The following is a 72089-nucleotide window of genomic DNA, read 5'->3' on the forward strand; positions in this document are numbered from 1 at the left end:
TATCAACTTTTGGTTTTTCTTTACTTTTCTAGCATTTATTTAATTTCTATTAAGCTTTATGTTATTTCCAACAAAAAAGATTGTCATATTTAATTTAGAACTTTTATGTTGCCAATTTCATGAAATTAACTTACCAAAATTAATCGACTTTGACTTGATAATTAAAAGGATTTTTGGTAAGTTAATTAATTGATATTGGTAAATATTTAATGGGATTTGTAATATTGGGAGATTCTCAAGGGATTCAACATCAGGAGTAGGTTTGACCGAGACTTGACGAAGGTTTGAAGACATCAAGCCCAGCTGTAGGCTAACTCACAGAGCTGATGACTTTTGAAGACCCAAGGCCACATTTGGCTCCTAGCTCGCCGAGGTGGGATCTCTAGCTCATCAAGCTGGGGGCTAGGAAATTCTCTAGCCGCTACAAATGGCCAGCTAGCCAAAAGTCACAAATTAGACTCATTCTCCTATTTTTTAACTTGACAATGTGTAATTTATATTATAGCTATTGTAGAATATTTTAAGAGGTTAGATAGGTTTTGAATTTTCAATTTAAAGACCTTCAAATTTCCATTCCATAATTATCTCTAAACATTCCTTCCCTTTGACAGCGGTTCGAACTTTTGCCATTCTCCATCTTCATCAGCAGAAAGCTTCCACCAACCATTTATACACAGGAGAATCAAGGTTCCACCTCACATTCAGACAACAATTGCTTGAGTCAAGTTTCAAATGTGATCTTATTTTCCTTTACTCTGGTTCAACGTGTAAGATCTTTCCTAATTTTGAATTGGTTGTAATCTCTGATAGTTTACCATATTTAGTCGGAGTTTCATTTCTATGTTCATTCCTCTGTTTGTGTTCTAGTTATTGATTGCGTTTGATTATTTGATTAAATATTTAGCTAAGTTACATCCTGCTCCTATGTATCTTAATTAACGGGATGATTGCTAGGAAGCATAAACACATTGGTTTAGGCTACCTAATAACCAAATTTGTTAAAGAATATTTCACAGAATTTTGTTTTAATGAAAGAAACCCTCAGCCACCTAGTGTTATAACAAATGACTATCTCCAAAATCCCACGTTTAAACTTGTTTTACAAGTAGCAGAGGAAATTTTAGCGCGGCCTATAGAAGTAGGTGAAGGTAGCCAACCCCAAAAAGAGCATGGGTACAACCACAAAAAGTGGTAGAGGAAACAGAGGAAGACAAGAGAACAAAGGAAGAATAAGAGGAAAAACCAACAATGCGGGAAAGAATGAAGGCGTAGAAGGAGATGACGTGTGAGATGCAGAATATCAACTTCAACACATATGAGTTGGTCCGAATCATGGATAAACATATTTTCAGTTTCGGGTACATGGCTGAGGAGTATTGTCACCGCCACAACCTCTAGTTGCCTAGGCCCTCGTCGAATGATCAGTGAGTTTATCTTCTCCATCTTTACTTTTTACACTTTATTCTTTAAATTGTTAAATTGCAATATTGGAACTTATTACAAATTTAAGTGTGAGGAGAAGGGGTAGACAACCCCAAGAAATTTTTATTTTCTTGTGTCGTGTCTTATTTTCTTATTTTTGCATTTTGACTTTGTTTTTAGTTTTAGTTTTTGGAATTAGTTTTCATTGTTAGTTTTGTTTCTTTTTAGTTTTTAGTTTTATCTTCAATATGAGATAATCCCAGAAATAGCATATCCCCTCTGAAATTAAGTTTCGTTATCTGTTTTCGAGAAATGAGAATTGGACTTGAATTTGTATGCTAACTAATTTAGGTGAAAGACACAAATCGTGTAGTTATAAAATCATGAGCTAAGATTGAATCTAAACTCTACTTTGTTTAAATTGGTTATTTTCATTCCACGATTGCATATTCAGAATTGACAAACCTTGTTAGGATGCTTTGGTTTTTTTGGATCGACCTCCAAGCTTTCAATTAAAAAAAAATGAAGAATTGACAACATGTGCAATTAAGCTTGAGTTTAGGAAAACCATTTAGCACAAAAATGAACCCAATGAACTATGAGTGATCTTTGAGCCTAAAAGCGAATATCAAAAAGTCTATTGACATCCTCAAGGAATATTCCCTTCCTAGATTGGATGGTTCATCTGCATCTTCCGAATTCGAGAAGTGATATTGATCCACGTGTAAAAGATGTTTCTATGGAATATTCTTTATGATATCATCCAATATTTATCAAAACACATTATTTTTCAAAACAAAACCTTAAAAGCATATAACTATTTTATTACAACCATTTTTCTCATTCGATCACTTCTACCCCTACCATGGATGGTTTCTGGCCTTACGGCTGTTGGAACTATTCCTATTATGGATAGTTTCGGCCCACTTATCTCTGGCAAATTAAAGTTAATAGTAGTTAATTAGCTTATTGAGTTTGTATTTAATTACAAAATCCAACTTGATTAGTATATGATAGGGGATAAATTTCTTTAAGGTTGTTCAAAACGTCCTAATCTTACTTTTGTAATCCAAATCTAGTTTAATTTTGAAAAGTTTTATATTAGCACGTAAAAATTGATTCCAAACCACTCAAATGATAATACGTATATATGGAAAAAATTTGAAAAAATTTAATTTAACACCGACAATCATGTATAAAATTCGGGGCTAATTACAAATCTAGCCCAACTAAAAGGGTCCATTTACATATCTAACCCACTTTGCTTCAATATCACCAAATTAGACACTTTCATCCACTTTGGATAAGAATACCCTTATTTCAATTCATCTTCCTTCTCAGATTCTGAACGTCTTTCTCGTCATCCCAAACGGGCGAAAAGACGGTGGTTTATAGAGAGAAGAGATTTTGTTTCGTTCAACCTTTGAAGAACTAGCGTCTACGGAAGAGGATTAGGAAGGAAATCTTAAAAAATAAGAAAGGAAAAAAAATCTAACAATTGAACTGCTGTGATGTCGCATTTGTGACAAATCCATCGCAAATGCGACAAGATTTGTCGCATCTGCGACAACGGTTATCGCATTTGCGACAATATGCGACAGCAAGTTGTCGCATTTGCGACGAAATGCGACAGCTGTTGTCGCATTTGCGACAAATTGCGACAGCAGTTGTCGCATTTGCAAAATGCGACAGCGATTGTTGCATTTGTGAAGTGGTGTCGCATTTGTGACGAAATGCGATAAATTCGTCATAAATGCGACAACAATGAAGGAAATTGACGGAAAATGGTGGAAAATAGAGAAAATTGAAACAATACCATTACAGCTGAAGAAAGATGCAAGACTAGCAAGAAAAACATGTATATAAGCTAAAAATATACAATTTCTACGGGAAATTGAACATAATACTTCAATAATCACTAACGATTGGTATTAGAAATTGAAGAAGAAGAACCAATCGAAGAAGAAAGAAGAAGAAGAAGAATCGAACGAAGAAGAAGATTCGATCGAAGAAGAAAGAAGAAGAAGAATCGATCGAAGAAGAAGAATGGATCGAATAGAAATATGGGTATTCTTGTCCAAAGTGGATGAAAGTGTCTAATTTGATGATATTGAAACAAAGTGGGTTTTATATGTAAATAGACCCTTTTAATTGGGCTAGATTTGTAATTAGCCCTAAAATTCGCCCCCAAAAGACTAATCCTATACTTACCACTGACAATCACTTCATTTGTAGTTTTGTTTACAGCGGAAGTAATCAAATGTCAAACATCAATTGCATTTGAGTATTACAATAGGAAATATTATTTTTAGCATTGACTTCCACGCTGTAACTTAAAATGTCGGATTTAATTTTAGAGTTGGACTCACAAAAATAAAATAAAAAATGCCTAAGTAATCATCATCTAAATATAAAAATATTGAGGAAATTCTAAAAGTGTTCTGTCTATAATTTCGATGCACTCAATACTATAAAACTAGTACTATAGGTTGAAACCACCATTCCTAACGGCTAGAGATATCAATATGCTTCCTAAATATGTATCTTTTTCTTCACAATGACGAACTCCAGATTATGACTGCGATTTTTCTACCCATTTTGTTACATTTTGTTCTGAGTCTTGAAAACATGCGAATTTTATGCATATATAGAAAGAGGAATTGAATTAAATCCGTGTTGATTAAACAATTTTAATATACAAAATAAAAATTAAAATTACAAGCTAAAATGTAGTTACGAACTTAGTATGTAGTTGATTTTAGAAATTAATAAGAATAACTACACATCCCGTAGACGCAGTATTCTCCATCCTTGCACCTATTTCCACAAGCTCCACAATGTCTTTTATCCATAGAAAGATAAACACACTGTCCTCTACAACAAGCTTGTGTGAATCGGCATTTGTTTTTGCAGGTGCCGCAATGCTTATCATCATTCTGCAAATCCATACATTTGTTGTTGCAGCATGTGTAGTTTTTTCCTTCTAAAATGTAGCACAATACGCTGTCTTTGTTGCAGTGATCAGCTGCTCTTGGGTTTGGCTCGTCTGCCAGGAAACGGGTCAGCCTTTTCGACGGCATTTCAAGCACCTGCTGCTGCTGCTCATCTTTTGTGGTTTCAGAGTCGTTGGTAGGAATTTGGGGGTTTTGATGTTCCACTTTGCCGATGCCTCTCATGGTTAGGGTGATTGATAAACCCAATGTTATAGCAATGATAAATACAACTTTGATTAGCTCCATTGTTATAATTATGGGTGCTTCAGTCAAGTTTTAGCCTTAGGAGGAGATAATTTGAGAGAGAGAGAGAGAGTTGGGGGAGATGAATAGTGGAGGAGTTGAGGTTTATACTGTTTATAGAGGAGAGTTGACGCGCCAAATGAGGTAAAAGTTCCCTTTTGGAAATTGCTACGATTACCAAGAGTAAGGTTTCATTCATGCGTTTACTTCTTAAGTTTCTTTTGGCCACCCACATTCTGGAAAAGACTTTGTTAAACTGCCCCTATATTTTGAGATTTTATGTGGCATCATTCTTGTAATTAACAATCAATCAAGTGAATTTCATCTTTTAAATTATTTTTAAAATGTGTCCGGGTTCACTCAAATGGAACTCCCTCATTAATTCTAATATATAATTTGTTGGTGGATTTGTTCAAAAGTTTGATTGGTCCCAGAATTAAAGTGTTCTGATAGTCCCTTCAACTTGCATAAAATATTCGGTTAGCTTCCTAAACTTGCATAAAATATAATCAATTGATCACTCGGTTGCAAAAAAGTAAATTAAATACGGAATATGTAATCTACGCGTCTTAAAAAAAAGTAAAACAATCAACATTGGTGTATGCGGTTCTAATATGAGAGAATACAAGTTTTATAGTTGAGCAAGTAATAACTTATTATTTAATCTATTTTTGAATTATGTAATAACATTCTAAGATATGTGGAATATATCTTCCACATTTAACTTACTTTTTTTTTTTTACAGTCGAGTGATCAATTGATTACATTTGGGTCAAATACATGAATATCATAATTAAATACAAAATTACAACTAAACCATATCACCAAACTTAATTCTTAATATGTCATTATTCTCTATATATTATAAAATTAGACCATAATTTAAAAAATCTAGACTCCAATTCATAAATCATAAACTCTAGAAACTATATTCTAGACTTCTAATTTATAAATTCTAATTCTTAAAATATATTAAAAGTATTGATTTTATTAGTTTGACATAATATAAAATTATGACTTGACATAGTTGTAAATAGTTTTTAGAATATGAATTTCTACGTAATTTTTCCATTACATTTTATGCAAGTTCAATGGGCTAACTGAACATTTTATGCAAGTTTAGGAGGCTACCGGGACACTTCGAAAGTTCAAGGGCCAAATCAAGCTTTTTGGACAAGTTCATGACGCAAATGATGTATTAAGCCTTAATTAATTGTTACTACCTTCATTCTCTTATATAAATTATTTTAGGGTATTTCCACATTTAACTTACTTTTTTTTTTTGCAATCGAGTGATTAATTGATTAAATTTTATGCAAGTTCAGGGGGGGCTAACTGAACATTTTATGCAAGTTTAGGAGGCTTTCGGAACACTTCGAAAGTTCAAGGGGCCAATCAAACTTTTTGGACAAGTTCATGATGCAAATAATGTATTAAGCCTTAATTAATTGTTACTCCTTTCATTCTCTTATATAAATTATTTTAGAGTATTTCACACAAATTAAGAAATACAATGTTAAATTAATGAATTTACCTTGATTAACTAAAAAAAATATCTCCCATGTTATAATTGAGGAAATAAGCTTTGGAATGTCTAAAAACACATGAACCAAGATAAAAAAAATTTAATGTTTGGACAAAAAATTAAACTAAAATTTTTTGGAAATTTAGAATAACTTATATTCCGAAAAAAATCCAGTAATTTACTAGAATGACTTATAATTTTAAATAAAAAGCTTAATTTTTTTTTAGTATTGTTTGATAATACAATTTATCATTTAAATTAAAATGTTAAGCACTTATTTAATTTAAGTTCGTTTGATAAGAGTTATTTCTCCACCACTTAAATTAGTCAAGTTAAGTTAAAAATCACTTATTTTGAGAAGTCAAAATATTTAACTAAACATTTTAGGGTAAACATTATAACTAATATTTTTGTATGTATCACTTATTTTTAGTATTTATCAAACAGTTCCATCATTAATACTTTCAACACTTATATTATTCATCACTTAAATTTCAGTGCTTATTTTGTCAGCAATTAATTTCCAGTTTTATCAAACAACACCTTAGTTGGATAATTTAAGTGCCTAATAAAAAAGCTATCAAACACGCTTAAACTAAATAAGTACTTAATTCATTAATTTAAGTGATTTTTTTTTATCAAACGACGCCTTACACTTGTAGTGTTTTGCCGTGTGACACCACGTACTTATAGTTAGACATCTAAACTTGTAAGTTTTTATTCGCTTAATAACCTCAACTTGCCAATTTTGGGTCTCTACTCCAATTTGCTAATTTGACAAACTTGAAATAGAATACATGTTGCATGCTTGATCAAATTTGAAGTGTGTCAATTAAAAATAAGAGCATCTTCAAAATACTCATTTGTTAGGCTTTTAAGTTAAAATTTGAAGAGTTTATGGCAAAATCCAACTTCAAGAACCTCTTAGTTCTCCTATTATTGAGGAGGCTTCTCCCCTCACAGTCTCCTCATTTTTTCATTTTTTTATTAATAATTTACTATTGAAGAATCTCAAATCTCACTATTGGTAAATATAATAATCTATAGTAAATTTTAATGATAAAAACATAAATCAAGAGTGATTATAAGGAATATTGTTAGAGATGAGATTTATTTTAATGTTTAAATGACTAAAAATTAATTGTTTATATTATTTTTAGAAAGTGAACTAAGAGCCTATTAGAGATGTTCTAAGATGTCATATATAGTTTCAAAATTGACATCTTTATGGTGTCAAACCATAAAAAGTTACAAATTCAAGCAAGTTTTAAGTCCAAACATAAATACAAAATATCAAATGGTAAAAAGTATAAGTTTAAAACTATAATTATATATTGAGCTATTTCTAAAAAGGGAATATATTACACTAGTTAGTCTTTCTGTTTTAAAAAACAACCATAAAGCCTCTATATTTTGATATAACTACTTGATTCTGCTATTCATATATTTTGAACACGGCTTGGTATCCATCCAGTCCTGAGGCTTTGAACGACGCCATCTGAAAGAGAGCACTCCAAACTCAGACACATCGAACTCCCTCCCAGGCCGAGGTAGGCTGCTGTTCTCGATCGGTGCAAAGATCGTCATCATGAAAATGGGGGCTCGAATGTGCTCCTCCTCTATGTATAGACCCTTGTAAAAGTCGAGCACCATTCATGAGACAATGGCCAACTCCCATTGCCAAATACCCTGACTATTACACAACCCATTAACCTTATTCTGACACCTCCGGATAAGAGTAGAAAGATGGAAAAAAGTAGTGTTTAGATCCCCAAAGTTTAGCCAGTTCACCCGAGATTTTTGAAACCAAAACATTTCTTCCTATGCGAGTACTACATCAAGATCAATGAGGAGCTTGCGGTCTAGACCGAGCAACCCCAAGGTGACCAAAAACATTTTTATTCTAATCCTGCAACTGCGGTGTGAGCGTTTGCAACCCCTCTTGGATATTACAATGAGGAATCCAAGTACCGGCAATAAAATCTGCAAAGCCCCTATGCTACAACTAGGCAAGCCTGAAAACGGAAAGGTCTTCGATTAGGGGGAGGTACTTGACCTTGGATATTTAGGAGAATTAGGGAGTGGTCCGAACGGTTCAGTGGGAGATGATGGACAACGGCTTCGGGGAAGGAGAACCACCAACTAGCTGAGCAAAGAGCATGATCAAGTCTACACGCCACCCGTGTTCTGCGTATAGAACCCCGATCCCAAGTATAACCAGGTCCCTGATACCCAAGGTCCATAAAATCCATCTTGTTTATCCAATCTACAAAGAAGGAACACCTATTAAGAATCCTCATCGATCCTCCTTGCTTTTCCTCCATAGATTTAATACAATTAAAATCCCCAATAAGTAGCCACAGGTTGGCAATAGTGTTCTTGAGAATAAGCATCTTTTTTATAAACTGCCGTTTAAAGGACATTTGAGGTCTAACATACACAAAAGTTACCTCAAAAGTTCTCCCATACAAACCGCCCCAAGCACCTGACATGAGTATGCATAAACTGTTTATTCGATATTTTGATATCGATTGCAACTCTCTCCTCGTGCCAGAAAATCCATATCCCACCACTGAAGCCTTCAATTTCAACAACTTCCACTCTGTTGAAGTTCAATTTTCTACAAAGGTCCCTAGCCCGAGACTCCGGCAGCCGAGACTCTAATAGAACAAAAATATGAGGATCTTGCCATATTGTGGCCGTTTTCAACGCTCTTTGCTAGGGTATGAGTGCTCCCTGACTAGAGTGGCTTCTTTTACTGCGGTTCTGCATGCTGTACAAAGCTTCGAGCTCCAACCCTAGGTTTGTCGATTCCGTCTAGAGGTCCCTAAAATTATTATGCATCTCAAGATTCTTGGAGTACCTGCACTTTTCATTAAACCTGCACGATTTCCACCATTGGGGTTATTTGTCGTTGCAACAAAGACGTGGCCAGCCATACCAAAATAATGTCTACATAGACTTCTGATGTCGAAGAGTGACGTGGCTGGAGCTTTGTTCATCGCAGGCATTTGTCAGAGATTAGTAGGAGCATCCATGTCTATGGCTGCATCTCCCAATATCGGTTTCCCTTTAATCGGCTCGAACTTTCATGGCCCATAATCAGCTTCAACTTCCTGGCAACTATCATCCATGGCCCATAATCGGCTTCAACTTCCATGTTTGACACCCCACCTGCGCTCGTAGATGCAACATCCGCACTGCCTGTATGCTGGTTCGCTGTCCCCTTACTTGAGACATCTGTCATTGCAGTCTCCCTACGAATTGGGGAAGAATACTGGGAAACATGCAAGCTAATTTCGCATGTCCATATCTTCCACACTTCGTACAAGCAATATGAAGACCCCCGTACTCGATCTGATAGGAACCATTCACCTCAAATTCGGCAACCAAGGCTTGCATCAGGCTAACTTCAATACTTACTCGGGCAAACCTTCCTTTGGAGGCTTTGATAGTATTTTGGTCCACCTTAACAACTTTTCCTAAGGAATTTGCTATAGTCAAGATGAAATCTTCATTATACAGTTGAACTGGTAATTTGGGAATCAAACCTAGACCAAGGTGGACGCAATGGTAGCCGTAGCTGCCACAAAATCAGCTGACCAAGTACAAAAAGTTAAGTAGTGACTCTAGATAGTCCATGGCTCTTCATGAACAACCTGTTCCATGATATAAATTTTCCCTTTAAGTTTCCATAGCTTAAGTGCTCGTTTCTGCTGGGCGATATAGCCTATATTTTTACTAAGAATTTTGACAATAAGAGAATATCCTTTCATGGTTGTCCCCATTCCTCCATTAACTTCGGCGCTACCGTGAATTTCGGCTTCAGCGGGTTCTCCAGGGACACCATAACCACGCCTTCAGCTTGGAGATCCTTGCGTACACGTTTGCGACCTTCATCCCGATTTTGTTCCCCCTACGATAGAATCTCTGTACAACTCGGCTTCATTTATTTCACATGTGTTCATTGCATCTTCCTTATCCGGCGGTACTTCAAGTTCAACATTCACATAGAAAAGTCCTACGTGCGGAGGGGACAGCGTTTTTCAGGTTTCACAGCGCTTTTCGATTATCACTTAATCATTAATTCATTATTATTAGAATCTTCTCTCTTTTTAGTTTATAAGTTAGAATCTCATTAAGCTAACACTTTAAAAAAAATCAAACCTTGCTGTATATTTGACACGTGGTGCATATCGATTCATCCACAATTTTTGAAAACATTCATGAAGTAAGTACACACGCGTATTAATGCATTATTAATTGTAACTCAAAATATATAGACCGTGTGATGCTAATACTTGATTGGTAGTTTACTTGGCACTATGTGTTTGACCATTATAGATTATAGAGTATTAATTGTTGAGGCTGAGTTTCTTGAACAGCAACCACCACTTTCCTTCATCCATACAGCATGCCGATATTTCTTCAAGTCGGTCATTCTGACACCGAGGGCTGGCTGTTCTATCGATTGTTCCGACTCTTTATTTTTTAATTGTAAATTGTTCCGACTCTTGAATGTCACAATTCCATCACTTCGTTTACATGGTGATAAAAATGTTATTTCTCCTCTCCCTCTTCGAAAATAAATAAATATATATATTTGAGATTTTTATTTTCGTTTCTTGAAGAAATTCTTTTAAGAGATTATTTTAATAAATAATCCTAATAGGTGAATTACACCCATGAATTTTACTCATTTTAACATTGTGACCACTCAACTTCAATTCTTAACGGTATAACTATTGAACTTTGCACTTTTTAACATTGATGATCACTTAACTTTAACTAACTCCTCAAAATAACCGTTTATTCAAGAATTAAAGCTATTCAGATCAACATTTACCATGAAATCACGTTTTTTATTTTTCAAAATCACATTTTTTGGAGTTTTCTCTCTCTAAAAATTCATACTATCTCTCCTAACCAAACAACACCTAAAAGACTTTAAAACTAAATTTTTTAAGAAGTAAAGTTTTTTAGAATATCATTAACTATTCGAATTTTTTATTTTGAGACTGCCAACAGTTGTTTTGAGGCGTTGAGTGGTCACCAGTATTAAAAATTGTAAAGTTCAGTAGCCATACTGTTAAGAATTGAAGTTTAGTGGCCATAATGTTAAAAGAGCAAAGTTCAGTGGCCATGGGTGTAATTTACCCTAATCCTAATTACAACCACATGTTTAAGGCTTACTTTTTGTAAAACATAAATTATTGGAAAGATAAGCAGCGGAAGAATCAAATCAACCACGATCTCGTATCACGGGTCATGAATCACCCACGTAGATATCAAGCACGAGGTGAAGACGGTGAGTCCACGAATTAAAAGCTAACGTTTGAAATAGAGATAGGGTGGCGCGGGAGAGGGAGGAAGCACATGAGAATTGTGTACTCTCTAGGATCAACTTTTGACCTTGAGTTAGGCTATGAAACCCTATCAATAGCCCTCCATCTTTTACACGGGCTTGGCTCATTTCTATTTCGGACGGATTAGTTATTTGATCCATTAACCAATTAATTCTAACATCTCCCACTCACACATTATGGAATATATTCTCAAAACCCGTCTCAATCTTATCCATATTATAGCAAATAGTCTGTGATATACTCATTGGAACATATTATCGAGAATTATGGAATATATAACACATGATTTCACGATGTAAGTCTCACATTAGGAAAAGAGCATGATCGTCTATTTTCCATCATGTGGTCGCTAAAGCACACATGGTATGAAACATGTGTTGTGGTGTTTAATTCTTTATTGAAAAGAATATAATGTCTCTCTTCTTAACACGATACATAAGAATAAGTTCAGATAAAAGGAGTTCCATCCATGAGAAGCCCAAAGGGGCGGAAGTAAATGAACTTTTGGTCGCACCTATTGCTCTGATGTTGTTGAAGCACTTATAGTGCTGATCTCAGATCCAAACTCACTATACCAATGCTAAATGGTAGGAAATTTTGCATGTCAATATATCTGGAAGTAGACTGTTAAGATTGTTAGGATATTGAACGTTGTCATGTAGGAGACGACTTCCTGCAAAGTAAACCAAACTTGGCCAGATCCCCAACGACCGATACTATGAAGAGATTCCGAATTATCAAGAGTGTATTGTATCATACCTTATGAAGGGAGTTGAATCCCATTATATAAGAATGGAACTAGCCAGAATATGAAAAAAACTGACTCTATAATCTGATAAGAACAAAAAAAATCAGCATTTTTTATTGGGTCGCATTATCTATGTGGCCAAAAAACTCCTAATTATGAAAGAAGTCCTTTAACTGATGTTATAAAAGACATATAAAAAATAAGAGAGCTATATGTATCAAGACTGAATCTCAATATTTACTTATGTTATCCGTTGAGAAATTGTTTTGTACTGTATGCTTAAGAGTTGTTAGAAAAAAAAATTCAAAAATTTAGTTTGTTTATTTTCTTGTCCACCATGTTGATGTAATAAAAAAAAAGAAAAAAAAAAAACTATATTGCTAGTCATTAAGAAACCTTGGAAGTAAACCCAGGAATTAAACCATACTCTTCGTAATGGTAGCAAATTCCATAAGGTACCATCTTTTACCTTATTTCCCGCGTCAACCCTCCTCTATAAAGACTATAAACCCCAACTCCTCCATTCTTCATCTTCCCCTACCCCCTCTCTCTCCCTCCCCCCATCCCAATAAACTCTCTCTCTCTCACTCATCATTCAAATCTCCTAAAACTTCAGGGCAGCACCCATAGTTATAGCAATGGAGCTAATCAAAGTTATATTTATCATTGCTATAACATTGGGCCTATCAATCACCCTAACCATGAGAGACATCGGCAAAGTGGAAGATCAAAACCCCGAAATCCCTACCAAAGACTCCGAAACCACAAAAGATGAGCAGCAGCAGCAGGTGCTTGAAATGCCGTCGAAAAGGCTGAGTCGTTTCCTGGCAGACGAACCAAACCCAAGAGCAGCTGATCACTGCAACAAAGACAGCGTATTGTGCTACATTTTAGAAGGAAAGAACTACACATGCTGCAACAACAAATGTATGGATCTGCAGAATGATGATAAGCATTGCGGCGCCTGTAAAAACAAATGCCGATTTACACAAGCTTGTTGCAGAGGACAGTGTGTTTATCTTTCTATGGATAAAAGACATTGTGGAGCTTGTGGAAATCGATGCAAGGAGGGAGAATACTGCGTCTATGGGATGTGTAGTTATTCCTATTAATTTCTAAAATCAACTACATATATACTACGTTCGTACCTATGGTATATGATTGAGGTTTGTTCGTGATTTAATTAAAGATCATACAATAAAGGCCAAATTTGATGAGGAGAGCTAGCTAACCACTGTCACTGTCACTGTCAAATGGTTTTACTTAATTTTAATTACAGTTATTTGTTCATTAACATATTTTATATACATTGTTATCATTAATCCTCAAGGATTTTATCTATATATGTAACAGTACTGTCTGTTTAATGTTTCCTTTACTTTGTTATGTTTGTACTCTTTGGTAAGTTACAAAAAGAAAGAACAAGTTTATATTGTATTTTTGTTCAATCATCAATTGAAGTATATAATTTATATATACTATTTTTTTTAAGGAAATATATTAATTGGAGGTTAATCATATATATATATATATATTTAATATTACCAAACTTAAAAATTTCTATTTTTCACAAGTTGATAAGTATGAGTTTTTATATTAAGCATCCTGTCTTCCATATGAAGGACCCCAATTCACATTTGGATACCTGTATTATAACCTTGTTTAATATTTAAAATAGTGGAAAATATAGATGAGTCATTATTACACATGGCAAAATATGTAGACAAGCTCTTGCGTTTGACATGAAGAACCAGGTCCTTTTAATAATTTGTCGATCAACATACCTTGTCAAATGTCAACTAAATATAAATGGTAAAAAAAAAACCAGCTATTAAATTGCACATATAATTTAAATGATCAAAACTGAAATTAATGTAGTCTATTTTATATAAGTAAACTCAGAAACTAAATAATACCAATTCAACAATGTTACAGATGAGTGGGTTGTGCAAGCAAGACCTTGAATTTTCCAAAACGATGACGTGTAGTGTACAAAACGAGAAGAATTAATCAAGGAAAAACTTAATTAATAAAAGATGAAAATGGAAACTCCATGTAATTCGGTTAATCTCACATGCAGAACTGTCCATGAAGAAATGGCTGCTTCACATGCATCCTTGTATTCGAGGAGTGCAACCATTGCCTCCAACCGATAAGCAAGGCTTTATATATATTTTTAGATATATTTGTTCCATTAAAAATTCTATATTTTGTACTACATGTATATTAATTTGAATAAAAACTTTATGCTTCTTCACCTTAAAAATAATTAACAACTCAATAATTTATTTATTTATTTTTCAATAGTGGGACTTCATTACGATGTCATAGATGAAATTTTAACATATGGTAAAATGGAACGTATTGTAGTAAAGGGATACTGCGATTAATGATCGTATGATTCTACAGAGAAATTAAGAAAATCGGAATTACCAATCACATTTATTCAATAGCCATAAATATTCCGTTGATAATCTTTAGGGTAAATTTCAAATAAAACCCATGTGGTTTCACTAATTTTCAGATAAAGGACAATGGTTTACTTTTTGTCAAAACGAGGATTGAGGTTTCGCACTTGGATTAATCCTATTAAAACCATCTATAACGATCTGAAAATGAAAAATTTCAAGAATTAAAGTTGTTCAATGTCATATTTTCTATGGAACTACATTTTCGATTTTCGAAAATCATCTTTTTTGGAACTTTCTCTCTCTAAACATTAACTTTCTCTCTCTTTACCAAACATCTTCTAAATAATCTCAAAATAAAAAAGTTGAAAAATTAAAGTTGCTTAGAATAATAGTAGTTCTTAAAATATGTCATTTTTGAAGTCGTCAATGGTGATTTTAATAGTATCAATCGAAAAAGTTCTTATTTTTGCTGAAGTTGAAAACCACAATCCCCGTTTTGACAAAAAGTAAACCACAGTCCTTTATCTGAAAATTAGTAAAACCACAGGGGTTTTATTTGAAATTTACCTTAATTTCTATTCAAAGTGTATGAGGGACACAATGATGAACGGAATAATCTCATACAAATATTCACAACTCTCAAAAGAGAACTATAATCGTTGCATTAGAATGAAGGCTTTGTTGGGTTCCCAAGAAATATGAGATATGATAGAAACCGAATATGATTAGCTAGAGAATGAGGAGGAATTGACGGCTGCTCAAACAGGAAGTTTGAATAAGTCAAAGACGAAGGACCAGCAAGCACTCTCTCTAATCCATATGTGTCTACATGAGAATATGTTCGTGAAAATTTCTACTACAACAACAACGAAGGAAGCATGGGAGATTCTTGAAAATTCTTTTAAGGATAAAGGTAAAGTAATCAAGGTGCATTTGCAAACCTTGAGAAGTGAGTATGAGAAACTCAAGATGAAGGAGTCAGAGAAAATTGTTGAGTTCTTTAATAGAACCTTAGTCATTATGAATCAATTGAAGAGATATGGAGAAACGATGGAGGATGTTCTTGTGATAGAAAAAATACTTCGTTCTTTGACTCAGAAATTTGATTACGTGGTAACTACTATTGAAGAATCAAAGGATCAGGAGACTATGTTTGTAGATCAACTTTTGGTTTTGTTACAAGCCCATGAGAAGAGATTAAAGAATAGAGAAGAACCTATCGCTCAAGTGTTGAAGGTGAAACTGGATTTGGATGATGCACGCCTGGGATACGTGAATTATCATAAGTTGAAGGTCATGATGAAGAAGTCAATGCTCAAGGGACTTCCACAACTTCATGTCCGAGAAGAAGTTATATGTGCCAAACGCGAGTTCAGGAAAGCACATCAGTTGTCGAATGAAGATCCTAATATTGAGCAAAGGAGCCGCTCAAGCTGGTGCATTATGATGTATTTGGTCATGTGAAGAAACAATCAGATAGTGGTCATCAATATATGATAACCTTCATCGACGACTTCTCATGGTACATACGAGTGTACTTTATGAAAAATAAATCAGAAGCATTTAGCAAGTTTCAAAAGTTCAGAAAGAAGTTCGAGAAAGAATTTGACCGGAAGAGTATACTTCATATAAGTGATGCGTCCCCACCTAGGTTAGAGATGGGAACTCACTAAGGGATAAGTGTACCCCGTCGTTATCAAGTAATAAATTTCTGGTTTAAGTCCAGGTTATCGTCCACAGGATTTATTTCTGCAAGTATCAAGCTACTCGATCTCGGATGTTATCTAGGCTTAGGGGGTTTTGAGTTTGGTTTGTTTAATTAATCTACTCCTAGGTTGAATTATGCTAATCCTAGTTAAGTTATCTAGTTCTAACTAAGTTATTCTAACCCTAACTAAGTTACTCTACCCCTAATTGATCTTTCATTAATGAAACTATTCGAAGGAACATGGAATGAACGATAATAATTAAGATAGATTATCAAGTCTAGTGAGTAAAAACCTAATCTGAGTCACTTGTATTCAAGGCGATTAACCCTACTTACCCTCCTGAAGTTCCTAGTGCGTGATTCCCTAAGGCCGAAACTAGGTCTAAGGCTCAGTAAATTGGCGCTTAATCAACTAAGAGGTCGTCAATCTCCTAGGCTCTGACTAGGTCAGATTCAGCTCGCAATATGTGCCTACTAGATTTTGGGGCTTTTGAATGAGTTAAACCAATTGAATAAAGCGTAAGACAGAGATTAAATAATAATCATAGAACAAAACAAGAGCTAAATTATTATTAAAGGCGAGATGATTGTCACAAGATACAATAAGGCAAGTTCGGCAACTGTATCAAAGAGTACAAACATAGAAAGATGAAAGAAGATACAAAAATCCCTTTCAGGGAACCTGTTTACTCTGCAGCCGGCGACTTGATCTTAAGGACGAACCTTAGTAATTCCTCGGTAGAAAGCTTTGAAGGAGCTTCAATGGAGTTTGAGGAAGATGGAGAAGATGGAGAGGAATTACAAGGGGAAAGCTAAAACAATTTACAAAAACGAAAGATGTTGAATTACAATTGAAAAACCCTATTTATAGTCGCGTCTCGGGTCCCGTTTTGACCTATTTTCGTGTCCTAATTGGTGTAGGAAGACGTGGGGCCGAGCGTGGCTTCGTGGGGGCGGAATTGGTCTTTTTGACCAATTCCCGCAGGGCTGCTCGCACCGAGCAGCCCCCTGCTCGCCGAGCAGGCGCCTGGTGGCCTGCTCGGAGAGCAGGCTCCTGCTCGCCGAGCAGGCCTCTGGCGGCCTGCTCGGCGAGCAGAAATGGCCCGTGGGGCCCTGCACGCCGAGCGTTTTCGCCCGAAGAGCGCTCGATCCAAGCTCGATGAGTTCCGCGACCTTTTTCGTCCGACTTCACACCTGCACACGCATAAAAACTCCGGAAAACATTAGTCCAAAAGCCAAATTGATCCGTCAATCGCTTATTTTGAGCAAACGCTTCGTTTGGTGTGACTTTTGACGGACCAATTAGCTTCAAAAGATAACGGAATTCTAATACGCATGCTATTTTGGCCGTGTTTGCCTAAATTGATTACAAAACGAGCCTAAACGACGAAAAAGTAAATAGAATGTTCTCAATTCCTAACTAACTCACACAAAAGCATTTAAATGCGAGAATTGCTTGCTTTTTAGCCAAATAACCCTAAAAACTGTCCTAAAACCGTACCCAAAGATAGGGTTTTTTGACCCATATCAATAAGCTCTCAAGAAATTTATAAGAGAATAAGATCTAACGACATCTTACTTGCCCCATAATGGAGTAGAGTAAAGGAAGAACAAACACCTTGCTGAGATATATAACAGTATGTTACATGAAAAGAATGTTCCACCTTGATTCTGGGCAGAGTGTACAAAGACATTTGTAGATGTTATCAACAGACTACCACAAGTACCACTAGGATGTATTTCACCCTTCAAAAAGTTATGAAAAACTAAACCCACTATAAGTCATTTTCGATTTTTTGGTTGCGTATATGTTTTGATGCTTGATCATTTGCACAACAAATTTGATAAGAGAGGTCACGGGTTCGAGTCTTAGGAGCGGCCTCTTGCCAAATAAATTGGCAGGGGAAGGCTTGCCCCCAGTACACCCTTGTGGTGGGACCCCTCCCCGGACCCTCGCTCAGTGGGGACACGTAGTGCGACCGGGCCGCCCTTTTTTTTATATATGTTTTGATGCTTGATCATGTGCACAACAAATTTGATAAGAGAGTCATAAGATTCATCTTTGTGGGTTATGACAATCAAAGAAAGGGGTGAAAGTGTTGTTGCCCAACAATAGGGAGATGTTTTACTTCAAGAAATCTAGTGTTTGCTGAAGCTTCATCCTGGCAATCTCATTATGAAGTTGTTTTACCTGATTCAAAAGAAATTAAGCAGAAAGTACAAGAAAGACTTAAAAGGGATGAGGTGACTAAATAAATCACACTATAGGTGGACAAACTAGAAGAAAACCTAGGGGAGAAATTCACTTGAGAAGACCCAATCTCCATAGCGTACATGACGGTGGCCGATGCAAAAGCGTTTGCATCGGCCCCTAAAGGGGGTCGACGCAAATGATATGTCTATTTGCATCGGCCCTTACTTAAGGCCGACGCAAATGCTCTATCATTTGCGTTGGCCCTTACTTTGGGCCGATGCAAATGATTTCATCATTTGTGTCGGCCCACCTTATGCAAATGAGTTAAAAAAATTTATTTTTTTCAATAAAATATTTATATTATCCCCTCTTTTCTATCTAGTGTCACCAGGAAAATCACATTTGAATAACATAAAAATACCCAAATATGCAGTAATTAACAGAAATTCATACAAAATATTGATATCAACATCAAATTTCATCGTAATTTACATACATGTTCAAAAATTCGGCAGGTCCGTATAAAAAATACATGTAATTAACAATCAATAACCTGGCACATCTAAGAGAGAAACTAATAACATCTAAATAAAGTAAACCATTCTACAATTAAGCATAATACGCCACAGAAGACTGTGTTTACATTGCTTAGGCATACTTGTAGCTTCAAAATGCTATTTCAATCCTTGCTCATTACATTGCATATTTCATCCAAGATCTGCTACAAAAGAAATATGTTAACTGGTCAGTATCAATGTTAAGCACAAGCCAAGCTGCATATCAACTACCAAACAGAAGGGGAAAATTAAATCCATTATCTCAGTAGTAGTAGGGGCCAATGTATATAATTGTCTGTTTATGGCAGTAGTAGTACATCATCAAACACCTGAAGAAGGAAAACCAAGTCAACTCGATGAGATTGATGATGATAAAGTAATAAAGGAGCATCAATCTCAACTATGAAGGTCAACAAGAAAAAGGAGACCAAATCTTAAGTACGCGAATGCAACATTAACTGAAGAAGTCGCAAAGGAACCTATGACATATGAAGAAACACCCTCAATCTAGGAGTGGAAAAAGGATATGGAAGAAGAAATAGATGCCTTGAAGTAGAATGTGACTTGGAATTTAGTTCCAAAATCCAAAGATGTGAAGCCTGTTTCCTGCAAATACGTCTATAAAGTAAAGCAACATCATGATGGACCAGTCAAAAGATACAAAGTTTAATTGATAGCTTAAGGATTCTCACAGAAGTATGGTTTGGAATATCATGATACATTTAGTTCAGTTACTAAGATCACCATTGTATTTATTCTACTAGCACTTACAGCTAGTAAAAATGGGAAGTTGTGGCAGATGGATTTGAAGAAGACTTTCTTACATGGAGAATTTGATCATGAGATATACATCGACCAACCTCAAGTGTTCAAGAGAAAGACTCAACTAAACTATGTATGAGCTGAATAAGGCATTGTATGGAGTGAAACAAGCACCAAGAGCGTGGTACATGAAAATAGCAAAGTTCCTTATTCAAAGTGGTTGCATGATGGCACCAGCTAATTCCAGTTTATTCGTGAAGGTCCAAGGTAAAAAGTTGACTATAATGAGATCAGGGTCGGCTCGGGACTACTTGAGGCCCTAGGCGAAATATAAAATATGGACCCTTATATGCAAGCAAAACTATAAAAATAAATAGATGTATTTAAGTATAATATCATCATCTATTTTGGCGGAGGAATACCTTACAACTTTTACAAATACATGAAAAAATATATATATTTATATACATGAAATTACAAATTTAATATTCATCTAAAAATTGCTGTAGCCCGTTGAGATGCAAAATCACTAATTAAACTTTTATATTCAATATCCTTTAATGTCTCATTTTCAATAGACAATAAAGCTAATCCATTTAATCTTTCCTGTGACATAGTAGAACGTAAATAATTTTTAATTAACTTTAATTTTAAAAAACTTCTTTCTGCAGACGCAACTGTTACAGGTATTGTTAGTAAAAGTCGATAAATAATAAAAGAATTAGGAAACGAGTTTATTCTTTATTAAAAGATATTATCTTTAAAGGAGAATCATTTTTTATTTCTAAAACTACTTTAAATACTTTTAACTCAAAAAATAAATCATAACCATCAACATCAAATTGTCCATTATGCTCAAATAAATCACTTAATTCATGATATTTTTTCTCCAAATCATTGTCTTTAGAAAACTGATACAATTGAATCTGTTTTCTTTTCCAAGTCTCATCAAACACAAAAAGAGGAGATAATGATCTATTTACTAGCATTTAGTCAATTGAGTGGGGCCTCTTTTATCCTTTCAAAAATAAAATATGGCAATATTTTGTACTTTCCAAAAACTGACAATTTTTTTTTACTTAAAATCTTATATATGTAGCAAATTTATCCTAGCTCTCTTTTCATCAAACACAAAAAGAGGAGATAATGATCTACTTACTAACATTTAGTCAATTGAGTGGGGCCTCTTTTATCCTTCCAAAAATAAAATATGGTAATATTTTGTACTTTTCAAAAACTGACAATTTTTTTTTTTACTTAAAATCTTATATATGTAGCAAATTTATCACAGTTCTTTTTTTTTACCAATTAACCAAACTAACCTATATATTACTATAATAATATATAGGGGAAAGTTCAAATAAGACCCCTGTGGTTTTACCAATTTTCAGATAAAGGACTGTGGTTTACTTTTTGACAAAACGAGGACTGAGGTTTCACACTTTTAATAATGCTATTAAAACTATCTTTAACGACATCAAAATGAAAATTTTCAAGAATTAAAGTTGTTCAATGTCATATTTTCTATGGAACTACATTTTCGATTTTAGAAAATCATCTTTTTTGGAACTTTCTCTCTCTAAACATTAACTTTCTCTCTCTTTACCAAACATCATCTAAATAATCTCGAAATAAAAAAGTTGAAGAATTAAAGTTGGTTAGAATATTAGTAGTTCTTAAAATATGTCATTTTTTAAGTTGTTAAGGGTGATTTTAATAGTATCAATCGAAAAAGTCCTTATTTTGTTAAAGTTGAAAACCTCAGTCCTCGTTTTGACAAAAAGTAAACCACAGTCCTTTATCTGAAAATTAGTGAAACCACAAAGGTTTTATTTGAACTTTACCCTAATATATATGGGGCCTTAATTTTTAGGGAGCCCTAGGCAATTACCTAGATTGCCTAAAAGCTCAGCCGGCCCTGAATGAGATATACATCGACCAACCTCAAATGTTTGAGAAAAAGACTCAACCAAACTATATTTGCAAGCTGAAGAAAGTTCAAGGTAAAAATTTGGCTATAATATTAGTTTACGTGATTATAAGATCAAATATCTAGTAAATTCTAGTGATTACTTTCAATCAGAGATTGTGACTTGTGTTGTTTGTGCCACTATCATTATATCCTATAAATATGAACATTTGTATTGTGATAGGTGAGCAGCAAAATAAAATGAAACAAAAATTAAATAAAAAAGAGTGAGATACGTTGAGCATACACAAAGTGGTTCGAATATGATAAATATTAGGGTAAAATTCAAATAAAACCCCTGTGGTTTCACTAATTTTCAGATAAAGGACTGTGGTTTACTTTTTGTCAAAACGAGGACGGATGTTTTTAACTTTAACAAAATAAGGACTTTTTCGATTGATACTATTAAAATCACCTTTGACGACTTCAAAAATGACATATTTTAAGAACTACTAATATTCTAAGCAACTTTAATTCTTCAACTTTTTTATTTTGAGATTGTTTAGATGATGTTTGGGAAAAAGAGAGAAAGTTAATGTTTAGAGAGAGAAAGTTCCAAAAAAGATAATTTTCTTGAACAACTTTAATTCTTGAAAATTTTCATTTTCAGGTCGTTAAACATGGTTTTAATAGCATTAATCCAAGTTTGAAACCTCAATCCTTGTTTTGTCAAAAAGTAAACCACAGTCCTTTATCTGAAAATTAGTGAAACCACAAGGGTTTTATTTGAACTTTACCCTAAATATTACTGTGTAAAATTTTAGCTGTAAAATTTATTCAATTAAGTTATCTATATTGAATATTCCAAACATCGATTATATAAAAAATATTTATGGTGTACCAATATAGTTACCAAACAATCTAACTAAAATCTGTCCAAATACTAACAATTAAGTGTGCGTTATTAAGATACATCGTCTCAGTGAGAAAATTCAAATCCAGTCGGATTGTTTTGTCATAGTCAAGACAATTCAAATAGGCTTAGAAGGTCTTTCGTATTTAGTTGACATTATTTCTGATTATATTCATTTATTACGAGATTTCTGATTAGAGCTATGTTCTCCTTTATTAAGCGTTCGGTTGCCCATGCTCTAGCAAAAGCAGTCAATTTTGTATCTGTTCGGGGTGAGTGAGTATGTCCACCACTATTTCTTAGCAATATTCTTTCATCCGATTTAAGTTAATAAAAGTTGGTATTATTTCAAAAAAAAAGTGTGCGTCATTAAATCAGTTACAAATGATCTGCCATAATGTATGATATTATTTTAGTTTATTCGACAAACTTGTTACGGAGGTCAAATGTGACAATCTAATAAAGGTTAAACCAGCTCATTCTAATTTTATATTAATTTAATTGATCTTATTTGGAAATGTTAGATTTAAATTTTTACCAATTTCTACATTAGTGGTAAATGTGTATTTTTTAAACAAACGATAGAGGCAAATTTGAACATTATCTTATAATAAAAGGCTTGTATACATAACAATAAAATACAAAAGATTTAATAATATTGATTTTAATCTGAGTGAAATACAATTATATAAACCGAAAACAGTATTTCGGTTAAAAATTAATAATTTGAATGTAAATAATCTTCCCCCTTAATCTATCTAGGCATAATTGCAAAGGCCAAAGGCACAAAACCCCCCATTTTTGCACCTATTATTACAACCTCCACAATGTTTTCTATTAAAGGAAGGATTGACACATTTGCCATGGCAGCATATCTGATTATACTTGCATTTGTTTCCACATAAACCACAATTATTTCTATCTTTCAAGACATTAACACACTTGTTCTTGCAACAATTAGGCCTTGGACTTCCCCTGGCATGATACCATCTTGGTTTTAATTGGTATGTAAGAATAGAGTGTTATAATGAGGGACAAACATATGGGTATTTATAGGTGATGATTTTTTGCATTTTATTTTATTTTTTGGGGGGCACTTGTGATTAGTGGAGTGGTCTACATGCTCCCACTACTATTAAACAAGCAAATAATTCACATTCTAAAATAGGTTAGTAAGACATGTGGTCAATGATGCAAATAATTTAATAAGAATGCATGATACTCGTTTTCTTATAATTAATTAAAATACAAATATAAAATAAGAAGATGTGGGAAAAGGATGATATTATAGTGCAGGTCTGTTTTAGGGTGAAGTTTACATATAGAGAGACCCTCCGGGATAAAATACTGACAGACGTATTGACAAGACACTTAAAGACGATTGATCCCTTTTATAGGAGTTGGTTGACCGAGACTTGGAAAAAGTCTTGACGCCACACTAGGTTTTGGTCTGGTTTAGACCTGGCCCATAACACAGAGCATTAAGGTTGTCACACTATAAAATGAGAGGTTAAGATAGAGGAAACCCAATTTCCTTAAGCAACATTTGAATCCAACTAAATTCAGAAGTGGTTACTAAATAGAACAATACTCCTCCTAAGTTGACTAAGAAAAGACAGTCTTTTGCTTAACTCCCAGTAACCTTCATTTACTTTTAAAAAAAAAACTCCCAAACAAGGTTAATTTAAAATTTTCCATTCTATTAACATCCTCCCAAACAAAGACTAAGTATGCATGTATATTTTCCTACTCACCATAAGAAAATCAAGTATCCCGTGTGAACACAGCTGCAAGGGAACTTTACACGTGATAGTTCCTTATTGGATGATCGTGTTGTTCCAATAGAGGCTCGACACCTCAAAATGTACTAAGAACAAAGCATAACAAAATGTGTAACAACATATAAATATAGGGCTTATGCAAATCTCTCAAGTATGTCGAAAAAACTTTAGACTCATTTCTTCTTTTTCATTTTATTCAATTGAGGAGATCGAAAACTAACTTGAGCATCAAAGTGCTTATATCTGGTAGTCGACAACCATGTTCAGGACTCAACCATGTTCAATTCTACTACATATCAAAGGCTAAAGAAAATGTTGGTGATTCCTTTACTAATGTGGTTGAAGATGGTGATTTTTCTTCACTACTGTGAATAATCTTATTCAATGTCATTCTGGTTGGGTGTTGGATTGTGATGTTGATATATATTTATTGAGATCGAGCTTGTTTTGACACTTTATACGAAGATGGAGATTTTAGCTATATCCATAATAGAATCAATTGAAGTATGAAAGATTTGTTAGACAAACGTAATTCTGTCTTAAGAATGTTAGACAAACATTTACGTCTGTCTTAAAAATGTTAGATGTGATTAACCAAAAAAACAAAACGAACACAGAAAAAAATACAAACAGTAAAACTAAAAATTAAAAGGAAAGGGATAGGAGGCTTGTATTAGCAGTTTTCTTAAGACGATGTCGTCGCTATTGACGATCGTCTCCCAGGATACAACAGATTACGCAAGCGAACTCAAACCGTGTGTAGCCTAGTTATCACCGGAGTAGGAAAACAAGAACAATATGAATAGACAGAGAGCAGGAAGAATCCCAGAGAATATTTTCTCCAGCAGTTTTTAGCAACTTTCAACTAACTGTTAATTTGATAATCCATTCTATATAAATAGAACTCGAAAGGATATGTTTTTTCACGAACGAACACGACTGTACACGGACAGTCACGACTGTTCACGACGGACACGACTATTCATAAAAGGATGTGTTTGTTGGTATATAAATTAATATATAATTTTGTTCAATTTTTTCAACAATCCCCCACATGAATAAAATTAAAAACGAGACGATTAGGACATGGTGATAAGTTTCTACAGGAGATATCTGCATAGGATATGTAGCTATAATGTGCCTTGAACCTTCCCTTGTGAAAGTATATTTACTTTACTGGCTGACTAGTAGACGCAATGTCTTTGAACTATTCTGCCGTTTGTGTAAACGATGATATACCCCACACAGATACCAATATAATACGGTATGGTTCTCATGGTTATGTTCGTTATGGTCATGAACATCGCCTGGTTCAGCGAGAGTTTAAGAGAACTAGGCCCCACACTAGTCTCCATCGAAGCGATCCCACTTCACTCTGATATATGTGATTTATTTGCTCAGAATACTGACGCATAATGTATCATTAAAAGCATATAGCTTAACCTTTTCCCGTTGGTGTCACTGTTTACATCTAGGAATGGACGAGGGTTTAACCCCCGCAGTGAACGCGCAAGGTTTATGCAATTAGGTTGTCCCTTTGAACCTAGATCTTGGGATCTCCAGTCAACTAGGTAGGGTTTTCCTTCACATAACGCCTCTTCTCTATGGGCTTTAGTCTCATTCCTTTCGATGATTTTTCAATTTGATCTCGGTTTAACCTCTAGGTTAGCGGATCCGCTGTGTTATCCTTTGATTCTCCAAAATCAATTAGAATAACACTCGTTGAGATCAATTGACTAATGGTGTTATAAAACGGAAGCTTTTCTACCTGTAACTCATCATACAGAAGCTTTTTATACCGCATATTCACCAACTGATATGATATTTTTCTTCCATTCCATCATTGTAACGTACTTATTTGTAGGCAATTTGATTTCTACATTTTTAGTGACTTCATAAATTAAATCTAGCCAACTAATGTTCATCTACCAGCGTCTAACTCGGCTAGATAACATCACTGCTCAGATTTCTCAATTTATGACATTTCACATTTCTAATGTAAATCCACCTTTACGCGCGAGAATATCAAATATGGAATTTTCGCATATCATCATCATTTTGACCATCTCTGAAGAAAACCTATTTCTTTCATGGTCAAGTCTTAAAATTCATACCAATGAATTTTCTAGACTTTCATTGTGGCTTTCACGTTGCCACTGGTGGTCTATAGCCTCTGAAGTGACCGTGTTTTTAAAACCGGATCCATCTTCAATCAACACATATACCAACATATGCCAAAAGGCAATTCATCTGTTTTAACAAACAGAAACAAGACAGTAATTAACAACTTGCTCTTCCTGAAATTCCAAACAAATGAAGTTAGAATCGGAAATTTATAATCTGTTTAAACAAACAGATACGTAACAAATAATTAACAAAAATATAAACTATATATTTTTGATGTTGTTCAACTTGTCTCAATAATTTTCCACTGTGATCTGTTCGTCAAAACAATCCACCAAAATTTTCCTGTACGCTAAATTTGTAAACAATATCATGAAAATAGGACTATAGATCATCCACAAGAACAACTACAGAAGTTGCATGTACGAAAATAAAAATAAAACAAAGTTAGAACCAACTAGTAAATTGACCAAAATAAATAAGTATTTGTTTTTATACACTTTCACTTCGAAAATAAGCACATGAATTTATCATGAACCTATCCCTCATTTTAGTGCTGAAGTCTTTGGTTTTTTCTATTATATTTCCAGCACTAACAACTTTGTATTTTCATGACATGTGATATATCATCTATGTAACAGATGCAAATGGAGTAATGGTTGCCCCCCCAAAGACTAGCAGCCATCTTCACAAATTCTAGTTCAAAACTCATGGAATAAACAAAGCAAAATATTTAGATTTGCCTTACTCTTTTTTCTGTGTATTTTTTTTTAAATCACAAAAAATAATACTTCTACCGTATTTGTTCTTTGAAAAATCACAAAACAAATTTCATCTGTCTTAAGATTGTTAGACAAACGTAATTCTGTCTTAAGAATCTTAGACAAACATTTACGTCTGCCTTAAAAATGTTAGATGTGATTAACCAAAAAAACAAAACGAACATAGAAAAATATATAAACAGTAAATCGGAGGCCTGTATTAGTAGTTTCCTTAAGACGATGTCGTCGCTATTGACGATCGTCTCCCAGGATACAACAGATTACGCAAGCGAACTCAAACCGTGTGTAGCATAGTTATCACCGGAGTAGGAAAACAAGAACAATGTGAACAGACAGAGAGCAGGAAGAATCCCAGAGAATATTTTCTCCAGCAGTTTTTAGCAACTTTCAACTAACTGTTAATTTGACAATCCATTCTATATAAATAGAACTCGAAAGGATATGTTTTTTCACGAACGAACACGACTGTACACGGACAGACACGACTGTTCACGACGGACACGACTATTCATAAAAGGATGTGTTTGTTGGTATATAAATTAATATATAATTTTGTTCAATTTTTCCAACAAGATTGAAGGCATTGAAAGAGTTCGACTAAAGCTCCATAATGACGTCGTCAATACATTTGCTGATGTGAAGTTTGTACCTAGTGCTAGAGCCGACATAATTTCTTTGGGTGAATTTGCTTCTTATGGGTACAAGTATGTTGTTACTGGCAAGTTCTCTAAGGTGTTCAGTGGTGATAGTTTGATATTGCAAAGCGTGAAGAAAAGGAAAAATATTTATTATATGGGTGGATATTCCCTTACTAGAGTGAAGAAGAAGAAGACTACAAAGAGAGTTCAGCTTTCTAAAATTGTCGAGATATGTGAGGATTTGAGTAGGGGAATGATTTGTTCGAATAGCTCTCCCAATCCCACATTGATTATAAGTGAGATTATTTGAGGTAAATATCACAGTATCAGGATAGTTAACTAGAGATGGCTTAATTTGGGCATTGAGTTCGTAAAAGTGAGAGAGAGTTTTCTTTTAGACTTTTGTTCGTCCAAAAATTAGAAACCTTTTATAGTGGATATTTTTAACGGCCTAAGGATCCCGTGGTTTTTAACTCTTATTGAAAAGTTTTTCACGCTAAAAATTCATGTGTTTCTTTTTCTAGTTTCTCTCTTATTTCTTATGTTTTTCTTGTTTCTTGTTTGGTCCAAAAATATTCTTGCACTAATGTATGCATTGAATTTATAAATTATCAGGGAAGTAAAATGCTATGATGCACGGAAACGGAAACAGAAACATGGAAACAGAATTTTTGAAAAATATAGAAAAAGGAAACGTGGGAGAAACGTGTATGTAACACCCTAGTCCAGTACCATGTAGATATTGTCCGCTTTGGCCCAATTCCAACAGATTGGGCCTCATGGCTTTAAAACGCGTCTGCGTGTATTGGATTCACACCTTACTAATAAGCCTCAATCACTCCCTCTCCATTTCCGATGTGGGATTTAGTTCATTCCTACCCCCATCTCCATCCCCTAGGACCGCTCCTTGCTCAGGCCTTCTATCCCGGCGCCATCCACTCTGGACCGGGTCGTTACAGGCCCACCAGCTTCCTCCTGGTTCATCCCCGAACCACACATCGTACGTGGAGAGTCATCTTTGATATTAATTGTAAAACCCTAGTCCAATAACATGTAGATATTGTCCGCTTTGGCCCAATTCCAACATATTGGGCCTCATGACTTTAAAACATGTCTGCATGTATTGGATTCACACCTTACTAATAAGCCCCAATCACTCCCTCTCCATTTTCGATGTGGGATTCAGTTTATTCCTGCCCCCATCGCCATCCCTTAGGGCTGCTCCTTGCTCATGCCTTCTACGCCGACGCCACCCACTCTAGACCAGATCGTTACAGTGTAAATATTAAAAATATAGGGCCATGTTTATAAATATTAAAAAAATATAATAAACATAAAAATAATCATAAATTATAAATACATACGGTAATTATTGATAAAACATAAAATATTTATAATTTATAATTCCATAATTGTAATTAAAATACTTTAAAATAATTAACATAGTTACTCCATCTTTAAAGTTAAATTCTTTATGTTAAAAAAATAAAAAAGAAATATAGTGGAGGCTTCTCGAATATCTTTATCTAAAAAAAATTACATTCATATATAGCAATATAGAGTCCAACCAAACACATCCAGAAGACTCCATAGATACACACAATAAAATAGAAAAAATTGAAACCCATACTAGACTATTTGAAGAAGAAACGATACTGACTCGAATAAGAAGAAGAAATCAGAGTACCCAGACTCAAAGAAGAAGAAATCAAAGTTTCATTTCAGTATTAAGAAGAAGATTAACAAATAAACAGAGAGCTTCCAATACCTGTGTTTTTTCTCAAGTCGGAAGATCGTTTTCAATCTCAAGAAAAATACTAATTGGAGAAATTATGTGTGGTAAGTATTCAAAATTTTGGAAACACGTTTCAATGTTTCTGCAATTATAGAAAATGCCCTGAAACGTTTCGTTTCTGCCTTGTAGAAACATTGAAACGTTGGATGCTGAACGTTTCCGTGCTTCATAGGTAAAATGATATCCAGAATAATGAATAGAAGTGTTTGGTGCTGGTGTCGATGATCAACCTTTCATGTTATCGTTGCACCGAAAAAATAATGATATTAAAACTACTTCTTTTTTTTATCTTCAAACCCTTATTCTAGCTCTCATTACTTTACTTTATATAAGCAGTCAATGATGGTAAAATTACACACGATCGATTACATAAGATGAGGTCGACATGACATATAATTATAATGTTTAGATTTAGCTTAATAGGCGATAGGTTCGATTACACAAGATGAGGTCGGCACGATATATAATTATAATGCTTGGATTTGGCTTAATAGATGATATGTCATGTTTAAATTGACACGAAATTGATATGTAAATTTTTGGATTTGAGAAAATTGACCTGCTAATTCGGAAATGATAGGAATATTTAAAAATATTATTATATTCTTTCATGTTTTAGCTTAATAAAGGGAACAAAATTATAATAGAACAAACACAGCTCAAAACTGCTCATTTTTATATGTCATCCTTAATAGAGATGGTAAAATTATATGTGATTTGTAAATATATTACACAAACCAAATATTACTGTATTATTTTTAAATGTCCTCATTAGTATAGATACAAAATAAGCATTACTTTATGTATTTTTACTATTGGATGATTAAGTGTAAAATAAATCTAATGGTAAAAACTCACAAAGTAATGCTTATTTTGTAACAATTAAAGTAAACATAACATTTACCTATAATTTTATCATTTTCGTTAAGAGCATCTTCAACATCCTCTTAAGTTGGCTCTTAGATTAAAATTTAAGGAGGCAAAATGAAAAATCAGCTCCAACAACCTCTTAGTGGCTCCTCAAATTACTAAGAGCTTCTTCATCCTCTCTATTAATACTAGAGAGCCTCTCTCTCTCTACCTCTTAGTGCATCTTAATTCATTTTTTATTAACAATTTATTATTGGCGAGTCTCTCTCCTCTCACTATTGGTAAATATAACAACAATTAATAATTTTAATGATAAAATAATAAATAAAGAGTGAATATAAAGAGTATTGTGGGAGATGATATATCTTAGTCACTCTTAAATCATTAAAATTCAATTATTTATATTATTTTTAGAGAGTGCACTAAGAGTCTCTTGGAGATGCTCTAAGGATGATATGTAAAAATGAGAAGTTTTGAGTCGTGTTTGTACTACTATAATTTTTTCCCTTTATTAAGCTAAAATATGAAATAATATGATAATAATTTTAAATATTTCCATCATTTTCGAGTTAGCAGATCAATCCCAGGTCAATCCTATATTGTGAGGATCTAATAATTAAATGGTTAATTTCAAATAAATGCTCTATGGTTTCACATTTTTGCAAATCGGTACCTAAGGTTTTTTTGTTACAAACTGAACCCGTGGTTTGTAAAACTTTCAGTTTTTGTTGACTTTGCCAAATTTCGTCAATAACAACCTCAAAATGAAAATTTTCAAGAATTAAATGATATTTTAAACAACTTTAATTTTTGAGTTTTTAGGTTTGAGATGATTTATCTATTGTCTTTAGATGATTTATTTATTGTTTTTATATAGAAAGTTAATGTTTAAAGAAAAAAATTAAAAAATATAATTTTTGAAATAAAAAATATAATTATGTATTAAATATGAAATAAAACAATTTTAATTCTTACGCGTATAAGTGGAGAATTAAGGTTTTCAAATTCACTCGCTTGCTTTGCATTTATTTATATATTTATTTATTTTAAGCCATTAATGTAGTGATCGCATTATTAAAAAAAAATTGTATGAAAAAGACTAATAAAAACAGTTTCCATGTGTATAATAATTCGAACTTGTTAAAAGAAAATGAAATTGCCCAAGATTTTCAAATACTAAACAATTGAATTAATATATATTTCTTAAATGAATTAGTGGAGACTTAGTTGAATGCTATGCTTCCAATAATTTTTTCTTTAACTTAATTTAATTTTAATGAAAAAAACCTATATATACGTGTTGAAAAATTACTCTCTGCCAAGAAAGTCAACTACGGTCCAAGTGCATATGATCCAACCAATAAAATATTCATATGTATGCAATATTATCATTATAGGTCAATTTTTAATTGACTGGATCGATATAAATTTCACCTGCTTTAACAATGCAAATTTAGGTGAATACACTTTTAATTAATTTCTAATTTATTTGTGAATCCACGAACCATATTGAAACACGTCCTGCTCTTGCCAAGACAACATTTTTTTTCAACTTCTTGTAAATTTGAGTAAATTTCTCAAAATAAAAGGGAAAAAAAATCATGCTATACTTTTTGTTTAGGGATTTGTTGAAAAACTTGGAGCTAATTTTATTCCAAAATATTTTAAGAGAGGATTATCATATTGTTAGATTAAAATTTATTATGTAGATTTTAAACTTATAAAGCTATTATTATTACAATTTAGAAACTCTACCATATTTAAGCCTAATTAAGTATATTTAATTATCAACAACCTTCCGATGGTTTTGCGAGTTCAATCCTCACAATCTTTATTAGATGTGACAAGATACCCCATTTTTTTAAATAGCAATAAGTATCATTAGCTTGTTAATTAAGACCGTGACACTTTTTTTAATATATAGTTTATCTTATTTCTCAGTTTGAGGATCGTCCGATACCCTTTAGGTGAATTCTCTTTCAATTAAAGCTTTTTATATATGTTAGGATTCGAACTCGAAATCTAGTTTAAACGATTTAAAACCCTTAACCATTAACGGATATGCTTTTTTCACCGCATAAATTATGAAAATTTTGTGGCCTCTTGCGATTAGCTAAAAACAAATGGAGTAATTAATCAATGCTATAGAATATCATAGCACATAGATATAACAAAATTGTACATATTCTTATAAGTAAATTGGAACTAAGATTTAATCTAAAAAAAAAACAAATATGTGTTCCTATGCATAATTGCAAAGGCCAAAGGCACAAAAATTGCCATGTTTGCACCTGTTATTACAACCTCCACAGTGATTCCTATTGAAAGAAGGATCGACACATTTACCATGACAGCATATCTGATTATACTTGCATTTGTTTCCACAATAACCACAATTATTCCCATCTTTCAAGACATTAACACACTTGTTCTTGCAGCAGTAAGGCCCTGGACTTCCCCTAGCATGACATATCTTAGGCAACTTATTACACTTCATTCGCTGCGGTTTCGGCTTCTTTCGAATGTGAAATCGGACAACTTCTCTATTAAAAGCAGAATGTTGATCACTTGTTACGTATTCATAATTGTCAATAACGTCTTCTTCTTCAAGTGACTGTGAAATATCATTGAAGAAAAGAGTAATGATCACATTAAATATCAAAACAATCCTCATAAAAGATACCATTTTGTGTGTTTATATTATGTTGAAATAATGGCAATGGAGAAAAGGGATGCAGAAGAAGTGGGTATTTATAGGGGAGATATTTGTGAATAATATTTATTTTAATTGAAGAGATTAATGGAGAAGTCTGCATTGATATACTATCATTATGTAAACAATGAAAAGGTGGGGATATTTTATAAACAATTTAACTAAGTGGACCATAAAGTAAACAAAAAGATCATGAAAAGTTCAATTTAAATATCAAAAAGTTAAAAAAAGTGCAATTAGTTAATGAAGTCTAATTGTAAGTATCTCCTTAATGATGATAGTAATGGGCACTTATATAAGTGGATCAGTAGTTTAATTATATATATATCATGTAAATATAATTGGATTGGTGCTACTTCTTCAACTTGTGATGTTATCAAAACTGAACAAAGTGGTGATGTAAATTAAACACATGGTCACTGAACTTTTACCTGGCCAATAAACTTGGAAACATAAGGTAAAATTATTTTACACTTTCTGATATAAACATCGCTCTAAAGGAAGGAAGCAGTAAAAGGCAATATAAGGAACCTGTAACACTAGAAGAACCTGTAACCCAATGAATAGCTCTTCTCAATTTTATGGAAAAGAAAGAAAAGTGTGATAAAGAGTGGAATATATTATTATAGATACGTACGACAAGAGCATATATTAATATATACTATATGCGTTGAAATTAATCTCAATGATTGCAATTAAAGAGATATATATTCATGCGACTTGCGACCAACGGCAGGGAGCTGTCTCTACAATTGGAGTGTTTGTTTAGCTTATATTGGGTAACTGGGTTGAGCACTATACTTATATTTATATGAATTATATATATATTAAGAAAGTTCTACCCAAATTTAATTCAATTATTTTGATCTAGCTCTTTATAATTTCTTTGTTCATTTTTTCTTAAGACATGTATGTGTATTACTTATTTTTCTTTAGATGTTTTTCTCTGATATGCTTCAATTATATATTTGGATTTGGATATTTCAAGTTGGATTTCAATCACTGATTAATTATTGAGTTGAGATGATCTCTAAAGTTCAAATTCATATATTAACTTTCCAAGTTAATATTACCACACCTTTTGTTGTTGGCCAACCATAAAATGTAAATAGCATAACTCATATCGCTCCTTATCATACCCTTGTAAACAATTTAAAAGTCATTTATTGTCTCCTTCCGGTAAAAAAAAATATTTGTTTCTGAATTTTATAAAACACTTTATATATCATGTTTAGTATTAAAAGACACAAAATAAAAACAAACAAACACTAAATAGAACCACGGCAATAGCAGCTGAACAACAGTTCAAAAAACTTCTTTCCTTTTCTATAACTATCACTTATACCCTAAATACTAGTACTAATGTCTTATACCAAAATGTCAATTTTCTTATTAATGGGTTATACCCTTTTTTATCATATACCAACATAAATTCATTTAAATGGTTTATGAAAACTGTAAACAGCTTGTACATAGAATAAGCTCACACAGACTGCAACACAGAGGATACTCTCCATCAAAGAAACTGTTAGAGTTTGTTACAGATTTAAATGAGTTGTCATCTACATTAGATTCCTTTTATCTGTGTATAAATAGATCAACTAGCGATGGTATTCATTAACTCGTTGTAATTCAGTTTTAATCAATAAGATTGTTCTTCATTTTTCTCTTCTCATTACTTCTCTGTGTTCATGGAAGCTTAGTTCATAATAACTAAGCTTATATGGTATCAGAGATGAGGGTTTAAGATCAACAAGAATGACTGATCGGAGAAGTTATGCTCATGTGGTGGCTGAGGAAGAAGGTCCGAGGAGAAATCGAAGTACAGGAGGCAGTTCGCCTCTTGTTGTTCAAACTGAAAACGTATCCTATGAGCGGAATCGCGAGGAAGATAACAGGCGGAATCGTGAAGAAGATCCGAGAAATAATATCATCTTTTCTGGAGGAATGGAAAATCCAGGTTTGATTCTTGTTAATCAATCTCTTGATGAAACTAATTTCCTTTCTTGGAAACGAGGTATGATGTTAGCTTTAGAGATAAAAGATAAACTTGATTTTATGCTTGAAGATGATTGTATGCCTGATAAGAAGAAATCACCAACAGAATATGCTAAATGGAAGAAAAATGATAGCTTAGTGATAGCATGGCTTTGGAATACTATTTCGAAAGATTTGGTTGAGTCTTTCAGATATGTTAAGGCTGCTAGAGAGTTGTGGTTAGAGATCACTGAGCATTTTGAAGAAAATAATGGTCCTATGCTGTATCAAATTAAGAGAGAAATTCAGGCTTTAGTTCAAGGAAGTTCTTCTGTTATGCTTTATTATAATAAACTGAAAAAGTTATGGGAAGAACTGTCATACCTAAGGCCTTTACCAACTTGTCATTGTGGTGTTATGCAAGAATGTGTATGTAATGTAGCTGAGAAGATTGTCAAAATGAATGATGAAGATCAGGTTATGCATTTTCTGTTAGGCCTTAATGAGGAATATGAAGGTGTTAAATCACAGATCTTGGCTATGGATCCTATTCCTAATCTGAAAAAGGTGTATGCAATGATACAAAGAGTAGCCAAACAGAAAGAGATTTCTGTAGATATGGTTACTAATGAGTTTGCACATAATGCAGTATCTTGTCATAAGAATAATGCAGGCAAACATGATAATTACAAAGGCAAGAAGAAGTCTGGAGATGAGAAGACTTGCACACACTGTAAAAAGCCAGGACACACCAAAGAAACTTGTTTCAAGTTGAAGGGTTATCCTGAGTGGTATAAAGGGAATAGAGATTCTACAGGAGGTCAGAACAAGAATGCTGGTAATTATGGAACAAACAGAGCAAATTTGGTTCAGGATATGGTTGATACTCCTATGTATGATGATTTCAGTGAAGATGAGGTCATTCCTAAGAGTAAACTCTCAAACATGGTTCAGCAGGAATTAAAGAAACTTTTAAAGGGAAAAGGAATAGCAGATAATGTCGGTAGCAGCAAAGATTTTGCTGGTTTTGTTGGCATGAGCGATATGGCAGGTACAATCTTTACTTGTTCTGCTGCTACATATTTTGAGAAAGATGATTGGATTATTGATTCAGGGGCTTCAACTCATATGAGTCATGATGATTCTAAGTTTAGCTTAGTTCAGCAACAACATTTATCTAGAAATGTGTATCTACCTGATGGAACTGCACAGGAAATAAAATCCATTGGCACAATACACTTGATGCCTAAAATTGTGCTGACAAATGTGTTCTATTTACCACATTTTCAGTTCAATTTATTATCAGTAGGTCAATTACTACATGATAATAAGATAAGTGTTGTTTTCTATCCTGAATGCTGCTTCTTACAGGACCTGGCTACTAAGCAAATGCTTGGAGTAGCAGTGCTTAGTCAAGGTTTATACAAGTTGGGAAAAGCAGCCTTTAGGCATGAAGAAATAAAGAAATGGGAAGTTTTTTGCAGAAACAGATGTAGCAAAAATAATATAGGGAATAGAGTACCTATTGATGTTGTTTCTTCTATTCTTTCTACACAGATTGATAAGCCAAGTGTTTGGAATTTGCGTTTTGGACATGCTTCTTATGAAAAATTAAAGCATATTGCAGGAATAACATGTAATACAGAGTTTACTTGTGATGTATGCCATTTGGCAAAGCAAACCAGATTACCATTTATGTCAAGCAGTATTAAAACGAAAGCATGTTTTGAGCTAGTGCATATGGATTTGTGGGGACCATATAAGCAGCCAGCATTTTCAGGTGCTCATTATGTACTAACTATAGTAGATGATTTTCCAGATGCAGTTGGACAATGTTGCTTAAAAATAAGAGTACTGTTAGTGACATAATTGAAGTTTTTCTCAATCTAGTTTCTACTCAGTTTCAAGCCACAGTTAAAGTCATTAGGAGTGATAATGGGACTGAATTTGTCAACAACAAATGTCAGTCTTTATTCAACAGCAGAGGCATTGTACATCAGAAAAGTTGCAGTTACACACCACAACAAAATGGTGTGGTGGAAAGAAAACACGGGCATTTATTGAATGTGGCAAGAACTCTTATGTATCAAGCAAACATGCCTAAAATGTTCTGGGGTGAAGCTATTTTGTATGCAACTACTGTTATCAACTTGTTGCCAAGCAAAGTGATTTCATGGAAAAGTCCTTTTGAAGTACTTTATGGAAAATCAGCTAGAGTGGACAACATCAAGATATTTGGTTGTCTTTGTTATTATACACATGTTGGAGTTCATCAAGGGAAATTTGCTCCAAGAGGTCACAAAGGAGTTTTTCTTGGACATGCACCTGGAGTTAAGGGATATAAGATTTATGATCTGGAAAAGAGAAGCATAATTGTTTCCAGAGATGTTATATTCAAAGAAGATGATTACCCCTTTGCAAAAATTAATTGCACGAGAGTGTCAAGATGTTGTGGCACCTCTCGGTAAGACTGATTTGCATGACTCTTTTTATTATGTGTCTTCTTCTGCAGGACAAAGAGCACACACTCCAGGAATCAATGAAACTGTCGTGCTTAACAACGAATGTGTATCAGATGATGTCAACAATACAGCCCCAGATGATCACATTACTGAACAAGACACTAGAAGTTCTGTCTCAGTTGCTGAAACAACATACAAGTTGTTCCTCAATCAGATAATCTCCAGCAAGAAGTACACACTCAAGTCAGAAGATCCAACAGGGTTCATAGACCACCTGCATGGACAACTGATTTTGTTGTGAATAATGTTGCACACAACACAGATTCTGTCAAACTTTTACCAAGTTTTGATAGAACTCATTATGCTTTTATGAGCAATATAAACAAAGTGCTAGAACCTTCAAGTTACAAAGAAGCTTGCAAGGAGGAACATTGGATTGTTGCAATGCAAAAAGAGCTTGCTGCATTAGAGGAGAATGGCACCTGGGAGGTTACAGATTTACCTCAAGGTAAGCAAGCTCTTACTTCTTTATGGGTTTATAAAGTCAAGTATAAAGCTGATGGAACACTTGATAAATACAAAGCCAGGTTAGTGGCTAGGGGTTATAAACAGCAGCTGGGAATTGACTATCATGAAAGTTTTGCACCAGTGGCAAAAGTGGTGACTGTCAGGGTTTTTCTAGCAATATCAGCACATTTTGGTTGGTCAGTACACCAAATTGATATTAACAATGCATATTTGCATGGTTGGTTAGAACACCAAATTGATATTAACAATGCATATTTGCATGGTAATTTAGAAAAGGAAGTGTATTTGCAACCACCTGAAGGTTATACAAAGGCTGGAAAAGGACAAGTATGCAAACTCAAGAAGAGTTTATATGGTTTGAAACAAGCTGAGCGACAATGGAACAAGGAGTTAACTGCTAAACTGGTTTCCATGGGGTTTAAAAGATCAATACATGACTACTGCTTGTTCACAAGGGGCTCAGGAGAGAGTTTCATAGAACTAATTGTGTATGTTGATGATATTTTATTGACAGGAGGTTTAGTAAAGTTGATTGAAGAAGTTAAATATCAACTACATTCAGCTTTTACCATCAAAGACATGGGTCAAGCAAAGTATTTCTTAGGCGTGGAGTTGTCCAAAGCTCAAGATGGCATAGCTATTATGCAGCACAAATATATACAGGATCTGGTCGCTTCTGCAGGATTGCAACAAGCTAAAGCAACAAACATTCCATTTCCTGCAGGTGTTGATTTGAGTTTACCAAGTCCTGCTGTAAATGATTGTAGTCAATACAAAAGACTAGTTGGCAAATTGTTATATCTGGGATTCACAAGACCAGATATTTGTTATGTTACACAACAATTGAGCCAGTTTCTTTCTACTCCTACTCAGTTGCATATGGATGCAGCTTTACATGTTATTAGGTATCTCAAGGGTACATCAACAATGGGCATGTTTTATCCTCATAATCCTCACTCTGAACTCAAACTCACATCATATTGTGATGCTGATTAGGCAAAATGCAAAGAGATAAGGAGGTCAATAGGAGGATACTGCATATTTTTGGGAGATACTTTAGTATCATGGAAAGCAAAGAAACAGTCAACAGTGAGTAGAAGTTCTGCAGAAGCAGAGTACAAGTCAATGGCAAACACAACCTGTGAAATGAAGTGGTTGACATACCTTCTAAAGGAATTTCAGATTCAGATTCATTTTCCAATCCCATTAAATTGTGATAACCAGGCTGCTATTCACATAGCAGAGAATCCCGTGTTTCATGAAGCAACAAAACACTTAGATATTGATTGTCATGTGGTTAGGGAACATTTGCAATCTGGTTTTCTGTACAGACCTTATGTTGCTTTAGGTGAACAATTAGCAGATATGTTCACCAAACCATTATCATATCAGCATATGGTACCTGCTCTAGCTAAAATGGGAGCAGTTTGTATCAATGTTCATGGATAAAATGTTCAATCTGTTTTACATATTCAAGATGACCAACATGTTCAGCTTGAGGAGGGGCTGTAAACAGCTTGTACATAGAATAAGCTCACATAAACTGCAACACAGAGGATACTCTCCATCAAAGAAACTGTTAGAGTTTGTTACATATTTAAATGAGTTGTCATCTACATTAGATTCCTTTTATCTGTGTATAAATAGATCAACTAGCGATGGTATTCATTAACTCGTTGTAATTCAGTTTTAATCAATAAGATTGTTCTTCATTTTTCTCTTCTCATTACTTCTCTGTGTTCATGGAAGCTTAGTTCATAATAACTAAGCTTATAAAAACTGTATATATTCATTCAAAATATTTTAAGATGGTAAAATTATTATGAGTCTTCTTCCAAGTTACCATCCTTTAGTACTCATTTAATTGAAGATATTTGAGATGATTTTTTATTTTTATTTTTATTTTTGTTTACATGGGATAGAGATGAAAAGTTAAAGGAAGTGATATAGTGAGATATGTCCTCTTAATGATGGTAGGGGTGAGCATGGTCCGGTTCGGTGCAAAAACCGAACCAAACCGAATTGGACCGAACCAAATTATCTCTATTTTTTAGGTACAAACCAAACCAAATTATAATTCGGTTTGGTCTGGACCGAACCGAATTATTTCGGTCCGGTCTGGTTTGGTTTATGTTTGGACCAAACAACGCACTAGAAACCTACAACTACTTATACCTTCATTAACTAAACAATTATTTAAAGAAAATAATCATATAATTAGTTTTTCTTTTGTATATATAATTAGTTGAGAGAGAAAAAAAATGTTTAATTATTTTTTCTTTTCTATATATAATTAGTTACAGTAAAACCTCTATAAATGCATATCATTGGGACCGGAAAAAAATATTCATTAAGCGATATTATTTATTTATCGATAAATGAATAAATTATTCATTTATCGATAAATATTCATTAGATATGTAATTATCTTGTTTAGAAAATATATTATTTGATTGATTTGTAAGCATTAGCGTAATTACAAATCAATCAAATAATTATAGACATAAGGGTTTGAACCTTGGACCCTTTGTTTACACTCCTTATTACTTACCACTGAGTTAATTACTTTTCTTGTGTGTTATGTCGCGCGCTGATTAATATACCACTGCACTTCTAGCTTCTATTGTTTAATATTTGACGCATGCACTTATTAATATCGATTAAATGTGCATTATAATGAATTATTAATAGAAAAAAAAGAAACGTGCATAATAATTAATTATTAATAGAAAAAAAATCCAAGAACATGCTCTAATTTCTTATTTATTTAATTCCTCCATATTTTTGTAATTTATGTTTTAAAATGTTAAGGACGATGTTCTAAATATTGTTTAATATTTGACGCATGCACTTATTAATATCGATTAAATATGCATAATAATGAATTATTAATAGAAAAAAAAAGAAATATTCATAATAATGAATTATTAATAGAAAAAAATACAAGAACATGCTCTAATTTTTATTTAATTCCTTTATATTTTTGTAATTTATGTTATATAAGAAAATATACGTTATGTTTTTTCGAACATGAGTTATAAATTATATTATAGAACAAACACGAACTATAAAGTTTAGAACGTACGATATATTTTTTAGAACATACGTCATGTTTTTTTAGAACATGTGTTATGTTTTTTCGAACATGAGTTATAAATTATATTATAGAACAAATGAAAAAACGATCCAGATATCTACTGATTTTTTTAAAACATTATACTTAATTTTTGGAACATAAACTATAAACTTTAGAACATGTGTTATGTTTTTTAGAACATGCGTTACGTTTTTTCGAATATGAGTTATAAATTATATTATAGAACAAATGCAAAAATGATCGAGATATTTACTGATTTTTTTAAACATTATACTTAATTTGGAGAACATAAATTATAAAGTTTAGAATTATGTAACATTATTTAGAACATCGTCCTTAATATTTAAAAACATAAATTACAAAAAATATAGAGAAATTAAATAAATAAAAAATTGGAGCATGTTTTTGGATTTTTTTGTTCTATTAATAATTCGTTATTATGCACAATTCTTTTTTTTTCTATTAATAATTTATTATTATGCACATTTAATCGATATTTAATAAGTGCATATGTCTAATATTAAACAATAGAAGCTACATGGATAATGGTATATTAATCAGCGCGCTCCATAATGGATAAGGAAAACAATTGTTGTTTAAAAAAATAGTAAATATATGGACATTTTTGCATTTGTTCTATAATATAATTTATAACTCATAATCTAAATAACATAACGTATGTTCTAAAGTTTATAGTTTGTGCTCCAAAAATTAAGTATAATGTTCTAAAAAAATCAGTAGATATATGGATTGTTTTTTCATTTGTTCCAAAAATATAATTTATAACTCATGTTCGAAAAAACATAACACATGTTCTAAAAAACATAACGTATGTTCTAAAGTTTGTAGTTTGTGTTCCAAAAATTAAGTATAATGTTCTAAAAAAATTAGTAGATATTTGGATCGTTTTTTCATTTTTTCCAAAAATATAATTTATAACTTATGTTCGAAAAAACATAACACATGTTCTAAAAAACATAACGTATGTTCTAAAAAATATGTCGTACGTTCTAAACTTCATAGTTCGCGTTTTAAAAGTTAAAATATATGTTGTTTCAAAAAAAAAGTTAAATTATATGTTATAACGTATGTTTAAAAAAATATATTTTCTTATATAACATAAATTACAAAATATAAAGGAATTAAATAAATAAGAAATTGGAGCATGTTCTTGAATTTTTTCTATTAATAATTCATTATTATGCACATTTTTTTCTATTAATAATTCATTATTATGCACATTTCTTTTTTTTCTATTAATAATTCATTATTATGCATATTTAATCAATATTAATAAGTGCATGCGTCAAATATTAAACAATGAAAGCTACAGTGCGATGGTATATTAATCAGCGCGGCACATTTTACACAAGGAAAGTAATTGGCTCAGTGGTAAGTAATTTGGAATGTAAACAAATGGTCCAAGGTTCAAACCCTCATGGTAGCAGTGTTTTTTGTTTAATTTAGTGGTTCTCACCTAAGAAAGTGTCATCACATAAGAGGAGGTTCTCACTTGATCCCTCCCCTATATATATATATATATATATATATATATTTATTGTATGTAATTTAATAATTATTACTTTATATTTTCATTGGACCCTTAAGGATTTAAATATTTTTTATTACTTAATGCATTTAGCGAGGTTATTACTTTAGTCCATTGGTCCAAGTCGGGACTGGAAGAATTTATTATATAAGCGAGGTTATTACTTTATCGAATATTCATTTATCGAGGTTTAACTGTAATTAATTTAAAACCTTAAAATTAGGAGTAGTACATATTGTATTTCGATTTGGTTTTGTTCGGTTTTAGACCGGACCAAACCGAACCAAACCGAGAACCAAACTAACTTAAAAATTAGGACCGAACCAAATCAAAATATAATTCGGTCCGGTTTGGTTCGGTTTTTTCGGTCCGGTTTTTTCGGTCTTTGGGTTTTCGGTTCGGTTCTGCTCACCCCTAAATGATGGTATTAGTGGACACTTAATTAATGGATGAATAGTGTAAATTTGTCAATTAATTAATTAATTAGGAAGTGGTAGAGATTAATGTACTCAAATTCCTCTGGTACTCTTCATATATCTCCATGATTGCAGGGTACAATAAGATTAATTCACTTTTTTGTCTTTTATATGTGAATTGAGCAATGGCAGGTAGCCACTTCAATACATGTCTAGTATTCAAATATTAATTGGGCTTGGATATTTTGCTGCTTTTATAGCCCACCCAAGCATCATAGTATAATTTATATTATTTCTTTTTCAAATTCAAACTGCCAGACATATATCCTTAATCAAAAGGAGATAAAGAATCATATAATAATGGGTAAAAATCAGTCTTAAAAGACAAAAAAAAAAAAAAAAAAAAGAAAATTTTTTTTATCACTGTTCTGATTTTGCAAATAGCGACAAGCACCAATTCTCCTTTTAACAAAAAAAAAATAAAAAAATACAGTTTTTAATATGCAAATCAGTTTAACTACAGTAAAACCTTTATAAATTAATAATTTTGGGATCATAAAATTTTATTAATTTATAGAGATTATTAATTTATCGAGTATAAAATCAATGATTTGGCCTAAATCGGGATCAGAAGAAATTATTATTTTAAAAAGGTTATTAATTTATCGAGTATTAATTTATGAAGGTTTGACTGTATATGGATTTTTTTTTTGGAGTTAACCTTTAATATTATTATACTTTTAGACCGTATTTTGAAAATAAAGGTTTGGAGTAAAATTAGAGTTTTAGGTCATTTTTAACTTCTAATAGTTGTATTTAGTGAAAATCCGTTTGAGATAGTAAATTGGGTTCAAACTTAATTTAAAAAAAAGTTAGTTTTAAGAGTTTTTTTCAATTAGAACATTGAAATATTTATATTAAAAATACTCTTTTCTTCGTAATTACTATCCTTAATTGCCTATTAAATATGAGAGAATTTATTTATTTTATTATTATTATTAAATTATTTTCGTTTCGAAATTTAAACAAATCAAATCGATTGAATTGAATTAGATTTTAATACGAATTTATAATTAATTTGAAATAATGTTTTATTGAAATTCATTTTACTTTCCGCATGTGTTATATACGTGAGTACAAATGGGATACGTTCTTGGAGAAGTGTAGATTTACCCCTAACGTATGAAACAATACAATTTTACCCCAAACATTATCAAATATGATCAATTTTACCCTTACATAACAGAAAATTAAAACAAATTGTTTTACTGTTATTTAACTTGTTATTTAATTATTACATCAGACCTTGCAAAACATCAATTATGCCTAAAATATTTATTCTGTTACTAACATAATTACAAATAACCTACCGAAATGACAATATTTAAGTCTGATAAATACAAGTTAATAAAAAAAAAACTGCATAAAATATTTTCCGTGTTACTAAAACGAGTATAAACAACCTGTTAAAATACATATAACAGTTTTTTTTATTGACAAACTTGTTTGGAAGATCCGATGTGATAGTCGCATAACTATTAAATCAGTTACTTCAAATTTTATGTCGTGTATGGGTAAAATTGAACTTTCTTAACAATGTTATGGGTAAAATTGCACCATTTCATACGTTAGGTGTGAATATGTACTTCCCCAAAAACGTTAGGGGCAAATTTGGACCTTATCCCAATAAAAATTGAATTTTAATTAGCTAATTTATATAGGGGATAAGGTGCAAAAATACCCTTACTTTTACAGTCAGGGAAAATTTTACTCCCGGCGTCTAAAATAGTACAATTTTATCCCTAATGTTGGCAGTCTAGAGCAATTTTACCCCTAATATTAGCAAGTTTGGTCAATCTTAGACATTATTATAAAATACAGATATTTTGTTCCTTATTTTGTACCAATTGCATATCAATTTGTTTTTGTTTTTTTTTAAATCATATTTTATGTGATTTAATAATAGAATTGGAGATTAATATTTATAAATTCGATAAAATATTTTGAATTTTTTTTTTGTCTAACTCATAGAAAGACAATATATTTTTTATTTTGTTTTTATTTTTTAACGTCTAATCATATTAATTAGTGATTAAATGACTCACATGTGAAGTGTAGATGACAAAATTTATGACCAATAAGACAGTTTGATGAATTGTTTCTCAAATTGATCCAACTTGACAACGTTAGAGGTAAAATTGTTCTTGGCTGCCAACGCCAAAGATAAAATTGCACCATGTTACACAATTTTAAACTAAAACGAACCAATTTAAGATGTTATCTTGAATCCATAAAATAAAGAGAAAATTACAAAAATAAATCATATAGCTTGACTAAGTTGCAAACACATTTCTCATAGTTTAAGAGTTGACAAACAGATACTTTAAGTTCCATTCCGTTAATAAACACAATCAAAACTACCGTCAGAAAATAATAACATGACAATTTAGGTTAAAAAGTCATAGGGTAATTTTATCATCTTAGATTTTCCTTCCTAATATAAAACGTACATTCTCTCCTTCATCTCCGGCTAAAAGCGTTCTCCTTACAGATTAAGTGAATTACTATATCCAGCCTCAAATTCTCACCTCTAGCCCCGTGAAAAGACCGAAATACCCTTTAGATAATTTTTAGATTTCTCAAATCCTCTCAAACAACCTAAACTCTCTTTAACCTAATCCGGACTAATTTATCAATAAAAACATGGATCGGTAAAGGAAATGGACCTATGATACGTATTTTCGTTTGATTTTGATGTTTTTTTGGTTGTTTTTGCATCGAATTTTGCTGTTATTCAAAATCAGAATCGGGACATGGGGCGTGTGGAGATCACGCCGTCACCTCTAGTGTGGCGTATGAACATCACGCCGCACCACAGGTGAAGGCGTGATAGCCTCACGCCTCACCACAGGTGACGGCGTGATATTCATACGCCGTCACCTGTGGTGCGGTGTGATGTTCATACGCCCTCACAATGGTGACATCGTGATGCCCATACGCCCGTGTGGCGTATGGGCAATTTTTTTTTAAATTTAGTTGAATTTAATTAAATTTTTGTTATTTTTAATTTGTTTAATGTAGTTTAACTAAATTTTTTATTGTAAATTTAATTTGTTTAAGTTTAGTTGTTGTGAATTTTATTTTGTTTAACTAAATTTTTATTTTGCTAATTTTAGTTAATATTTATTCATAAACTTATGTTATTGTTACGGATTTTAATTAAAATTGTATGTTATTTATAGGTTTTAATTAAAATTGTGTAGTTTGAACACGTAACAGGTATTTACGGGTTTAATTGAATAGCAGACTAATTTTTTTTGCCCTCCCGACACGCGGGCGTGTGGCTATTACGCCCCACCGTGAGGTCGGGCGTGTGGCTATCACGCCTCACCGTGTGGTCGGACGTGATGGCCACACGCCACACCGTGTGGTCGGGCGTGATAGCTACACACCCGACCACAAGGTGAGGCGTGTGGCTATCACGCCTGACCACACGGTGAGGCATGATAGCCACACGTCCGTGTGTCGGAAAAGCAAAAAAAAGAGGCTTTTTTCTCCCAAAACCAATGAAAGGGTATTTTCGTCCTTTCACATGGCTAGGGGTGGGAATTTGTGACTAAGTATAACACCATCCCAGATTAAAGGATCCTATTTAGAATAGTATTGATCTTTTTACCTAATAACTTTGAAATAATCTTTAAGTGAGTATAATTCCTTTAATAAATGAGCGAATTTCAATTGTCCTTGACTTCTAATTACAATAGGACATGTAGATATACTTAAATTTATCGATACATGAGGTTGTCAGGATTCGAACTTTCGAAAGTTGGTTCCAAAAGGTTCTGATACAATGACAAGGAACCAATTAAACTAAAAGCTTAAGAGCATCTCTAAGAGACTCTTAATGCACTCTCTAAAAATAATATAAATAATTGACTCTTAGTGATTTAAAAGTGACTAAGATATATCATCTTCAACAATACTCCTTATATTCACTCTTTATTTATTATTTTATTAATTAAATTATTAATTGTTGTTATATTTATCAATAGTGTGAGGAGAGAGACTCCTCAATAATAAATTATTAATAAAAAAATGAACTAAGAGGCACTAAGAGGATGAAGACATTCTCTCTATTAGTAGAGAGGATTGAGAGGCTTGTAGTGATTTGAGGAGCCACAAAGAGGCTGTTGGAGCTGATTTTTCATTCTCCTTCCTCAAATTTTAACTTAATGGGCATAATAATAACAACAATTAAGCAATAAAGTAATATTCTCTCTATTTTATAATATATGTTTTTAAAGTTAATGTACAAAAGTTAACAAATGCAATTAATTTTAGCTAAAACACTTTGTAACCATTGTATTTATTCATCAACTAATAACTTTTTATTTATTTCCAAGAAGAAAAAAAAATGCAACTTAAAAGATAAAGATATTTGCTAAACTGAAGTAATATATGCACAGAGAAACATCATATATTAAACAAAACTTTTTATATTAATGTGCATAAATTTAATCAAGACGTTATATATTATGGTACAATATACGTTAATCAAGTATCACTCGTGATCAAGAAAATTGGAAAGAATATGAATTTAGGATTAAACAACAGAATATCTTTAAACTTCCTATGCATAATTGCAAAGTCCAAAAGCACAAAACCCCCCATTTTTGCACCTATTATTACAACCTCCACAGTGTTTCCTATTAAAGGAAGGATTGACACACTTGCCATGGCAGCATATCTGATTATACTTGCATTTCTTTCCACAGTAACCACAATTATTTCTATCTTTCAACACATTAACACACTTCTTCTTGCAGCAATTAGGTCCCGGACTTCCCCTGGCATGACATATCTTAGGCAACTTATTACAAGTTAGTCGCCGAGATTTTTGTTTCTTAAGTTGAGCAAGAAATCGGCCAACTCCTCTACTTTGATCCGAAGAAGATTCTGATTCTGTTGTGATTTCTTCAATAATGTTGTCATAATCTTCCTCTCCTTCTGGCAGTGATATTGAAGTAATATTGTTTAACAAAAGAGCCATTGCTATTATGAGAATCAAGAAAATCCTCATATTCTTGTACTAGTGTCTGTCTGTATTGAATTGGTAAATTAATATGGAAGAAAAATAGCAGATAGAATTATATGAAGAAGAATGAGAAGAATTGGGTATTTATAGGGGAATTAAGGTCTAATTTTTCTTGCTTGCTTTGAATTTATTTATATGTTTATTTTAAGCCATTAGTGGAGTGGTCTACATCTGGTACACTGCCATTATTAAAAAAAATTGTGAACTCTAATACAAAATATAGCATGTGTATGATTTGAAAAACATGGTTTGTTTATTTATTGACCATGAAATTCAAATACTAAACAATTTAATTAATATATGATATTAGTGGAGAATGATATTCTAATTATTATGCTTCCAATAATTGGAGCTGCTTCTTCAAATGAAGCATAATTTATTGAATTAAAAATTGAATATATATGTGCTAGTTGTAAAGCATTACTTAATTTAATTTTTTAGTAGCAAAACCTATACGTGTTGAAAAATTACTCTCTACGGTCCAAGTCCATATATATTCAGCCAATGAAAAATTGATATGTATATAATACATATGATTTTATGTCAATTTTTAATTGACCGGATCCATCATGTCAAAGGTGGATACACTTTTAATTAGTTAATTACTATTTGTGAAAAATTAACGAACCACAGTCAAACACGTCTTGCTCTTGCCAATGTTGCATAATTATTGTCTTAATTTGGAGTTTTAGCTTAAAATATACTATAATTATTTTTCAACTTCCTCTAAATTTCATTTATATATACAATAAAATCTTTATATTGGAATACACTTGAGACCAGACTATTTGTATTCTTCCAATTATTACTAAATAGGAGTTATTACCAAGTTTGGACCAAATTATTTTATAACAAAATAGAAGTTATTCCTACGTAGAGTATTCCTTTATAAAGATTTCACTTTATATATAATAGGATATATTCAAATTTTCTCCTAGTGTTTTTGAAAAAATAAATGATAAAATTATGTCTTAAAATATCTAATTTCGAGCAATTTTAGATTCGTAAAACAGGACATGAAACAATTTTGATTTTAGATAACAAAATTCATAAAATGTAACTCTTACTAAAAACATAAAAACACAAAGTATTAATGCACTTTCGACCATCAGAACTTGTATAGACCCTTTTATTTTCATATGTGGGGATGTTTATAATATCTCAACAGATGAAGGGTTGTAAATTTTTTATCCTATCTCACAAAAATACTAAAATAATAATAATAATAATAATAATAATAATAATAATAATAAATAATACATACGTATTCACCGACTTTTTAAGTTAAATCAGAAATTGATTTATATCTTTCCAAGGCCCTGATACCATTTATCTTATCCAATGACTTTAAGAGGAAAAACACAATTAATAGTTATGTAAGACAATAAAATAAAAACACGCTCAGAAATCTAAAAGAAGTTTGTGAAGTCTCTTCTCTATCCTTCTTAATTTCTTTGAAATTCATATACTCGTTCAAGTATTTTGAATTAGAAACAAAGCATAATGGACCTCTGTTCTTAAGAAAATAATTCTCAAACTCATTGTCTCAAACTCAATTCTTCTAACTTTATAGAAATATATTTCTAAAGAGTTTTCATCGAATTAAGTTGATCAATAACAGTATTTAACAATTATATTATCGGATTCTTACCAACACCTGTGATCTAAATGAACGTAGCCAAGGTGAGGGCAATCTAACAAAAATATAAAAGCACATCAGTAAGAATGAAGAAGAGAAATTATGATTTCATTATTCTCAACTTGAAGGAGAAGCACAGTACAACAGTCATATATAAAGCTAGAAAAGAAAACGTTACAATCCGTAAAAACAGGGAAGAGGAGGACAGGTGGCAAAACAGAAAAATAAAAGAGCTATACTACTCTGTGGTAAAGAACATGATATAATAGATACACTGTAATAGCCTCCCTCAAGCTGGAGTATGAATATTCAGAACTCCAAGCTTGGATAACAGAGCACAAAATTGAGTAGAAGGCAGCGGTTTGGTGAAGATATCAGCTAGCTGTGCGGAAGAAGAAATAGGAAGAGTGCAGATAAGGCCTGCGAGCAATTTTTCCCTCACAATATGGCAATCAATCTCAATGTGTTTAGTCCATTCGTGAAAAATAGGATTTTGAGCAATGTGGATAGCAGACAAATTTTCAAATAAGAGAGCAGACTGAGGATGAGAAATCTCAAGATCATCAAGAAGATATTTAAGCCATTGTATTTCACAAGTGACCGTGGCCATGGCACGATATTCTGATTCCGAAGAAGAATGTGAAACAATACCCTGTTTCTTGCTCTTCCATGAGATAAGAGAATTACCAATAAAAACACAAAATCGAGTGACAGACCTCCGAGTGTCCGGGCAAGTAGCCCAATCAGAATCATTAAAAGCTTTGAGATGAAGAGAAGAGTCTGAAGAGTAAAACAGTCCTTGGGCAGGAGCTGATTTAATATATATCGAAGAACATGGTAAGCAACTCCCAAATGAACTGAAGTAGGTGAAGCTAAAAATTAACTCAATTGGGAAACTGCAAAGCTAATGACAGGTCTGGTGTTAGTGAGATAAAGAAGACGCCCAACCAAACGATGATAAATTGTAGGATCAGATAAGGGAACACCAATATTTTTTTGCAAACGAGTGGTAGAACACATAGGAGTGGTGGCCGGTTTACAACGCAAAAAGCTTGCATCCTCAAGTATATCTAAGGCATATTTGTGCGGACATAAAGAGATCCCTTGAGATGTTCTTGCCACTTCAAGGCCAAGAAAATATTTGAGGTCACCCAAATCTTTTCTCTTAAAGAGATCATGAAGATGTTGCTTGACAAAATTGATTTCTGTAACCTCATTGCCACATAAAATTACATCATTAACAAGGCAGTAAATGAATTAGATGTACTTTTAAGGAAAAGTGAATGATCTGCTGAAGATTGCTTGTATCCAGGATGCAAAAGAGAGGAAGAAAGTTTTGCAAACCATTGACGACTGGCTTGCTTTAACCCGTAAAGGGATTTCTTTAACTTACAGACCAATGTAGAATCAGAAGCTTGAAATCCATGAGGAAGCTCCATATAAACATCTTCAGTCAATTCTCCATGTAGGAAAGCGTTATTGACATCAAGTTGGAGAAGATACCAGTCCTTAACAGCAGCAAGAGCTAATAGAAACCTGACAAAAGTCATCTTAGCAACAGGGCTATATGTATCAAGATAATCCACACCCTCAGTTTGAGTGTAACCTTTTGCGACTAAACGAGCTTTATAACGCTCTAAAGTCCCATCTGAATGCAATTTTACCTTGAAAACACAACGAGATCCTATAACAAGTTGACCAGGAGGTAAATGAACAAGGTCCCATGTGTGATTTTCTTGTAAAGCATGTCTTTCTATGGCCATTGCTGATTTCCAACAATCATGTTTTACCGCCTCAGCATATGAGCGAGGTTCAGGAATAATAGACAAAGTGAGAGCATAATGTTTATGAGAAGGCGATAAATGATCATAAGAAAGCACAGTGGAAAGATCATATGTACCTGAGGCTGCAGATGACTGGCCAGCTGTAGAAAGAAGATTGCAATGATAGTCTTTAAGATAAGAAGGTGGTTTATGAGGTCTAGAAGATTGGCGAACAGGTAAAGATGAAGGTATGACTGGAGAAGAAGAAGACTCAGTTTGAGAAAGAATATTAAGAGGTGAAGAAGAAGAAATTGGAGCAAAAGGTATTTCAGAATCAAGAGGAGAAGATGATTCAATATGTGATGAAGAACAAGGATCAAAAAGATTCAGGTCAAAATCGATATGAGAATGTGAAAAGGGGATAGAAGTAACAGAAGTAGAAGCAAAAGGGAAAACATGCTCATAAAATAAAACATCCCTTGAAACAACAATTTTATGATCTGATAAATCAAGAAGTTTATAACCCTTAACATTAGGAACCTGACCTAAATAAACACAAGGCTTGCTCTTGGTGAAAATTTGGTTTTGTGAGGACCTAGACAAGAGGCATAGGCTAAACATCCAAAAACACGAAGAGTGTTATATGGAGGAAGGGTTTTGAAAAGAACTTCATAAGGACAACAATTTTGGAGAAATGGTGTTGGTAAAACATTAGTGAGCAAGGCTGAATGCAAAATGCTATGACCCCAATAATGTATAGGAAGATTAGATTGAAACATTAAAGACCTTGCTACATTTAAAAGATGTTGATGTTTTCGCTCAACAACACTGTTTTGTTGCGGGGTGTAGGGGCATGATTTTTTATGCAAAATACCTTTAGAGGCATAAAATTGAGAAAGTGATAGCTCAGGTGCATTATCTGTTCGTATGGCCTTAATAGAAACAGAAAATTAATTTTGCACATAGGCATAAAATTGTTCAATAACAGTGGATGCTTGAGACTTCATACTAATAAGAAAAATCCACGTATAACGACTAAAATCATCCACAATAGTGATAAAATATTTTGCTCCTTTAATTGTGCCCACAGACATAGGTCCCCAAACATCCAAATGAATTAGATCAAAACAAGAAGTAGAATGGGTAGAAGAAAAGGATGGAAAAGGTAAACATTTCTGTTTGGAAAGAGGACAAACAATACAAGTATAACCATCAATAGAAAAAATATCAGAACATTTTTGTTTCACAATATGCAATCTAGAATCTGATAAATGTCCTAGCCGTAAATGCCATAAGGGAAAAATGGCTGGTTTGTGAAGAACTGAATTGACAGAAGCTGGTGTGTTTGTGGAAATGGAAGATGACTTGAATTTATAAAGACCATCTGCAAATTCAGCTGAACCAATCACATGTTGTGTGTGTGTATCCTGTATATAACAAGCATTGACACGAAAAATTAGTGTACAACGTGAATGAGGTGTTAATTTTCCCACAGAAATAAGATTGAAGGAGAAACTAGGAGCAAAAAGCACATTATATAAGGTGATACTAGAAGACAAAATGACTGTTCCTGCCTGGTTAACAGAGATTTGAGATCCATTAGGCAATTTAACCAAAATAGGGGGAATGGAATAAGAAGTGGCAAAATAACTTAATGAACCAGAAACATGGTCTGTAGCACCTGAGTCTATTAACCATTCAACATATGCAGTAGTAGAACAAATGGTAGAGATACCTGAAGATACTCCAAAGTTGCTCACTATAGATTGGTCGAGTACAGTAGCAAGCTGATTAGTAACATGTGGTGAAAAAGAAGCTGAATCATGATTTGCAGGGGTTGAACATTGTGATTTCACCAAAGTAAGAAACAATTGATACTCTTTAGGAGATAGAGTTTTCCCTTTTGGACTAACAGAATTACTTGATGAAGATAGTTCTGAAACACAAGCTGCATTAGCAGAGAATGAACCATTTGGATTTTGTTTCTTCTTTGTGAATTTGAAACCAGGGGGAAATCCATGTTTCCGAAAACAAGTATCAATAGTATGACCATTTTTGTCACAGTGAGTGCATACCGCCCCTTTCTTATATCCATAACCAGATGAACCTCTAGAATTATCATGACCAGATGGAACAGCCCTAGTGAAGAATACACTAGATTCAACATTAGATTGAGCATCATCAACAACATATAGTTGCCTTTATTGTTGCAAAACAAGAGAAAAAATGTGATCCATAGAAGGTAAAGGATCCAACATCAGAACTTGTGATTTGACAATAGCAAAATCAGAATTCAAACCTTTAAGGAATTTAATCACACAATCCTGCTCTTGATAAGTTTTAACTCATTTGATAGATGCACAACAAGAAGAAGATGCAGAGCACTTACAATTTGAAATAGATCTGAAGTTAGACAACTCCTCCCATAGCGTTGTTAAATTTGTATAATAATCAGTAACACTGAAATTTTGCTGCGTCAATTGAGAAATTTCATCTTGAAGTTGTGAAATCTTCATAGCATCTCCTTGTGAGAATCGTGTCCTCAGTTCTTTCCAGATATCTGCTGCTGAATCACGCCATATAGAATACTCTTTGCAATGCTAGGTGACAGAGATCGAGTTATCCATGAAACAATCATGGTATTACAACGCTCCCAAGCATTAAAAAGTGTATCAGACTCAGCGGGCATAGGCAAAGCTCCAGAAACAAATATATATTTGTTCTTAGCTTGTAAAGCCATTTTCATAGATCTACTCCATGAATGATAATCCATACTTGTTAAAATAGGGGATACCAAAACCAGACCAGGATTTTCATTTGGATGAATATAATAATGACTAGAAGTGTTTTGAGTAGGATCCATGATAGATCTGAAGAAATTTTGTGGAACAATTTGAGAAGAAGAAGGAGAAATTCCAGAAATGGATGTACTACGATTTGTTGTGTGATTTGCAACAACATCGGCAAATGACATACCAGGAAGAACAGTGAGCTCATGCTCTGATACTATAACAAAAATATAAAAGCACAGCAGTAAGAATGAAGAAGAGAAATTATGATTTCATTATTCTCAACTTGAAGGAGAAGCACAGTACAACGGTCATATATAAAACCAGAAAAGAAAACGTTACAATCCGTAAAAACAGGGAAGAAGAGGACAGGTGGCAAAACAGAAAAATAAAAGAGCTATACTACTTTGTGGTAAAGAACAGGAGATAATAGATACACTGTAATACAATCACTAGTCATATAAAAAAACATATACATATTACCAATATACAGCTTATACTTTAATGTGACAGAGATCCACCTAGCTTCCGCAACTTGCTTTAGCTTCTTTGTACACTTAGCAATGCACTAGTAAGATTGAATGTTCTTATATGTTATGGCCGCCCTTGGTAATCTTCTATGAGTTATTATATGCACTCCTTCTCTTTAGACGGTGATAAATGTAAGTAAGGTATAATGAGTCTAAGAGTTTGCAAAGAATATAGAAAATCACACAAAATTTATTACATGCTTCCTTTTACTCTCTGAATACGAAGTATTTAGACAAGAAAGTTGATGCCTCTACTAGTGTTGTTTACCATCTCGAAAGAAAATAATAATAATATTAATTAATGCACAAATATAGTTGGTGTCTTTAGTCCTATTTTTCGGTCGAGTATAATAATAAGGGAATCTTATCTTTTTCAATGTTGAAAAGATAAGATGATAAGATAACCTTTTGAAGCACCTCTCAAGATAAGTCACGTGGATCTTATCTCTACAAATGCTCAAAACAAAAACAAAATTTTCAGTCATACATGTCCGAAGAGGACATCCTGGATAATTCTACATTAGATTTTTTTGTGACTCGGTTGTCTATTTCCACAGACTCTTACATCTTATTTAAAAGAACTCTTTTATCTATAAGCTTAGCCACTTCTTTCCAAGTTTCTGAAGTTGAAGATTGAAAAGCAAGGTCAGGGATAATGTTTTGGGTCTTGTCTTACTTGGGGCTGAGCTAAGTGCATGCCTTTATTATAGCTTACTGCCTCAATTTTTCCTCCTAAATCATCTACCACTTTTTTTTTCATTTAAAAAGAGGTTAAAGATGGTTTTAGCTACTTCAGGTCAGGCTCTGGAAGTTTAGCAAAAAAAAAAAAAAAAAAATTCTAACGTATAATTTTAGGATGTCATATCTCGATTATAATCTAGCTATATGGCACCCTAAAACTACATGAATATCATGAACATGTTAGAAATATGGACTCTCTTTTGCTTTATCCACCAATTTCACAACTTAATCAAAACAATTAATTATTATCTTTTGTCAAACCAAGGATCAAATTGAAAGTTTATTTAAATTTAAATTCAAATATGTAATTAACAAAAATCATAGGGAATTTTTTTTAAATGGGATAGTGAAACAACCCTAATTAAAGAATTATTTTAGAATGATCCTAGTACTTGTAATTTTATTTAAAAAGAACCCTTTTCGAACATAATGACAAATGTATATGTTTGTGATAGTGAAAAAATCTAATTATATATTAAGGGATTGCGAAAAACATTTGATGATTTTAGGGTGGTAAAAAATATTATCTGAGACTTGAAGCTCCAGATATTTTAAATTAAGTGTCCAAAACTATAAATACCAAAAGTGATGCTTTTCTAATGGCATAAACGATGAGAATCGTGTGACTTCTTACAATAGCTATCAAAATGGAGTAATTAATCAATACTATACAATATAACAAAATTGTACATAATTCATTCAAGTAAAATGGAAAAAATTAAGGATTAATATTTATATTTTCTATGCATAATTGCAAAGGCCAAAAGCACAAAAATGGGCATGTTTGCACCTGTTATTACAACCTCCACAGTGATTCCTATTAAAGGAAGGGTTCACACATTTACCATGACAGCATATCTGATTATACTTGCATTTGTTTCCACAATAACCACAATTATTTCCATCTTTCAACACATTAACACACTTTTTCTTGCAGCAGTAAGGCCCTGGACTTCCTCTAGCATGGCATATCTTAGGCAACTTATTGCACTTCAATCCCTGCAATTTCGGCTTCTTTCTAATGCGAAAACTGACAACTTCTCTATTAAAAGCAGATTGTTGATCACTTGTTAGGAATTCATAATTGTCAATAACATCTTCTTCTTCAAGTGATTGTGAAATATCACCGAAGAAAAGAGTATAGATCACAGTAAATATCAAAACAATCCTCATAAAGGATACCATTTGTGTGTTTATATAAAGGATGGAAATGGAAGAAAATTAAGTTAGTAATGAAGAGATGAAGAAGAAGTGCTATTTATAGGGGAGATATTTTTGGATAACATTTGTTTTAATTGAAGATATTAATGGAGAAGTTTGCATTGATATACTGCCATTATGTAAACAATGAAAAGGTGGGGGATATTTTAAGTAAGTGGAACCAAAAAGATCATCAAAAGTTAAATTAATTAATATCTACCGCAAAGAAAAGTGCAATTAATTAATGAAGTCTAATTATAAATATCTCCTTAATGATCATACTAATGGGAATTTATAATGGATCAGTTGTTTAATTGTAGATAGACAAGTATAATTGGTTTGCAGCTACTTCTTCAACATGTTATCAAAACTGAACAAGTGGTGCAACTTGAACAACTTGAATAACAGGGTATATGTTTCTATATGCTAGGAGATAAAGATGAATATTTGTGAATTAATTTAACAATCGAAAAGAATATAAAATAACCAATACAAAAAATTTACTTAGTTTGGTCAATTGGACCTACTTTCATGGAATAGAAGAATTATTTTATTCAAACTATCCCAAACAAATATCAACAAATAGGTGATAGTTGATTACACAGTAGTGTTCACATGGACTCTGAATGACCAAATGAATTTGGTCATTCATCGTTAGATCCAAGCTTATTAAATTTGAGCCTTAGGATGGTTTGAATCTCCACTACATGATTCTAATAAGATTGAATCTAACGGTGAATGACCAAATTCATTTGATCATTCAGGATCCATGTGAGCGTTACTGGTTGACTACATTAAGGGTTAGCTTTTTACCTTCTTAATTAGTTGATTATATAAACTTGTTCGGTAAAATTTAACTAATAGCTGTTTGTGTAAAATAATAAATAAAGACATGATAAAGTCTTTACGTGGGTGATGAGAATCAGATCCATGCTAAGAACGAGATTATATTTACGAATTTTAGTCCTTTATTCGATAATCCTATGAAGCGTGCGAAGTTCAAAATGAAATAATTTAATCTCTTCCAAGTTACACGAATATCAAATTGAAAACGGATCAATTAGAGTTAATTCATTTTGAATTTGGATTTTGAGGGAATTGAATTTGGATTTTAAGGAGATCTAATTAAGTTGGATAATAAGTTTTGGGTGGTGGGAAATTATTTGCAATTTAAAGAATTGCACAATTTTTCTTTGGTATGGGACTACATGAATAATTATGAGGATGACTTTTACTTTGACTTTCTAGGTAATAATTTTGACTTGTTTAGTTACTTTTTTGCCCTTATATTTATTATGTTTATTTTAGTTATGTAAGGGCAAAGTATATCCAACATGATTTAGTTTAAGTCTTTAAATATTTCCAATTTTCTAAGTTTGTAACGAGTTTGATGTTAATAAAAATATTACTCTTAAGAGTTTGTGAGTGGTTTCTCTTGTGTTCTTTGGAGCACTACTTTGAACAGTTCGGGATTAAATCCTTAATTGTTGGATACTGAGATTGGATCTTTACAATCTAGTTTTGTAAGGGTTCTTTTCTGTCCGACCCTGATTCGTTAGCTTTCCTAGGGATCAAATCTAGTTGTCGGGTTTTCGAGGCACTGTTCCTCGTGGGTTCGCATTAGTGGGGTTGAAGGATAATAATTAAGGATAAAGATGTCATTTAAAAAAGATGGACCAACGAGTTGGGCGACGCCCAACGAAAGTTGGGCGATCGCCCAACGAGCGTCAAGCGTGCGTCAAACGCCTGTCGGACGAGCGTTTGACGCGCCGAGCACCACGTCTGGCGCGCGAGAGACAACGCTCGCCTGTTGGGGGCGACGTTCGTCATTCATCGATCGACGTCCGACTTCCGAGGCCTTCTCGTCCACCGACAAAACGGTGAACATACCCGACGTCATCCGGGAGATACCGAATTTGCTAGTGGGACTCGCAAGTGCCAGCTTTCCAAGATTTTTCTCGATTTAAATTTTCGAACTAATGGAATCAACCGGTTTGGCCGTTTTATCGTGGGTTTTCGTCACAGGTCCTCCGACTCGGTGTCTACATCTGTCACCTCCTAATTACTGTTTTGTCACTACCCTTTTATGTACTGAATTGCCATTAATCATCCCTACCCCTATTTTACCCCTAGTGGTTAAAACTATATCTAAAACCCTAGCATGGTCTTTTAGTCTTTTGTTATTTGAATTGGGGAAGGTATAAAAACTCCTTCTTTTGTAATGAAACACAACTTTGATATTATTTGAAATACAAGCCTCTATTGGAGCAAGGAATTATTCCTTTGGGGTTAATCCAACCTTCAAGCTAGGTTTGAGAAGATTGTGTTCTTTATCGGTTTAAGACTAAAACCGTCCTCATCGACTTAATCTATATCAACATGGCACTATCTGAAGCCATTAAAGAGGCAAAATGGCTAAAAAATAATGTTTGGTGAACTTACAAGAAAACAAGAGGTGATGTATGTTAATTGTGATAGCGAAAGCGCTATACATTTAATGAAAGAACGAAGTATATGGATATACAATATCATTTTGTTTGGAAAATTGTGAGTGAGAGGTAAATATTGGTGAAGAAAATTCACACTCCTGAGAATCCGACTGACATATTTACTAAATTTGTATCGTTTACCAAGTTTGAGTTGCGTAAAAACTTGATACAACTTGGAACGTGATGTTTGTGTAAGAGTCAAGTGGAGAGGATAGGATGTGATTGTTAAATATTAACCATTAATTAAAAACTAAATAAAAATAATTAAAGAAAATGAAACAAAATGATAATGAAAAGTGGAAGAAGTACAAAACGTGTTGGACCAATTTAATTGGACGACATCCACCATTGTTTTAACGCATTTTGTTTTTGTTTCCTCGTATCAAATTTGTACATATATTTTTAATCGATTTCATAACCAATTTTGTTGAAAATATCGGATAGAGATTTGAGTGGTGAGCAAAGAGAGATATAAGAGAGATTTGAATAAGTTTATTGTTCGCGTAAAAAAAATTAATTTTAAAAAAATTAATTTTAAAAGTATTTTTAATTAATTTATTGGTCCATCTTTTTTAAATGACATCTTTATCCTTAATTACTATCCTTCAACTTCACTGATGCGAATCCACGAGGAACAGTGCTTCGAAAACCCGACAATTAGATTTGATCTCTAGGAAAGCTAACGAATCAGGGTCGGACAGAAAAGAACCCTTACAAAACTAGGTTGTAAAGACTCAATCCCAGTATCCAACAATTAAGGATTTAATCCCGAACTGTTCAAAGTAGTGCTTCAAAGAACACAAGAGAAACCACTCACAAACTCTTAAGATTAATATTTTTATTAATATCAAACTCGTTACAAACTTAGAAAATTGGAAATATTTAAAGACTTAAACTAAATCATGTTGGATATACTTTGCCTTTACATAACTAAAATAAACATAATAAATATAAGGTCAAAAAAGTAACTAAACAAGTCAAAATTATTACCTAGAAAGTCAAAGTCAAAGTCATCATCAAGTCTCATACCAAAGAAAAATTGTGCAATTCTTTAAATTGCAAATAATTTCCCACCACCCAAAACTTATTATCCAACTTAATTAGATCTCCTTAAAATCCAAATTCAATTGCCTCAAAATCCAAATTCAAAATGAATTAACTCTAATTGATCCGTTTTCAATTTGATATTCGTGTAACTCGGAAGAGATTAAATTATTTCATTTTGAACTTCGCACGCTTCATAGGATTATCGAATAGAGGACTAAAATTCGTAAATATAATCTCGTTCTTAGCATGGATCTGATTCTCATCAATACCATTTTTACCAAAATGTATATATATTTCAAATGTGTTTGGTTGGGTGAATTTTAGGATTAAATTTGTTAATTATTGTAATTATGTTCAAGTGAGGACTAATTGGAGGAAAATGGGAAAAACAAGCCATAAAAAAGATTTCAATTTGATCATGTAGATTAAAGGTATTTGGAGACTTTCAAAATGTAAATAAAAGTTTTTAACTTCTTTTCGGTTCCAAATGGTTTTCTAAAATGTCATGTTTTGAAACCTTAATCCGCTCCAACGACGGATTAAGCGAACCTTGTAATTAAAAATCGTTTTTTTTTTAAGAATAGAGTTTTGAATCGTTTTACGTTTAAACGTTTTTGTACAAAAATAAATGGACTTGTATGCTTAATCACGTTTTTTGGTTGAATTTTCTTATTTCATGTTTTCAAGCACTCGAGTCGTTCCAACAGCGATTCGAGTGACAAGCAAATAAATCAACGGGGTTTTGAAACATGCCTAAATCATTCCAACTGCGATTAAGGCACGAACCATGTAAATAAACACGTTTTCGGGGAGTGAAGATTAGTTTAGACTTAATGTCTAGCTCAAAGTATATTTTATGTTGTAATTGATCAATTCTTCTACCTCCCTCCTTCTACATACTCTAAATTTATGCAAATTGGTGATTCTTTACTAAAATGGCTTTCCATAATACATGCTTAAAACGGTTTTCAAAACAGAAAGAAAATGTTTCAAATGAATTTTAAACTTAAAGAAATATGTGATTAGTACGTTAGCGCCTAACATGCTAAGTAGGAGGCTGGTGGTTCAGAACCGGGCGATGTCGGGGTGCCTAGTAGCCTTTCTCCGGAAAGGAGCTAGCCTTCTTGGCTCGTACCTAATTTCCCGAACCCTCACGGGTCTCCCGCAAGGGGTCGGTGTTCATTTCCCATTCGTGGGTGGCGACTCTTCCATACTCCGAGCTCCGGCCCTGCCGAGCAGCTTGATTCCGCGATTGGTTGCTTTCGACGCCAATCACAGCATCTGTCGTCAATGGTGTCCACCCCCCGGGTCTTCCAGGCGAGGCCGCGACACCTACAAGTGGCGACTCTGCTGGGGAAGTAGAGAAATTTGATTCCGGAAGGCGTGTATTAAGCCTATAACGGGGACGGATCGTATTATTTCTTTTTGTATGCATTCATGTGCATTATTGCAAACCTTTTGGGTAATTTCCGCGAAACCTCTAGCGAGAGTCCATTCATCGCTCAAAAGAGGCTAGTGTAAGTTCCCCCTTACAATAAGGCACCGAAGGGTCCCCATCCATTCGATAGGGGCGATTTCATGCGGTCCTATGAGGTCCCGCGATCATCCGTGTCAGCATATAGTAGCCTTAGAAGTTTTCCTTAGGATTACCCGTTACCATTTTTTATGTGATAAATGAATCAATTCGTGTTTTCAAATTGCCATGATACATGTCTAATCCTAAAATACGTAAAGAAAACGAAACGATACATTGATATATACTCCTGAACCGATATATAAACTACCCCAAAACATCAAAACGAGTTAAACTAAAGACGACTTAATCATCTCATATGAATGAACTTGTGCGACCCGCCTGGTCCCTTTCCGTGTCCCGAATAAGGCACATGTTCAGGAAATACATTGTGATGTAAGCGCGTATTAGTACAAATCAGTTTGGTATTAAGGATAGTTATATCTCGATTCAAAAGACTATATTAACGGTAGTCGTTATTCACATTCTTTAAATACGTTGGGATAAAATGAGATTATGACAAAACAAAAACGAAGAACATTTCTGTTTTGAACGACCCCATTGTAACGTAAAGAGTTTCGTAAACGTGGCCTGTCCCTTCCGAATAAAAAGCGAGCTCTTACGTTACTGTTAGACAAGGTGTCGCGGCCTAATCTCCCGGGCGGACCGGGGGGTGGACACCTCATGGCGACGTAAGTGGTGATTGGCGCCGAAAGCAACCAATCGTGGAATCAAGCTGCTCGGCAGGACCGGAGCTCGGAGTATGGAAGAGTCGCCACCCACGAATGGGAAAATGAACACCGATCCCTTGCGGGAGACCGGTGAGGGTTCGGGAAACTTAGGTACGAGCCGAGAAGGCTAGCTCCTTTCCGGAGAAAGGCTACTAGGCACCCCGACATCGCCCGGTTATGAACCACCGGCCTCCTACTCAACGTGTTAGGCAATAACGGACTAATCGCATATTTCTTTAAGTTTAAAATTCATTTGCAACCTTTTCTTTCTCGTTTTGAAAACCGTTTTGAGCATATATTGTTGAAAGCCACTTTGGTAAAGAATCACCCATTTTGCATAAATTTATAAAGGAGAGAGGGGGAGAAGGGAGAATTAATTTATTTACTGTGTGTCTTATACCTCGATTCGTATGTTAACTCTACACTAAACTCACTCCCCGAAAACGAGTTTATTTACATGGTTCGTACCTTAATCGCTGTTGGAACGATTTAGGTACGTTTCAAAACCCCGTTAATTTACATGGCATCTACTCGAATCGCCGTTGGAACGACTCGAGCGTTTGAAGACGTGGAATAAATAATTTTAACCCGAAAACGTGGTTAAGCATACAAGTCAATTTACTTTGTACAAACCGTTTAAGAAAACGATTCAAAACTCTATTATTTATAATGAAAACAATTTTAATTACAAGGTTCGCCTAATCCGTCGTTGGAACGAATTAAGGTTTTAAAACGTGATGTTTTAAGAAATGGTTTAAAAATGTCAAGAAAACGTTATTTACACTTAGGAATATCTAGAAAACTTTAAGTTAAATAAGCAAATTAAACCCTCTTTTTGTGATTTTACTTTCCCCTTTTCACTCAATTAACCTTTAACATTATCATAATTACAACAATAAACCAATTAAACCAAAATTCACCAAGTAAAACCCATTTGGAATATATACATATATACAAGAATAAAATAGAAATACATATATACATAGTTTTATCTAAAAATAGGGATATATCTATAGATGAAAATAAGTAAGAAATATTATATGATATAACAAAGAAAGTGAAAAAAAGAATACTAAATATAATACATTTCTATTCTAATTCAAAATATGTAAAAACAATGAACCAAGTTCATAAATGGGAAGAATAACATTTAATCTCCAAAATAGTTTTACCCAATGATAACTCACATAATTCAAATGAGCCAAAAACCATATATATATACATATATACTACTTTATAATATTAAATCCAAACGAATTAAATTTCAACATGAAATAAATAAATATATAGTACATAATAAATAGTTATAGGATTAAAAAATAATTTTTATAAACATATTACACAATAATATACATATATATACAAGTAGAAATGTCAAAAAGTGGAGAAAGGAGAGTAAAAATGGTGATTTTCGGTTTCCAGCAGATTACCGACGGAAAATCCGTCGCCAATCTGCTGTTAGTGACAGAAAAGGCAGAATTACAGCAGCACTCCGAAACTTTCCAGATTCGTTCAAAAGCTTTAAATTAAATCTAATTCAATCGTTTTGGATCTCCGAACTACAAAAAATGGATCATAGTCTATAACGGAGTTTCCTAAAACGACGTTTTTATTTTAAAACGTTATTCGAAAATGTCTTTTCAAAACTTATAATTACAACGTTTTTTAATACCCGAACTACCTTTTAATCGGATCACGGTTCGTATTGGGATGTTAAAACGAGGTTTTTTATTTTAAAACAAAACCAAATCTTTATTTAACACGGGATAAATAAATACGAAAAATTAAATAAAACGTGATAAATAAATGAATAACTAAATAAATAAAATTATAACATAAAAATAAATAAAGAAAATAAAATAAATGAAATAAATAAAACAAGTCTAGTCCTCGGATAATACCTCAAGTTCGGTATTGACGGTTGAAGTCGGTTGATTCCACGAATCGTGCTTTTCCGGTGTTTTTGTGTTTTTGGTAAAATTTTAACTTTTAGGAAATTTGGAATTTTTAGGAAAAAAAATGTTTTTTCCCAAAAAAAAAAAATTTTCTCTCTCTAAAAATGTTTAGAGTGAGAAGCTCCTCCCAAAAAGTCCTCCTCCTTCAAATGCATGGGGATCCGTGCCTTATATAGGCAAACGGATCCCCGGAACTTTGGGCGACGCCCGACGAACATTGGGCATCACCCAAAGTCAGTTGGGCGAACGCCCAACATGGTTGGGCGTCCGCCCGACAATCGTCGGGCGTCCGCCCAACGTCGCTGGACGCTCGCCCATCGGCTGCCGGACGCGCCCGCCCAGCGGCCGTCGGGCGTGCGCCCGCGCTGTCGGGCGTGCGCTCCCCACGGTCGTCGAGCGCGCGCTCCGCGCTGCCGGGCATGCGCGCCCAACGGACGTCGAGCGTGCGCCCCGCGCTATCGGGCGCGCGTCTAACTGTCGTCGGACACGCATCGGCTGCCGCTAGGCGCTCGCACTGCGTTGCTGAGCACTCGCGAGCCGTCCACTTGACGACCGCGACTCACATTAATTTTTCTTTTCTTATTAAATATTTTTGTTTTAAAACTTCCGGAATCAACCGCTTCGACCGTCTTGTTTACAGGTTTTCGTCACAGGTCCTCCGACTCGGTGTCTACAGTTGCCCCTACTTTCCTATTTTGACAGTGATGTGTGTGTTTTGAAAACGTTTTTTGCTAACGCAACACATGCAATGTAAAACATATAAAAGTAAGAGACACGTAAAGAGTAGGAGAAAGAATACCTGACCTTTGCGCTGCGCGTTCCGGCATCGTTCTCGATTCTTTCCGTCCTTGCCTTTGAATCGGCTGCTGGCGGATGTTCTTCTTACGAACCCTACCTAAGTTGACTGTGGGTAAAAATGGCTCAAAAGCAACCTTGGTGCACGACCGTGAGTAAAATGGCTCAAAAGCGACCCTAGTCTACGACTGTGGGTAAGGTGGCTCAAAAGCGACCCCGGTCTATGACCGTGGACAAAATGGCTCAAAAGCGACCCGAGTCTACGACTGTGGGTAAAATGGCTCAAAAGCAACCCTGGTCCACGACCGCGGGTAAAATGGCTCAAAAGCGACCCCGGTTCACAACTGGGGTAAAATGGCTCAAAAGCAACCCTGGTCCACGACCGCGGGTAAAATGGCTCAAAAGCGACCCTAGTCTACGACTGTGGGTAAAATGGCTCAAAAGCAACCATGGTCCACGACCGCGGGTAAAATGGCTCAAAAGCGACCCTAGTCTACGACTGTGGGTAAAATGGCTCAAAACAACCCTGGTCCACGACCGCGGGTAAAATGGCTCAAAAGCGACCCTAGTCTACGACTGTGGGTAAAATGGCTCAAAAGCAACCCTGGTCCACGACCGCGGGTAAAACAGCTCAAAAGCAAAGGTTTTGTTAACTTGAGGAAAAATCCTTGATCGGAGCACTTCCCTGTGAGGTGCCGTTGGGATCGGCCGGGGACACTCCGATGCCAAAGTCAGTAAGATGGATCAAGGAAACCAACGGAATTGACAAGAATGGTGAGAATGTGTGTGTACCTTGATAACCTAGGGGATCAGGCTATATATAGCTGGGAAGTTGTAACATTCAGGTAACTAGAAAGTCTCCATTAATGCCTCATTAATGGCGGTTACGGGTTATTCTGAACCTGGCGGATTAGCTAATTAATAACTCATTAATGATCTTTTATGGCCGAGTCAGCGGCCAGCCGTTATAGTGGCGAAGGGAGAGATTCGCCCTATAGGTCCGCTAGCGGATCTCTCTGAGCTGATCTGGGGAGATCCGCCAACCAGCTTCCTTTTGGAGACCACTACGCGGCGTACTTTGAGGTGAATATCCCTTTTGGTCCTCAGGATAATATCTCAATGTTATCAGAAGCCCCCCCAAAATGTCCTTAAAGTCCTTTAGGGCTTTTGAACTTCCGCGCGCCGTCATAAACACTCGCATTAATGAGCACATTGTTCAATGCCATTGGATGACTGACACGTGTAGTGGACACACTGTCCCAGGAAGAAGAAAACTTCTTTCTTCTTCTTACGCTTTCTCTTTCTTCCTCATTTCCCCATTTTTCTCCTGCGCTCGAAGCTTTTCTGGGATTTCTTCTGGGTTTTGCACCAAGCTTCCGATTTCTCATGTAAGTTTTTCTTTTCACTTTAACTTTTCCTGGATGTTTAGAAGTTCGTCTTCATCTTCTAGATCAACTTTAGAACTTTTTAATTCCTCTTCTCCTCCTGAAATTGAAGTAGATTTTAGCTGGACTACCTCGTCATCGGAGAACTCCCCTTCTTCCGAGGACACGATTAATTCTGATTTAGCTGAGTTTGATAACTAGACGCGTAATCATTACCAGACTCGTTCCACTAGGAACCCCTCTCTTTTTACTTCTATCTCCGGTGCTACTCCGGCCGGTGACCCTAGGTGGTTCCGGGGATCAATGGCCTCTTCTTCGATTCCTCCCAAGAAAAAGAATCCCCGAGCGGAGTCCACTCCGTCTCGCATGAATGCCGCGGATCTAGCGAATCTGGCGGATCGCTTTCCCTGGATAAAAAATTATGAGACCCAGCTCGCCGCATCTCATCAACGTCCTTCCTGTCCGCCTAGCGGCTTCCTCACAGTGTATAATAGTCATGTGGAGAGAGGGTTCCGACTTCCTCTTCCAAAGATGATGGCGGACATCCTCTCTTACTTTGACATCACAGTCAGCCAGCTACATCCTAACTGCTGGTTGGACATTGCTTTAGACTGCTACCTTGCCTCGAATTTAGGAGTTGTATACACGGGCCGTATCTTTAGAGCTTTTCACAAACCCTCAAAAAGGAAGTCCGAATCTTATCTCACGTTCGCCAAGTTCGGAGCTTATTCGCCTTTTAGCGAAAAAATGTCTAATGTTCATTGCTGGGATGAGAAATTCTTCTACGTGAAGATAAAGGATGGCGAACCATTGGGCTTTCCTTCAGTCTGGAATCCCAGGCCGCTACATATGGCGGGTGACATGCGAATTTTAACAAACAGTGATGAGGAGGTGGCGGAGCTCATGAAGCAGATTAAGGCGGATGCATGGACTTATGCAGATGCCTTAGCTTTCATGATGAGTGATATCCCATTGATTCGCCGGGAAGAGGATAAATTTATTTACTCAAAGATTGCGCAATTTGACCAAGGTACCCTTCATTTCTTCGTGAACTTTGATTACTTTAATGTTTTCTTTGGCAGGGGTGTATCTAAGGCCAATCACGCTCTTGCAGAGACACGCATGAAGTTTTTGGAGGCTGAAGCACGCAAGAAAGGTCAAGCGGTGAATCCTCAAGCTGATACTGGTAAACGTCCCGCAGAGAAGGTAGTTGATCCGCCACTAAAGAGGAGGAAGCCCAACACCACTGGGGGCCTTAAGCTTATGGCGGACGCCATGAGGTCCGCCAAACCTGCTGAGGAGATTGCACAGGTAGTCTACCTTTTGATTTCCTTTCGTTCATCAAGTTTCGGACCGGAGTATGACTCTTTCATGTTTGTGTAGACGGCGAAGCCTGATATTGGTGGATACTGGTCCGCCAAATTGGGAGCCCAAGGTTCTTTCGAGAACGAATCCATCCTAAATGATCTGGATAAGGCCTTGGGTCAGGTGGGCGAAGTGCAGAGGAACTATGACCAGATTCCTGGTTCAATTCATGCCCAAAAAGGGAAGACGGAGCTCCTTTCGGTGAGTTTCTTTTAGAAAAGATGTAGAAAGTATTAGTTCCTTAGTCCTTTTGCTTTTTGATTGAATCGTTTGTTTTTGACAGTTGTATGCTCGCCTTCGCACCATGGAAAATGAGCTCCTTCAGAATGTGGCGGATAAGGCAACTATTGAGAGGTTGGAGAAAGAGATAGTGGAAGCCAATTCCACTATTGCTTCTATTAATGCAGGTCTTGCTTCTGCGAATGCAAACCTTGCTTCTGCCACAGCCGCCTTAATTCTCAGGGATGAGGAGATTAAGAGTCTAAAGGCAAAGATTGCATCTGATGCCAAGAGCCACGAAGACGCCCTTGGAGAAGCTGAATACACGGCGGGTGTGCAAGCTTTTTATTACGATGAGATGCTTATGGCGTACTTCTCCTTGGCGCATCCTGAGATTAACTTCACAGATCCGCAATTCGCCGTCCCTGAACTGGAAGATGTGGCGAAGTTCAATAAAATGCCAGACGCTAAGGAGTACCTCCATGATTACGTTCGGAGATGGATGAAGGGACCTATGGAGGAAACCAAACCCTCTATTACGGTCTTGGTGGATGAGCTTGATGAAGTGCCCCTTAAGGCGGATGCAGAACCAATTCCTGACCAGGCTCTTCCACTTGGTCTCGCATCTTTGGTGAATAAGGAGGTATCTCCTGATGGCGTATCTGCGAATGTGGAGAAGGAGGATCCCCAAGCAAGCACCGTGGGCGAAGAAAGCGCAAAGGAGGATGCTCCTATTGTTGTTTAGCTTGCTTTTATTTGGGATATTGTAAAAACATTTCTAAGTACAATTTGTTTTGATCCTTTATGGAAACTATGTTATTTTACCTTTACGTTTGCGTAAGGAAATATATAGACACCTAGGATTTGGAGTAGGTGGCCAGCCATACTCCACTGTATGAACCTTTGTGAAGGTTTGAAAGATGTTCTATTCCTTCTAGAGGAAGTAAAGCTGCCCAGAGGATCGATTTGCTACCTATCTTTGAGGTGAAATGATCCGCCCGTAGGACTTGTGAATTCCTTTCTGGGAAGGATAAGAGAGTGTAAAGACCTTGCGTCCAAGGATCGTTTTAACTCTATTGGAGATTGGGATCCGCCTAGAGGCGGATCCGCCCATAAGATTGATCCTCTTATGTTTTTAAGGGCATCGAGGACGTATCTCTAAGATAGCGATACATTGCGAATGTGGAGAGCGTTGGATGCCCCCCCTCTTTTTAAGACTGGAATATTGATATTGCTGCAGTAAACAATAAAAAGAACATAGATAATAGAACAAATGATGTTTATTAATGGGAGAAACCTTATTACAGCAAGTAGGTCTTATAAGTGAGCCTCGTTAAAACCTTTAATAAGAAAAACCACATGGGAAAAAGCTTATTAAAGGAAAAAGAGTACTCAAGACCGTGTATACACTTCATTTTCTGACAAAGTATTTGCGGAGATTTTGGAGGTTCCACGTGCGTGGCAGTGTATTGCCCTCCATGTCCTGTATTTTAAACGTGGCTGGTCCAATCTTATCCACTATCTGATATGGACCCGTCCAGTTAAGTCCTAGCTTGCCCTTGCCTTCTCGAGATTGGACTTTATCAGCTTTACGGAGCACGAGATCTCCCACATTTAGATCCACAAGTTTGACGTTTTTATCATGGTAAGCTGCAATCCGCTGTTTGTATGCTGCCATGCGTACATAGGATTGATCCCTGCGATCTTCAATCTGATCTAGGTGCTCCCTTAGTCGTTTTTCGTTGTCCTCTTCACAATAAAAGGCCACTCGGTCACTGGGGACCTGTATTTCGACTGGAATAATGGCTTCAACGCCATGAGAAAGGGTGAACGGTGTTTCCCCTGTAGCCGTCCTTGGGGTGGTGTGATAAGCCCATAAAACACTTGTTAGTTGATCCGCCCATTTCTTATCATGCTCTCCCAATCTTTTCTTTATCCCCTTCACGATCATTCGATTGGTTACTTCGGTCATTCCATTGGACTGGGGATAATAAACGGAGGCGAATCTGTTCAGGATGCCCAACCCCTCACAGAAAGCCTTGAATTCGCCACAGTTGAACTGTGTTCCATTATCGGTGATGATGGTATGTGGAACACCGTATCTTACTACTATGTTGTCTTTGACGAATTCCACCATTCGTTCTGCAGTAATGGAGGAAACAGCTTCGGCTTCTACCCATTTGGTGAAATGGTCCACTGCCACTACCACGTACCTTCTTTGCCGACGAGTCGGGGGAAATGGGCCGACAATATCTATTCCCCAGAGGGAGAATGGACGTCCTTCTATGATTGGCCTCTGAATGTGTTTGGTAGTATGTGATTCATTCGCATGAATCTGACAATTGTGACAAGATTCTACCAATTTTTGGGCATCCAATTCAGCCGTGGGCCAGTAGAAACCTGCTAACCTGGATTTTTTCAAGATGGCGGCGGATGCTTCATGTGCCCCACATGATCCCTCATGTAGCTCTTTGAGGATCTGTTGCCCTTCTTCCGGTAGAATGCATTTCAACCAAGGATGACTAAAGGACTTTCTGTAAAGGCCGTCATTGATAAAGGAGAAATAAGCTGCTCTCCTGACTATCCGCCGTGCCTCTTCCTTGTCTTCAGGTAAGGTTCCATTTAGCAGATATTGGCGAATGACCGATCTCCAATCATCTTCTACCGTTGTGAGTAGGGATACCTCCTCTGAGGCAAATGCTGGAGCTATTTTAACTTCGAAGGGACAATCCGGATCTGTCCAGTTTTCTTCACAAGAGGCCATTTTGGCCAAATGATCAGCCTCTGTGTTGGACTCCCTTGGTACGTGAATCAGCTCCCATTTAGTTTCCTTAGCTTCAAGGTGATCTAGCAACTTTTTGACTTCCGCTACGTATTTGGCCAAAACCTCGTCTTTCACCTCGTAATTCTTGATTACTTGGTTGACCATTAGTTTAGAGTAGGCGTAATCCCAGTATCAGAGCTTCATATTCAGTAGCATTATTGGTGGCATGGAAATTTAATTTTGCTGCGTATCGTAATTTTATGTATTGGGGACCTTTGATCACAACGCCTGCACTCGCTCCTTCCGCCGAGGAGGCTCCATCGGTGTACATTGACCATTCCTCTATCGGAGGCTTGGGATGATCTATCCCTTCGTCAGTGAATTCATTCACGAAGTCCGCCAGGACCTGACTCTTTAAAGCTGACCTGCTTTCATACCTCACATCGAATTCACCAAGGCGAATTGCCCACTCCATCAACCTTCCTGAAGTGTCTGGTTTCTGCAACACCTTTCTCATTGGTATATTTGTTCGAACCACTACAGTATGCGCCTGAAAATATGGCCTAAGGCGGATTGCCGTGGTTAC

General features: G+C 34.4%; 2 protein-coding genes across 2 annotated transcripts; one reads left to right on the forward strand and one right to left on the reverse strand.

Moving 5' to 3' along the window:
• Window positions 1-4187: 4187 nt before the first annotated feature.
• On the reverse strand, window positions 4188-4661 carry LOC136217297 (stigma-specific STIG1-like protein 1). Its single transcript, XM_066003902.1, has one exon. The coding sequence runs from the start codon at window positions 4659-4661 to the stop codon at window positions 4188-4190; it is 474 nt and encodes a 157-aa protein (XP_065859974.1).
• An 8274-nt stretch (window positions 4662-12935) lies between these two features.
• On the forward strand, window positions 12936-13409 carry LOC136217298 (stigma-specific STIG1-like protein 1). Its single transcript, XM_066003904.1, has one exon. The coding sequence runs from the start codon at window positions 12936-12938 to the stop codon at window positions 13407-13409; it is 474 nt and encodes a 157-aa protein (XP_065859976.1).
• Window positions 13410-72089: the final 58680 nt, after the last annotated feature.

Source organism: Euphorbia lathyris, chromosome 2, assembly GCF_963576675.1.
Source record: "Euphorbia lathyris chromosome 2, ddEupLath1.1, whole genome shotgun sequence".
NCBI classification, from domain to species: Eukaryota; Viridiplantae; Streptophyta; class Magnoliopsida; order Malpighiales; family Euphorbiaceae; genus Euphorbia; species Euphorbia lathyris.

What these genes read in the sequence shown, in the direction of transcription:
- LOC136217297 (XM_066003902.1), bottom strand. Translation starts at nt 4,661, where the DNA reads ATGGAGCTAATCAAAGTTGTATTTATCATTGCTATAACATTGGGTTTA.
- LOC136217298 (XM_066003904.1), top strand. Translation starts at nt 12,936, where the DNA reads ATGGAGCTAATCAAAGTTATATTTATCATTGCTATAACATTGGGCCTA.